Source organism: Schistocerca serialis, chromosome 2 (genome assembly GCF_023864345.2).
Source record: "Schistocerca serialis cubense isolate TAMUIC-IGC-003099 chromosome 2, iqSchSeri2.2, whole genome shotgun sequence".
NCBI lineage: Eukaryota > Metazoa > Arthropoda > Insecta > Orthoptera > Acrididae > Schistocerca > Schistocerca serialis.
In genome coordinates, this window is record NC_064639.1 from 883,997,991 (window position 1) to 884,070,079 (window position 72,089).

The following is a 72,089-nucleotide window of genomic DNA, read 5'->3' on the forward strand; positions in this document are numbered from 1 at the left end:
TAAAAGTCAACAAAGAAAGCCAGAACTTTTATAAATTGAGTTATTACCAGCTTATAAGGCGAAAGAAATGTGTAGCCAAGATAACGAAAAAAAATTGCTCGAATTGACAACGAACTCATCGAATCGGATGATGGTTTTCAGTACTGAGAACAGTTGAAGAAAATTACTGGAACTACAGGAAAGGAAATTCACCGAAGAGTAGAACTTGAAAGTGTGTTTCTCGTGAGCTTAAATAAATTTCAAATTTAAATAAGTAAAGTGTGGCTGAGCCAGAAAGTTTATCATCCGTAACAATTTTTAACTGACAATTTTTCAGAGAGCAATGAAGAGACGCATGTAAGGTATCATAAGCAGAGCAAAGAACATAAACAAATAGAAGATAGCTGGAGCTAGTACAATGAAAATGAGATTCATTCGGATGGATATGTTGCGAGATGAACAGTAGCTACATAGACCAACCAAGTTTTTGGCTGGATTCCAAAACGAAGTGGAAGGAGAGTAGATTTTTGGAGGCATTCGAGAGCAGCATCGATGCATATAGGTGAAGAGGGAATCTCTACAGCAGATCTCTAATGACTTCTGAAGAATACTACGAAATTACATGAGACAAAATCATTGGTGGGGAAAGCGGAGGGATAATACAGAAAACGTGGTGCATGTCCACGACCGGCTAAGGTAGTCTTAGTTTCTGCAACCTGCTTGGAATACTATGAGACGAAGCGGCCATTTGGATGCACTTAACAGCCTTCAGTTGTGTTGACCATAATTTTTGTTATTTCCATAATTACTTTGCGCCTTTCGACATTCTGTAATTTTCAGTGTCTATAAAATACAATAAGAAAATGGTATCAAGGACATTGTGAAATTTACGGTATTATCAAGACATCTGAAGGTTTTTAAAGTCTTCATTTCGTTCATCGTAATCCATGTTTATCGAAAGTCTGCAACAATGTCATTCGTGGTTTAAGTAATGAAAAACTTCACTAGTTAGATTTTTTTTTCGTGTTTAGCACAACGCCTTTCGAGAATCTATGGTCATATTCAGGAGCAAATCCCACTGAACAAAGAGCACAGAGAGAAAGCAAATTGTAGTGATTAATGCCTTCCCCAACTCAGTGACAGACAAAATGCAGAAACAAATAACAAAGAAAGAAAGAAATTCCTGGTTCTGTAGAGGGAAACATTAATACAATCAAAGGTATAACCAGTAAATCTTAGTGCTAACCTCCTTAGGTAACATAAAGAGACAGTAGTTCCCTCCACAAGCAAGACACTACAATAGAAATTAGTCCACACCGTAAGAGGAATTCTCGGACTTAGAAATATACAAAATCAAGATTACGGAAAAAAATGTTTTGTATCTTTTTACTTATGAAATTCTAATTGATCTCCGAGCATATTTATGCAGTTTCCGTCGATACTGATACAAAGCTAATTTAGTAGTGTTTCGCAGTTCCTGTACCGGAAGTCGTGAGTTTTACAAACAAAACTAGATCTCCCACGCAGATAGTATGGTACTTTGATACGTAGTTAATTTGTACAGCTTCACACAGGTTCGTCGCATGGCCGTTTACTTCCAGATATTTAATGCTAGCAATCCCCATTCAAGACATTGTACTTGCCACAGTTACGAGCTTTCCACGTCCCTCTTGCTTGAGTGAGTACGCTCTGGGTCGGTAATCCTAATTTTCGTTCAGCTGACTAAAGTGATGCTTTCTAAGGACGCAGTCAGCCAAGGAAATCGAAGTAAACTGTTTACATAAGGCGATCAATGGCTTTGTCATGCAGAATAATACTTGAGCGTACTTTACATTTTTTTTTCTCGAAACTTGTCTGAAATTCATGTAACACGCAGTACCAGATAAAAAAAGATCGGTGAACGAGTAAAAGTGAACGGTGCCCGAAAAGGAATGATCAACAGTGAACTAATTGCCAAAGATGAATGAGTTTGTCCATCCCTGGTCAGACACTACAGTATAAAACCTCCTCACGACGCGACCTACAGCGGGCAGTCATGACATGCCCCGTTTGTGCGGCCCTTTCAAAGCACGCCAGAGCAGACACGTGTCCGGACGGTGGCATGGTTTACTGCTCTCTTGCGGCTCTCAGATACACCCACCTCCCTCCCTCCCTCGCGCTACCGCCGGACCCTCGAGACGGCCATCGCGTTTTACTGCATCCTTGGCGAACTCCAACTGCCCGTTGCACACAGACAATAGCCATCAAGAGAAAAAGGAAGGGAACGTCTCTCTGTGGATAGTTTAACACCGTCGCAACCTTTTCACACCTAGTGTTCTGAGCGTCACTGAGCAGTGTAACTTGAAATTCACGGTAGTAAATTTCCTTTTTGTCGTTTCAAAATCCTAGATTCAGCTGCTAGTAAAGATTTCTACATTTTTACTTCATGTGCCAACATTTACTGAAATTCGTTGAAAGACAACCTGTGGAATTTGATGTTTTTGCCACTGGCAACTTCACTCGTTGACGCAAAGCTGGCCAGGTCCTGCAAATTCAGTGTGCTGTGGTCTGACATACAGAAATGATTATATTGAACACAAACAGTTAATGGTGAGAAATAATATGTTCACATTGCATACACTGAAGTTTGGTATAACTAAGTGTTATAAACGTATTGCTGCACACGTATAAAAGATGTTTTTCTACTTAACGTAGTCTAATACCGATACCACTACGATTAACCAATCCTTGACCAGTTTATAGTGTCATCTGCTGGCCGTTCTTATGACAGCGCGAAATATGTAAATTGTAAGTACTTAAACAGTAATGTTCATCATTTAATTTAATAACTGAAAATACACGGTGTAGGGGTAGAAGTGCAGATGTTGTGATCATTGGTACATTAATATGTGCCCACTTCCGTGTGTTAGTCTCCCTGCGTCTAATAGTTTTTTCGCAAACACTCTACGTAAGTTACTGCCTGATGTTTTGCCATAGTCGTACCTGCATGATTAAGTGGACTATTGACAGTATAGATTAATAATTTTGCGTCGATACATCCATACTTCAGCACCTGAACTACTGGCCCGGGAAAAATAAGAATTGCCTTTTGCCACATATACACTCCTGGAAATGGAAAAAAGAACACATTGACACCGGTCTGTCAGACCCACCATACTTGCTCCGGACACTGCGAGAGGGCTGTACAAGCAATGATCACACGCACGGCACAGCGGACACACCAGGAACCGCGGTGCTGGCCGTCGAATGGCGCTAGCTGCGCAGCATTTGTGCACCGCCGCCGTCAGTGTCAGCCAGTTTGCCGTGGCATACGGAGCTCCATCGCAGTCTTTAACACTGGTAGCATTCCGCGACAGCGTGGACGTGAACCGTATGTGCAGTTGACGGACTTTGAGCGAGGGCGTATAGTGGGCATGCGGGAGGCCGGGTGGACGTACCGCCGAATTGCTCAACACGTGGGGCGTGAGGTCTCCACAGTACATCGATGTTGTCGCCAGTGGTCGGCGGAAGGTGCACGTGCCCGTCGACCTGGGACCGGACCGCAGCGACGCACGGATGCACGCCAAGACCGTAGGATCCTACGCAGTGCCGTAGGGGACCGCACCGCCACTTCCCAGCAAATTAAAGACACTGTTCCTCCTGGGGTATCGGCGAGGACCATTCGCAACCGTCTCCATGAAGCTGGGCTACGGTCCCGCACACCGTTAGGCCGTCTTCCGCTCACGCCCCAACATCGTGCAGCCCGCCTCCAGTGGTGTCGCGACAGGCGTGAATGGAGGGACGAATGGAGACGTGTCGTCTTCAGCGATGAGAGTCGCTTCTGCCTTGGTGCCAATGATGGTCGTATGCGTGTTTGGCGCCGTGCAGGTGAGCGCCACAATCAGGACTGCATACGACCGAGGCACACAGGGCCAACACCCGGCATCATGGTGTGGGGAGCGATCTCCTACACTGGCCGTACACCACTGGTGATCGTCGAGGGGACACTGAATAGTGCACGGTACATCCAAACCGTCATCGAACCCATCGTTCTACCATTCCTAGACCGGCAAGGGAACTTGCTGTTCCAACAGGACAATGCACGTCCGCATGTATCCCGTGCCACCCAACGTGCTCTAGAAGGTGTAAGTCAACTACCCTGGCCAGCAAGATCTCCGGATCTGTCCCCCATTGAGCATGTTTGAGACTGGATGAAGCGTCGTCTCACGCGGTCTGCACGTCCAGCACGAACGCTGGTCCAACTGAGGCGCCAGGTGGAAATGGCATGGCAAGCCGTTCCACAGGACTACATCCAGCATCTCTACGATCGTCTCCATGGGAGAATAGCAGCCTGCATTGCTGCGAAAGGTGGATATACACTGTACTAGTGCCGACATTGTGCATGCTCTGTTGCCTGTGTCTATGTGCCTGTGGTTCTGTCAGTGTGATCATGTGATGTATCTGACCCCAGGAATGTGTCAATAAAGTTTCCCCTTCCTGGGACAATGAATTCACGGTGTTCTTATTTCAATTTCCAGGAGTGTAGTTGGAGATACTAACCAACCTAAAAATCTACTACTCCTAAAGGCATAATGGTGAGTGTGTAAAATGGAGTACATACGGATGTAATGTTATTCAGTACACAACATCGTTAAGGCTTTCGTGACCACTTGTTGACAAACAGCCTGTTGGCTTATGTCTCGGATTGTTCGGCCGACGCTCATCTGATATATTTTCCTGACGTTTCGCCAGCACGAGGTGCTGGCATTGTCAAAGTTTCACTCTCCATTGCTTGTGGTGGACTGGAGACGAACTACCGGCCGCAAACTATATACATTTTCGTTGTGTGGAGCCATGGTGAAGAACATCTCGGTTACTTCCTAAGAAACTGAAACATTTCCATGCCAAAATAAGATTTACCATGAAATTAGAAGAGGACAAAAAACTACCATTTCTAGATGTATTGGTCACAGGGGACGGTGGAAACCTGGGATACAGCGTGTATCGAAAACAGACACACACAGGCCGATACCTGCACAAACTATCAAATCACCACCAGAGCCAGAAAAGAGGCATCATTAATAAGCTCATATCGCGAGCAAGACGAAGATGGGAGCCGCAGCACCTCAAAAGCGAAATGCAACACCTGGATAGTGTTCTGAGGAGCAATGGGTGCTCCACACGTTATGTTAGAGGTATAAGAGAGCCAAACACTCGGTGAAGTTACAAATCAAAAAGGAATGTCAAGTACGGCCTTTCTGCCATACATTCCTAGTCACCGACAGAATCGGCCATATACTGCGCAAACACGGCGTAAAAACAATTGACAAATCGACAAAGAAGATCAAAGAGTGTCTCAGATCGGCAAAGGAGAAAAGGAACCCACTTGCAATGTTGGGAATACATCGCATACCATACACATGCTGAGAAGTTTATGCTGGAATGACTGGACGTTCGATCAACACCAGGCTCACAGAACATAAGCGACATTGCAGGTTGGGGCAGGTGGAGAAATCGTCTGTGGCAGAGGACGCGCTGTGTGAGACCGACCACGTAGTAAAATTCGCCGACATGGAAGTCACGGCTGTAGACAAGAGCTATCACACCCGCTTGTTCAGAGAAGCTATAGAGCTACACAGACACGAGAATAGCTGTTGCAGCGAACGACCGTCGCATGTAGCAAGAGAACCCCACCGGAAATGACCGCGGAGAAGCCTTTGTACATTGCGGCTGCGGGTTCGGCTCCAGTTCATCACCAGCAATGGAGGGTGAAACTTAGACAATGTCAGACACTCGTGCTGGCGGAACGTCAGAAAAATCAGCAGACAAACGTCGGAAGGAAGGACCCGAGATAGAAACCAACAGGCAGTTTGTTATTCAGTATACTCTTATGAGTCATCAACAAAAGTATAAGCACTTATACCCACCCCTAACACAATGTATGTAAGTTATGCATCATGAGAATTTCTATATTAACACTTTGCAAAAAACATATTTACCGAGAAGTCAAGTAAACATTGTCGCAGATTAAAATTACTTATTGTTTCCAAATGAGGCAAAAACCTGCAAGCCGTGACAGAGAGATAATTCTTGATCGAGCTTAGAACCTAGGGGACATACCATCGGATGCTGATCGTAATGGACTGTGTACTCAATCTAATGTGTTCTTAAACGAAGGAAGGTCACAGGAGAACCAATGCGACGCACCAGAGTTAACTGAGCGAGCATGAGTTGGCTTAAATATGGTTCTGGAAACATTTTCAGCGTCAGAGCTTCTACAGTAACATGATGGCGCAGTTGTGCAGTCTCGCATAGGGTCGAGCCAGGTGGTGCCTCGACCACTCGGCATCTTCAAATGCATCTGATTTTTTAATACAGATTTATTCATAAGTACCTCCAGGGTTTCAGAAGACTACTGCATGAAGTATAAGACATACAGAACAATGGCATACGTCAGTGGTTAGAGCACTATCGAATAATAATTCCCGCCGTGGCGTAGTTGCGGAGCGCGCCGCTAGGTGGTGGCGTGTCAGGATATGTAGACAAATCAAAGGAGGATGCGTCGTACCTTCCCATAGCAGCGACTTCAGTGCATTGCAGAAAAGTATTACGTTTGCCACATCACAAGCGATGCCCAGGTTGGACGCCCATAATGTCAGTAAAAACTTGGAAGGTGGAATATCCACTGACATGCGCCTATTTTTCTGTATATCTTTTAGTTTCCATAAAGTCGACTTCTCAAATCCCGGAGATACGAACCCTGTGCAAGTGATTTCTGGTAAGATTTAGTCTGTAGTTCAGTAAATTATTTTGTTCGTACCTGTTAGTAATTCCTCTGCCCTAAATAGTATGCCAGACCAAGTAGTATGCTAGACCAAATCTAGCTACCGTATTCAAAGTCAACAGACTTTGCTTTCGTACTGCGGAACTGAAAACTGGTTCAGGCTTAGACATAAACTAACCTTACCATCAGTGCAAGAGGCATGTGTGAAACTCGTGTTACCAGTGTATGAGGTTTTGCATTGGGTACCAAATTGCTGAGATAATAACATTTCGAGTAGGTGTGTTTCTAGATGGTACTATGTACACACTGTGAGAGAAGCTCATGGTACACTATCAGGTAACAAAATAAAGCAACATGAACCTCCAATTAGTTTAAATACACCTGGGCACGTGGACATGAGTATCTAGAAGGCAGAAGGCACCTAAAGGGAAATTAAAGAAATTTCTGTAGAAAAAAGAAGCAGCTATAATAATATCAAGAACTCAGAAGACAAGCCAGTACCAACCAACGAAGGGATGGCTGGAAGGTTCTAGGAACACACAGGGTTTAACGGATATAAGCGCAGAATGTGTGGTACCTTAATACGTACTCACATCAGTGCCTTGGTTGTTCTCCCTCTGCATCAAACAGTCTTCCCACAAACACATCACATTATTTACTACCTGAAGTTTTATACGTGGTCGTAACTACACCTGTCAGTACAGACTAAACGTTTTGTGTCCACGCAGCCACTCAGCAATACCTGGCCTGCTGCATAGGCGAAAATAAGTATCAACATGTACTTGGATCGAAACAAGGTACCTGACGAATTCGATGTTCTCCGAATTACTGGGATACTTGTCAGGGCCTGGCATGACAAAATCTGCTACCACCTATTCGTATGTGCGATATGTGGAAAAAAAAATTTAATCCAAAGATGGGAATTGGGGACAGGATTAAATTGTACCGAATCATGAGCTTAACAACTCATTGTTAGAAAATATGAAAAGAAAGATTGTTTAAAGCCGACATGGAGGAAAATAAGTTTGGCTTCCTGAAGGAAGTAGAAATGCGCAAGACCTTCCTGATCCTGTCCTTATGGCATCAGAGAAATCTGTGACGGCATACGCGTTTTGAAAGTCATTGTGGAAAACACTGCGAGTGAAAAACAGCAGTACAAGAGCCGAGGCGGCAGCAATGCATGAGGGAAGCAGACAGGCTACTAGTGTACCATGGTAAACAGTCGATGCAGACAGACGAACGCCCATTGTGGTACTCCATCGTAGCGCCTTCGTCTCATCCTATCCAAATTGAAGCTAAAGTCCGAAAGCACGATTGCCAATGAATATAACATTTAGCACCAAAAACACGTTTATTACGAACGCTGATGCACACCTGGAACAGAGCTAAACTACTGGACGAAGAGTGCAGCTATTTATACAAATATGGAATACTGAATAACGCAGATGTCTGTATAATTTCCAGAATATACAGACTTTACAAAAATAAGATGTTTCAATAACCTTCGAAAAATGATACAAAGTAAATAAGAAATAACCGCTGGTGATCCGGTACTAAGTATCATCCTGCAACAAGTCACCCATCCACTACACTGAATTGCATGCATCACACTTAGCCGAAATATGTATGTTCGAGTAATTTCCACAGTCAGACGGATATAGCGGTGAGAAACACAGTATGGGAAGGATGTTCGTTAGGAATAGAAAAATGGGGCAGAGCGCGAGCTAACCTAAATAGAATTATTCTCACCAGAATCGACGACAAACCAACGTCAACTGGAATAGTTCAAATATAATGGGCTGGTGCTTAAGTTTGTAGTGTTTTTCCATAAGTTTAATAAGCACAACAGATACACATAACAGAGACTTCAGTCATCGATAATATATTCCCCTTCACTATTTACAACAGTCTGTCAACTTTTCGATGCCGTGACTGTAGAAATCACGTGGTTTTGACACCATGTTCTGAGCCCATTTCATCGGGAAAGGAAGCTCCTCGAAGGTTGTTCAATAGAAAGCATGAATGGTGAAAATCTGAAGGCGCAAGATCAGGTGAATGAGGTGGCTGCGGAATGACTGCCCAATCCAATTTCTGTGTAGCAGAATGCGGGCGGACGTTATTGTGGAGTAGCATCACTTCAGGAGGTCTTTTTTGGTCGTTGTTCTTGGCTTGCGGACGCAAGACGTCTCAGTTGTTGACAATAAACGTCTGCAGTGATGGTTACACCTCGGGGAAGCAATCGCAGTAAACTACATCGTAGCACTTCGACCAAATGCATAACATTATCTTTTGTGGATGCGCGCAGATCTTTGCACGAGGCGTTGCTGCTTCGTTTGAACTCAACCATTCCTTTCTTTTCCTCACGTTAGCATAAAGACACCATTCTCCGTCACCATTAACGAAACAGTATAGGAATAATCGACGTTGTTCACGAGCCAATTGATGACGAGCAGCAGAGCATGCGCTGCCCATACATCCGAACTTTCAATCTTCCCCTTTGCATGCAAATGCCGCACGATGGTAGAATAATCACAGTTCATAATATTTGTCAGTTCTCGAGTGCGCTGACGGGGATCGTTGTGGATTAATGCGTTTAAACAGTCTTCATCGAACCCCGAAGGTCTTCCTGGACGTAGAGAGTACTAATGCCAAATCTATCCTCCTTATAACAAGAAAACCAATGGTATTATCCCCATATACGTCTCGAATGTTCCTGGCTGCCTCCACTGTTGTCACCCCTCCACTGAACTCAAACAGAAGAATATGTCAGAAACGTTCCGGGCTCTCCACTTGGTATTCCAATTTATAGCGTCCACAGCTCTATTCGACAAAATTATAATATGAAAACTCAAATAGCGGTAGTGAACTACAAGCAAAGAATAGCAATCTGTAAGTAAACCTACATCAACCGGAATAACAACATGCAAACCAAAAACGCTACGAACTTACGCACCAACATAATACGTACCGAGGTCAGAAGCAGAAGATGAATAGATAGAAAGGATGTATAAGGATATTGAAAAGGCAGGTGAAAATCTGTAGTACGTCAGGGAAAAGAAGCTAAAGTTATATTGGATTATGGGTTCGACCGAGAAAAAGGAGAAAGAGTCCTTGAGTTTTGTAACGCATTTCAGATAGCAACTGTGAATTGACTGTTTAAGATTCGCAAGAGCAGAAGGTGTATTTATGTCTTGAGACACAGGGAGATACCAGCTGGATTACATCATGATGAAACAGAGATTACGAAATCAGATATTTGATTTTAAGGGGTACCCAAGAACAAATGTATGTCCAGATTACAATTTACTAATGATGAATATTAAACTGAAGAGTAAAGGAATCGTCAGGAATAAGCAATATGTCAAGAACTATTTAGACACAAAGATATGCGTTTGTATTGGTTTGAGGCTGTAGATACAGCGATAATTAATACCATAGCTGCCAGTTGAGATGAAAAGGAATGGTCTTTCCTAAAAAAAAAAAAAAAAGAGTGGATGAACAAATACAAGTGAGGTTTTTGCAAAGAAAATTTGGGAAGGAGGACAAAGACTTCGTTTTGTCGATGAAATATGGAGATATAGAAATTTCAGGGAAAGAAAGGAATGCTGTAGTGTAAGTCACTTAGGCAGATACATGTGTGAACTACTGTGCAATCAGCTTACGTTATGTATCCAAGTTACTGCCAAGAATAATATACAGCAGAATGGAAAAGATAATTGAGAGGTCAGATGACGTTCAGTTTGTGTTTAGAAAAGGTAAAGCACCAGAGAGGCAATTCTGATGTTGCGATTCATAGTGGAGGCAAGACTGATAAAAAATGAAGGTACTGTCATAGGATCTGTCGACCTCGAAAAATCATGTGACAAATAAAATGGAGCAAAAAATTTGAAATACTCAGAAAAATGGAAACAAAAGGAAACAAAATATAGGGATCAATCCATGCCTCTCAGCTGCTCAACCTGGGCATCAAAGAACCAATGACGGATGTTAAAAGAAAAATTCACGAGAGGATCTATTATTCAAGAAGAATCAAAAACATTGATCAAAAACTTCAGGGTGAATTTCTTTAACGATATTGTTCATCTTTATAATGGTTTACATTTTTAAATTCATATTTTGATTGAAAAACTTGATATTCAAATCAGTTGAAACATTCAATACCTCAGACTATACAGAATAATCAATGACAAGTTCACCCTTTCCCACTTAAAAGATTGGATGCAATTATACTCATAGATAATTTTAATGGTAATAACAAACTTAACAATTCTAAATTTACCCATGTTATAAGGGAAGTTTTTTCATCCCCATTTCAGCCCAGTTAGTATTATGTGACATTAGAAACCTACTCATGAACATACCCATCCCAGAATCAGTCATTAGGTCAGACCTCATAAGAACTATTGTTGCCTCAAACTCCTGAATTCATGGATCCTCATGAACTAATAATAACCTACAACTATTTCACATTTAATAATAAAATTTGCATGTAGCTTGAAGTTCTTAGAGGGAGTTCAGTTACAGCAGATATAATTGCCAATATATAGATCAGCAACTTCAAGCAATAAACCCTCACTATAAAATCATCCGCCATGAATAAAATTATTTACTATAAACGATATGTTGATGATGTGTGAGTGCCATTAAATGGTGATGCAAATGATATTAATAACGTATTCGATACACTCAATAAACAGGATAAAAATATAAAATTCACTGTTGAATATAATAACAATTGTAGCATCAAACACCTAGGTCTGAACATCAGCGAAGAAAATAATTTACACACATTCAGATTTCACAGAAAAATAACAACAAATGACACCCAAATGTGCTCCATACATTTCTAGCTAATAGAGCCAGTAATATACCAACAGATAAACATGCAAAGCACAACAAAATCAGCACAATCAAACAAATAGCTACACCAAATAGCTACGATAATACACTTTTTGCAATCTCACCCAGAAAAGACAATGCACTTATTAGCAAAGAGCCTCAAAAAATTAAAACGATAAATCCACTACTTGCACACAATCCACAGGCAAACTCTCCCACAGAATAGCATACATTTTCAGACTGCACAACATTAACATTGCTTTACAACATATAACGAACTGCAATATAAACTGAGATATAAACACACAGACAGATAGACACATTCAGTCAGGCACCTACATTATGGTATCTAATACAAAAGAAGCCTCTATTTTGGTCAAATTAGGGAGATACTTCCAAAAAAGATACACCATATACTAAAAATAAAACTGTCCAACTATCGTGTCTGTTCATTTGTCTACTTCAACACGCTAATATACAAACATACTACATGAATTCACATGGGGTTTTTCATAGGTGACTTGAATGTAGCTTGGGGCAACGTGAAGGCTTTATTTCATTAAAATCGGGTCACTCAAGATAAAAGATATCGCGATTTAAAATTTGTATCAAAAGCTGTTGTGTCTGTCTGTTTGCCTGTTTGAACACGATAATCTTCAAAACAGTTAGGCAAATTTTCACAGGTTTTTCACAGGTAATTTGAGTGTATCTTGGGGCAATGTATGTATTATTTCAGCAATATCGGAAACTGAAAGAAAAAGACATCGAGGGTTAAAGTTGTATCTAATATCGTCTGCTTATGCTTAGTCATTTGGATATTTAATTATCACGGAGTCGTACACAAAAGATGGCGGTGTTAGTTTCTTAGTGTATCAAAGAACCAATAAATGCCACTGTTAGTGTTTTTTAACTCTCTGACAGATGATTCTTTCGAAAGTATATCAACGACAGAATTAAGCACCGCAATCTTTTCTTTACGAATGCAGACCAGCACTGAATTAAGTTGGCTAAAATATACAGATTGACCGTTTTCGCTTTGTGTTAAAAAGTTAATGAAATTGCTTTGCTCCTTCTGACAAGTTTTCTTGACATTTCTTGTTAGAAAAAAAAGACGAATTAATTAAGCTTGCATAGTGATTCAGAGTCATACCATTTAAATTTTGATTTCGCCTCGTTTATGAATTACAACGCCTACAAAACGGTCGAGTCTTTGTCAGTACACCACATCAGCTAAAACACTCATGAGACGAGATTTGCTGCAGCTCAAGAGCATGAGGCATTAAGTCGCTCTTTGGAACTTCTTAAACAACGATGTACAAACTAACTCTGATAGATAGCGTCGTACATTAGCTTGCTCTTCGGAACCCTTCACTCACCGAGACTTAGTCATTTCTGTCCATGTGACATCAGAGAAGAGGGAATTTTGATGGGAAGTTGCACAGGCGAGCGAGCGAGTTCTTATACTCTGAATCCTGCTTATTCCTGTTTAACCATTTCGCTTCCGGGGGGCTTATGTTAAACCATGACCAAAAACAACGCGCAAGGCGAGGCGCTGCGTGTTGCTGGCGTGGACCTTAGTGCCATATGCTTTATGCACAGCCAGCTGTATATGGCTCTATCCTTTGTTTGTGAAGCAAACAAGGTCCTTGTGCGCGCCACCAATCGTACTATTTCGAACATTGTATTAGGGACGGGAAAAACCGACCGGTTAAAACAGATACCGGTGTTTTAGTTCCCAATAACCGGTACTTTTCAGTATGTGTTTGGTCTCAATTATAACACGTATTTTTAACTTTTTACTAATAACTGAGTAATAAAACTAAATCTCATTAGCCATATCACAGAGCTAAAATTTTTCGTTTTTAAATAAAGCTTCTTTAGAAAAGGATTAATTTTTATTCATAAAATTTGCGTGCGCTTGAAATATTGTGTTATTATTTAAAAAATAGGAAATGTGATCAGCGCTATTTTAGTAACAATAGCGACAGAAATGCGCAACATACATGTGTCATAAGAATTGGTACAGCCGTGCCGCAATGCCATGTGCCATGTGTCATGGCTCAAGGTATGCGTACACATGTAACGTGCGCGACTTGCCCCCAATTGGTCTATGCAGTAGTTTCTTGCTGTCATCAACCAGCACGCGTTGTACTGCACAATGGCAGCAGCCCTGGTGCGGAAACTTTTTACGAAGTGACGTAGCAATAAGCACAATGCTTCACTTGGTTTAAAAGATTAAAGATCTGTCTGTCGTTTCTATCAAATAATAAAAGAGTCAAGGCCGCCGACTGTACAAAATGTCTGTGGATCCATATCAATGGCGGATCGTAGTAGTATGTGACCTGGGGAGTCTCGATATTTTCTTAAAATGATTACCTTTCGTTTATAAACTTGTTTGAATACTGTCTGTGTCATAAAAGATCTGTGCTGTGGTAAGTTGAGACTGTCTACCTCAGTCGGCAACAAAGCAGACTTAAAAGCAATAGAAATGATATCAATCTCGGGTTCAAATGTACTTGGATGAAACCAGGCACCCAGAGGTGTAACGCACGCGATAAAAATCCTGACCACCCAACATAAAGTGCATAACGTATCGTTAACTAAGGTAACTTTCATTACTGGAGGTAGAAATACAAACTTAATGGAGAGTTTTGTAAAATTTCATGTAATATAAAAAAAGAAATAATTCGTTTACTACACTGAAGAGCCAAAGACACCGGTATACACTCCTGATATCGTGCGGGGCCCACGCTAGCAAATAGAAGTACCGCAACACGATGTGGCATGGACTCGACCAATGTCTGAAGTAGTGCTGTAGGGAACTAACACCATGAATCCTGCAGCGCTGTTCATAAATTCGTAAGAGTACGAGGGAGTGAAAATCTCTTCTGAACAGCACTTTGCAAAGCATCCCAGATATGCTCAATAATGTTCATGTCTGGGTAGTTTGGTGGCCAGCGGAAGTGTTCAAACTCAGAAGAGTGTTCCTCGAGCCACTCTACAGCAATTCTGGACGTGTGGGGCCTCGTATTGTCCTGCTGCGATTGTCCAAGACCGTCGGAATGCACAATCAACATTAATGGATACAGGTAAACAGGCAGAATCGTATCTAGACGTATCAGGGGTCCCATATCACTCCAACTGCCCACGCCGCACGCCATTACAGAGCCTCCACTAGCTTGAACAGTCTGTTGCTGACGTGCAGGATCCTTGTATTCATGAGGTTGTCTCTATACCAGTACACATCCATCCGCTCGATGCAATTTGAAATGAGACTCGTCCAACCAGGCAAGATGTTTCCGCTCATCAACAGTCTAATGTCGGTGTTGACGGGCCCAGGGGAGGCGTAAAGCTTTGTGTAGTGCAGTCATCAAGAGTACACGAGTGGGCCTTCGGCTCCGAAAGCCCATATCGATGATATTTCAGTGAATGGTTCGCACGCTGACACTTGTTGATGACCCAGCACTGAAATACGCAGCAATATGCGGAAGGTTTGCACTTCTGTCACGTTGAACGGTTCTCTTCAGTCGTCGTTGGTCCCGCTATTGCAGGATCTTCTTTCGGCCTCAGCGATGCCGGAGACTTGATGTTTTACAGGATTCTTGATATTCACGGTTCACTCGTGAAACGGTCGTATGTAAAATCCCCACTTCACCGCTGCCTCGGAGATACTGTGACCCATAGCTCGTGCGCCGACTATAACACCACGTTCAGACCACTTAAATTTTTATAACTTTCAATTGTAGCAGCAGTAACCGATCTAACAACTCCGCCGGACATTTGTCTTATATAGGCGTTGCCGATCGCAGCGCCTTATTCTGCCTGTTAACATGTATCTGAATGGTATACCCATAACTATTCCAGTTTCTTTGGCTCTTCTGTGTATATTCAAAGTATGAAACAAATATGGTTTATAGTGATAGATGATAGATATTATTAAAAATTAAACAAATTATAGTATCTGACAGCCAATAGGTGTAGGCCTATAGTTCTATCTGTTGTTTGATTGATTTGTACTTATAAAACCTCACTGTACTCACCTTGACCTCTATTAAAACTTTACCATGTGGTGCACTTTCTGTGATGGAAGACATTGATTATTTCAATGGCATCAATATATCACTTTGGATACTATGAAACCTAAGTTTACTAACACTGTGTTGGGTCATAGAACTGAACAGATAGTCCTTCATAAGTATGAGCTTCAAAAATAAACCTTCAGCCGACGAAACCGTAACAGGAATAGTTAAAAACAAGTATAATTTTGTGCATTAATCTGGAGCACTACAGCTATGATTGAATTCTCTGTTATTAACAGTTTTGTTAATCAACTACCAAGGTTAATGAGGCTATTTTTTCAAAGCTTTTTTGGTCTGGGAATTTACTGGATAAATCCTCCTTATATTCATTTCGAAGAATTACTACTGCATAGTGAATCTCTTCGCAGGAATCAGAATTTATAAATTTAGGGAAAATAATGTTGAATAAATAGTGAACATTATGCATTCTCTCAAATTTGCTCTGCTACAACGATGTCCAAACAGCCTTTAAAATATCCCATTTTCTTGGCAAAGATGTAGCTGATGAAATTGCTTCTTAAAAAATATGTCGATAGCAAGATAAATTACCAGTTATATCTGAGAAAGATAACACGCTTTGTCACGCTCTACATTTCCCGATTGCATAATTTGAGATGCTAAATTGCAAAGCTTTGATTACAGCGCTATCTGGGAAATGAATTCACATTTCTCTAACTGGTTTTTCAAAACTACAGCCTGTTCTCTTTTTTCCCTTTACTTAGAAGTCAATATTATTTTTTATGGGGCCTTTAAACACAAGCGTGACGAAGGTCTCTTAGATACTGGTATCATAAACATGACAACAGCATTTAGTTAAAACGTACCTTTTCATCTGTTGCTCTTAGTATTTCCTTTTCTGATCCTAATGCACTTTGATCTTTTATTTCAAGAAAAATTAAGAAGCTTTCATTTGTCTTCTCATCACAAGGCTTTCATGGTAACATATCCAAATATCTGAGTCAACTGATTTCTTTTTGTTGTGTGGTGTGTTGTATGTGTAATAATAGAAATTAATGAGCCAGAGTTAATTAAGAATTTCTTTCTTTTTCAGCTGCACGGGACAGGTCGTTTTGAACTGAAGACCAAGCTATGTATAGGTCTATTTTGGTTTATTTACTAGATCGCGTAACACCCGATTGTACTTCGCGAGAAATTTGATGATTGCTAAAACGTTTACACTGTTTAATTTACCTGTTTTTTTTCCTATGTCCCCATAAAGCTATATTATTGGATCCCAATGTTGTCGTCTTATTCACAATAAGCTCAAGCACCTATTTTCAGACGTTCTCACTCTTCCTTAGTTGTGAATATATACCGACGTAAACTGTGTTTTTCTTATACCACGAATTAAATACAGAGAGTGTCTTAAGACGTAAGATAAAGTTTCTTGACACACTATACTTCTGGTTATCTACCTCCAATCTCGAACCAGTTCCATCCAAGCTAAGGAATTTTGTCAAACAAAGAACTTTTTACTTTCATCATTTACATACAACTGATAATCTGCACGATCATTTGAATAGTCTGCGATATTAACAGGCCTAAATTACTTTTATGGCGACTTTGGTACCGTCTTCTTTTTGCCTTGATAATTTCTGTTATACATTTGACTTCAGAATAACACTCACTTTTGACGATGAAAACTTCTGTAACCCTTGTGTAAGTTGAGTAGACTGCCCATTATCACACCATTACTTCTTATTGGATAGCTGACAGGGTTGCCCAAGAAAAATGCGACAAAAGTTAAATGTTCCGAGAACTCTGCATAATACAGCCTCAAGTACACTAAACATCAAGAATACATAATTCTGAACTTAAATGAGATGTTTTTGGTATACATTTTCATGGTTGTCACTGTTTTGTAAGAACTATACTGCACCGCACCTTTGTGAGGTCCGAGGAATATGCAATCAAAGTGGTACGGGAGATGGCAAGGATAACCACTGCTTACATACTCTGCGCTAAACTCAATTTAGTGTTGACTGATTCTACAAACCCGTGTTGATCTTAACCATTTCTATGCGTTTGACTGTACTGTTTCCGCATACATATTTTTGTGATTATATTTGTCCCTATTTTTTTTTAATTTTAATTCCCAATAATAATGTTTTACTTTCTGTCGGCCACTAAAGTACCAGACCGGCCTTCACTGCAGGTCCTAACGTTACACCCCTGCACCCTTGAACAGGCCGTACATTTCGGTGGTCTACTCAATCTAAAATGAGTACCGAGGCAACCCCCTGGGACCAAAGCGACTCACTGACCACATGCCCGCCCGCACAAGGGCCTGTGTGATAGGCGATCGCCGCAAGGGCAGTCGCGCTAGTGGGTTTGAATTATAAGAATAAGCTAATGTAACGAATATTCTCAAAATATGTAATCATAACATTAAGCGATTCCTTCAGTGTTAAATTATTTGTCTTTTCATACTTTTAAATTACTAACAAAATAATGGTTAGATCTGTATCAGGTATTGTATACTTTAAACAACTCAAATGCACAGTGATTGCAAGAGACAACATATTATGAATACATTACTAAAAGAAAATAACACATTCATACAAATTAAAATGAAAAATCTTCATAAAGTAGATAGTTTTCGTTTACTGTAGAAAGAACTGTGCAAAGATTTATTTGTGAACAGAACTACAAAATAACTTGCTTTATGTATCAAATAATAATGATGATTTTGCAATTTTGGTAATATCAATATTTTTAGTCACTTACTTGTAAGCTTGTGAAATTGTCAAATCATTCAATCTTTTTTGTGTCACTGCTGACCGAAAAACGTTTTGATTTGTCTAAGTGCCCGAAACGACCGCTCATAGTACATGAAGTAACAGATTTAGTTAAAATCGTTCAAGTAAATTTTACAAATTCTGTGAGTATTTCACGCATGGGATGACTGTTTTCTCAACTTAAAATATTTGCAATATCTGACAAGTCGGCCATTTCCTCTTTTTATACTGGAACCAAAAGCGGTTTTACAACGCTACAGAACACTTTGTTGTATTCTTTGTCGTAATAAATCAAAGGAAATATGTTTTTCCATCCTTCGTGGGATGACCTGCCTGACGGTTTCTCGACACTTCTTGCTGATGTACTACAGGAACTGGCATAAGACACATTCTGGGGTTCCTTACTTTTTTGTTGAACATGCTATTGACTATTGTTGGTGTTAGTAATATCCATCTATGATGATGACGACAAATGTGTAACGAATTTATCTATAGCGACTAGGAAACTGTACAAATTCGAATATCTGTATAGAAGCGCTACTCAATATTGTGTTTCAACTTTTCACACGCGTCCGGTAATCGCACAATGTTTGAAACTGCGAAAAATTTGCCCGGCGAAGAACTTTTGCTCCACTCATCCCGTCAGCAAACTCTCTTCTTTGTACAGCTATTATTGCAGTAACATCTCCTCAGTCTGCAATATAAGATTTTGGTCCTGTGAAGACATTGTCTCAACAAACAAAACGATAACAATCCAGATTACGTGGAAAGAATTTCACTGAAACCTTAAACCACACGCTGGTATGTTTAAAAAAAATAACTATTGTGGTAGTCTGGAACAATCGACTTCCTTATATCGAGGAATACTCTTTATTATTGCTCAATATAACCAAACAGACATTTTAAAATAATTGTTGACGTTGGTGTGGACGTATTGTAGCTTGTCACTTGTATGGAAACACGAAAGCAAGCCGAAAAGAAGGGATTCCAACCACAGTATACTGCAACTTAGTCCGGGGAGCGCCTTTGACTTGGCCAGACAAAGGCAAGGAATGGGGGAGTGTGTTGCTTGATTGCCTTTGCACAAAGACATTTGAAACAAACACATATGTTTTACAGACCATAAATTTTAACTTCCATCTCAGTGTTTTAGTAGTTCATTGCTTTTTCGTGAAGGCAAGTGCGAAATTTTTAATTTCGTTTTTATCAAACTAAAACTTTTGTGGGTGTGGCAAGCCAACAAGATTATTTATTGCATGTGGGTGCTCGAGCCTTGGTACATATACATAGTCAGTGCATATGAAAAGAGGAGAGAAATTATGGTAATAGTAGTAAATTAAAAGTTCAAGAATTCATTAATAGTATAAAGTAAAAACAAAAAGTTGTTGATCTGCAACCTCGGTCTACATATCTTTATCTGCTTGTTGCCCTTGAAACCGGAAAATTACCATGAGAAACAAGAGTTCTTCAACCTCAGTTTTCACCCTTTAGCACTGACTATTCGTAGTACCTAAATAGTGTTATGAACCCCGAATTACAATGTGTTTATCGATCAGAGCTTAAAAAAATTAGACTCAATGGGCGAATACTAGTGATTTTTTGCAGTGTTCAACTACTTATCACTTTTCGAGAGAAGAAGCGAACGATGGATGGACTAGGTTTTCTTTTATTTGTCTATTTAATTTAATATTTTGATGCCCTGTATTTTGAAAATACAAGAGTCGAAATTTTCGAATCGTTGTTAGATTTCTAATTTATCACAGGAAATAATGTCCGCCTCTGTAGCGTAGCGGTAGTGTTACCACACAGAGAGCCCGGGTTCGATTCCCGGCGGGGGACTGGGTGTTGTATGTCGTTCAGCATTTTCATCATCATTGACTCGCAAGTCGCCGATGTGGCGTCACCTAAAAAGGACTTGCAATTCGGCGGCCGAACTCCTCCGAATGGGGCCTCCCGGCCAACAGTGCCATATGATCATTTCATTACAGGAAATAATAAGAATAAAAAAACTGAAAATCTGTGATATCACAAACGGGTTATTTTAAGCGGTATTAATAGTCATGTTAAACTCGCATTCTATTATTAAAAAAGCGTCTTAACCAAATAATCATATCGTTTAATATGTGCCATTACATAAGTACATCTTTATAGAAAACAATGTTCGTGTATATTCTATCTTAGCTATTGAAAGTAGTTTATCTTAGCAGTTAAAATGCCCTGGAATGATACATCTGAATGTGGAAGTGTTGTGACGTGTTTTGTACTGTTCTCTGTGTGCCAGACAATTACATCTAGAGCAAATATTTAAGAAAATACAGTAGTGATATGATTTAAAACGTCCAACCCACTTATAGTACACACTGAAATGTATTTTCTGTACAGGGTTATAATTCGATACATAGCCTCACTGACACACCCAGAAAACGAACCTCGTGGGAATTCACTTGATTTAATGCACATGTTACAGTAACACAGCTGATGTTGGGAATATGCTGCTGAAATGCGTCGTGCTACTTGAAGTAGTAGAACATTTTTCATACCTTCAACGATGTTTAACAAATGTGTTGATGTGCACAGAACATACAAAGTGAATGCCGGTATGGCGAGCAGTAATGACCTTCTGCATTAGAGTGTGTGGCGAGAGCCAGCAGTAATGACCCTGCACATTACAGACCCTGTGAAGCCATACATATGAATGCAATCTGGCGTCTCATTAGTGGGAGCTGCAGGTGTACCATTAGCTTCACCACATAACCAGTAACACGCCTCAAGAGTGCAAAAAACAGATGATAAAATAGGGGCGTATGTGGATTAACATGTAGATATATTTTTCCATGTGATGCAGTGCTTCAACAGCTTGGCTACCAGCTATGTACCTTCCTGTTTCTTAGAATGCGAGCCATTTTTATGCATTAAATTTTTTTTATTAAGAAAACTAGCCAACAATTAACTGTTATACTAAACTCTTCTGAAACACTGAAACTTCATCTCCTGGGCTACAAATTACCAGATTCTTTGAATGTCTGGCTCTTCCTCTTATATTTCAAGTACTGTTAGGTTTTGCAAAATATAGGAGTTTACGAAATTCAAAACAATTTTTGTAGCCATACCTGTCCGACCAGTCTAGTATTCTACTCTTAGTCAGTGAAAACTAGCGTTCTGAAACCCTACTTATAGAGTATTAAACATTATTTTTGTATACTATAATTGTTTTCTTTATGACACATTCTGAATCACGGTTCATTACATATGGCTGTTTCACACTCGTTGCTCTGGTTGCCTTTTTATGGCACCCTTTCTTGTTTCCTTTTGATGAGGATACCTTGCACTTCTGGACTCTTATTTTACTTGATGGCTGTGGATAACCTGCTCAGTTGGCCCCTAGTGGAACTCAGTCTGCAAGGGCCTTCACACATTGGTAATTCTGCATGCAGTGCGGATTTAGGTGCCTCATTATTTTTTCTTGATTATGGAGAATGCATATAAGGGAACAATGATATACAAGTTTCCAAAGACAGACCAACCCACTGTCTTCCACTGCCACATTGTGCATTACCCTTTATGTATTTTTTTATACTAGTACTGATACATTTTACTCTGATACTATTTTATATGGTTCACATTTATCAGTTATATTACCCCTTCTGTTCTTCCCCCCACCACCACCAGGAAAATTTGAGATATTGTATTATACTTTTTGTAGCATCATTTTGCAGTTATTCGGACATGTCTTTTATCATTTAAGCGTTCTACCCTCTTTGTATTTCTTGATTATTCTGTTGTTACATTTTATTTTGATAGTATTATATATGGTTCATATTGATGAGCTATATTACCCCTTCATGTCCCTCCTGTAAAATAAGAGATGTTGTATTATACTATTTAATAGGATTACATTATGATGGCTGTAAGCCTTTTTGGAGCTGTGGTATTTTTGTCCCTGCTGTTAAAGTGTTTCCCATAATTATTGCACAACATTGTGTATTAGTTATTCAAAAGTGTTAATGAGTTGTAATGGCTGAAAATTGATTTTATTTTTTTTAATATTTAGCCATTTCCCTCCAAAAAGTATTAATAATAATAACTCACTAGTAAAGTTATCCATTTTTGTCCACACACTACATCCCATTCTGTCCAATATTTAATTGCCTAAACCAGATGACCCTATGGCTCTGTTGTTTTTTCAACAGCTTTTATAAGCTCATTTGCTGTTTTCCTGATGCAACACATTGATCTGACATTTGGATACTGTGCACTGATCCAGCTTGGGAACTTTATTCCATATAATTCCTCTTTGTCTATAAGTTAGATGTTGTGTGCTACATTATTTTGGCCACACATATGTACCTTAAATAAAGCTTTTATTGACAGGTCTTCTGCATACTCTCACCAAGGTAACCTTCATTACATTACTAAATTTTAACACCTCGTTCTGTTTAACTCTCGTTAGTTTCTCTTATACTCATAATGATGTGGCTTCTCAGTAATATACTGGAAACCTTAATATCAAGTATTTGTTCCTGTAGCTCTGTCTGTTGGGATATGTGATACACTTCATCATACGTTGACCCATAATTTTGTATTTTTGTTTCAAAGATTGTTGTCAGAGATTACATCGTTTACAATAATGTTATGCAATGTCTGTTAAATAGAAACTACATTTGGGGGTGCATATATATTAACTGTAAATAAATGAAAAAAATCTATGCATTTTTAGTGTAATTATCTTTTTTGTATTAAATTTTTGTTTTTTGTTGTGATATACGATGGCTATCCACAAAGTACACTACGTTTTGGAATTAAAAATAAATAAAGTATTGGAAATTTTTTTTATTATATACAGATGAAAGCCACACTTAAATACTACTTTTCTACATAGTTGCCATTTAAATTAAGGCACTTATCGTAGCGATGGACGAGCTTGGAAATTCAAGGACCTCGGCATCGACTTTTTCGAGAAGTTCGGCAGTCACTATGCTGGGTCTTCCACTTCGCTCTTCGTCATGAACGTTAGTTCGGCCATTTTTAAATTTATGACCCATTGACACACTCCACCTTCAGTGATTATGTAGTCCCCATACACTTCACAAAGCTGCCGATAGATTTCTATCGGTGTACAGTTTTTTGCAGTCAGAAACCTTATTACAGCACGCACTTCACACTTCGCGGCATTTTCAATTAACGCTGACATTTCAAACTGTCACAGTAACTCAACGGAGTACATCCCGATCCTCTCACTAGCACGGCAGGGTGCCGACTGAGTGGCGGAATGCCATGATACCAAGATGGCCGCGCTAGCCCCGCCCCTAACGGACACAAACGAAAACGTAATGTACTTTGTGGATAGCCCTCGTATATCGACTGGACATCTTGTGTGGTGTTATCTTTGAGGCTGCAAGTGCTTTGGCTACTCATGCAATGATACATGGATCCATTTGTATGTTGTGTGTGCGTGATGCAGGTTATTGATATGGGAGGATCATTGTTCTTCTGTATTATTATTCATAAAACTGACAGTTAATGCGGTTTTATGGTTCAGCACGCTAGACAGGTGACTTTCAGTAACCAGTTTCTTGTTAAGTCACATTTTGTACGTCGTGTCTTTATAATGTCTTGTATATTGAGGTTTCATTGTCATTTCTGATTTCTACCATCGATTCCGGTGCCAGATGATGGTCGTTGACCGAAACCGGCAGCAAGTTAATAAACTGATGTATTGCTGCCACGTGTCACGAATTTCCGAAGGGATTATTGAATCCTTCGAATCACGTGTTACCATCTTTTCATGCTAGATGATTTAAAAGCACCTAGCATTCCCTTCCTGTTGTGCATTACAGTTCCATAAAGATCTGTCATCCTCATTCTAAGTCTCTTACTAGGTTATGGCTGGTGAATCATGTTATGGCCCCCAATCGCTAAATTTCTAAATAACTTTTTCAAAATGCCAACCAAAGAAAATACCAAAATTCCAGGTATTACCATAATTTGACTCTGATAGCATGTATAATTTCGTGTCATATTTTCTTGGCTTTTGTAATATATACTGCTTGAAATAAAATTCTGCCCCTTTTTGTTTCATCATATATCGATATACCTTTCGCGGCCAGATATTCCTGGCGTTATCGTCAACAGATTGTTTCAACTAGACGGTTGGTCATGTGTAACTAGTCACACACTATGAGGTAAATCTATAATATTTTTAATAGCATTAATCCATTATTATTAATTTAATATTATTCTGGACGAAAACAGTAACACAAGCTCAATGCAGTGAAATATGTCAATGCCTCGGTGAGTCTCTGTTTCCATCTTCACACTAGGCAAAACGTTAAAGCGCCATCTGTCGTCTGCAAGCTGCACTCGTCGATACTGTATGAAGACCATCCCCACAACTACCGAAGCGCCGACTGCCTCCCTTCATCTGAGGCTGTTGCTTTTATTCTAGAGGTCATTCCCAAGGCGTCCAGCGTCGCCACGCCATAATTACGACGTGATCATGACTCAAATTAAATTTCGTGTAATTTTGAGCTATACTGATGGCCACTTATACAGATAATTTAGTACATCCAGTTGAGACTGGGAGTCTCATACCAATTGCTGGTTCTCAGTAATAAAAGTGACATAATAAGAATCAAAAATAATGTTATCGTCATGTATATCAAACTACGCCGTTTGTTCAGAGAATTACGAAATAATTAATTAACAGTAATTAAATCAACTTTCGTAAGTAACATTAAATATCCGCATCATGGTAATTTCACTTCGTTCTTCGATTGAAACACACCAGTTGCTTCAAACGTTTTTCTAAGAAAAGTGCTAAAATGAAGGTAAGCAGTGAACTATTAGGTTTTGCAGAATTAACTGGGGAAGCGATAAAACCCAACAAAACCTATAATGTCATTGCGAATAAAGACTGGTTCTGCTTTCCAAGATCTGTGCCAGAAGTTGGGGACAATTTCTCAACGAGGGCAAATACGAAAACTTGAACCACACCAAGACAGCTGACAAACTATAAATAAGTGAAAAGATGGACAATTTCGAGCAGTTTTCTATAATGACGGAAAGTGTCTATATTGTTACATCAGAAGCAACGTTTATCACGTAGATTTTATGTAAAATGTAATAGTCTGCCCGGTTGCACACAACTTTTTTTTTAAAAAACACACATTAACCAGGTTTCGATAGCTGTAAGACTATCTTCATCTGAATGGTAAAAGTTACCTGGAAATATATATAAGGTACAGGTCATATACACGAAATAGTTACATATGGGTAAATTCTGAAATGAAAACCAGGAAACTGTAGTTACGTGAACTCACATGACAACTTTTAAATTTTCAGCAACAGTGCTATCGTCAAATGACATTGTTTTATTCCGTGCGTCAATAATATGGGTCATAATAAAAAAGACAAACAGCATAGAGTAATCCAATCATAGTTGAAAGGGTGGCACGAGTTAACAGCAGCAGCCGGCTAAGACCGGCACATACACAGCGCTAGAGGCACCACACTAAACGGCATGTAAGCCGACCCTGCTATGAGATGGACACGAGGATTAGGAGTGCCATCTAGTAACGAAACGGCAAACATATAAACATCTACTATAAGACGAAAATTGCATAGCTGAAGGTATACATTAGTAACTTATAGTACCCAGATAATAGGTAATATGAAAGTTCAAAAATGGTGAATCAGCCTTTTTATAGATAGTTTTGTGTAAAGTAGAAGACTGACATTGACAGTTGAATAAAGGAAACCGATATTCCCGACGCTACTGCGAGGAAAATTCCAAAGATCAAGCAGTTCTAAGCAACGACTCGATAGAAGTTTTTATTACGCAACTGTAATTGTTCGTTAAGAATAAAACAGTCTTTAAGCGACAGGTGTTTGAAAATTTCCAGCTCTTCAAGGATATCGAGTCGAAGATTTTTTTTTTTTTTTCGGAGTGGAGGATACTGACATCTTGCACTTCCTTGGGTTTATGGCCTGTTTATGGCCTGTGTGGTCGGCAAAGGGTGAATTATGAATATTAGTAACCTTTTCTCCTAGAATATGTTCTCTAAATCTTATAGATATAGCTCTCCATGTTCGTCCTATGTAATAGGCCGGACATGAGTCATAGACAATTTTGTAATCTCCTGACTTTTGCAAATGAGACCGTGTTGAATCCAGATTGTGAATAAGATTATTTTTTAGAGAATTATTGGTGAAAAAGCTACTTTCCAATCATATTTGTTTTGCAGAAGACGCTGTATTCTGTAGACAGTCTACTATTTTCAGACTAATGTCTAAGTAGTGTAATTGCCGGAATTTGTTTTCATGCTCGCAGGTGCAAGACAACTTTTCGTAAAATTCGTTGAAAATACTGTCCCGTGTTCGGTCCTCTATAAATAATCAGAATGTCGTCAAGTTATTTACAATAAGAAATAATTCCTAAGACACCAGATGAGAAATTTATAAAAGATGTTTCTTGTAGGGAATTAATAAAAATGTTTGCTAGGATTCCTGCTAACGGGTTTCCCATCGCAAGACCATCAGGCTCTTGACATAACTGCCCATTAAACTCGAAATAATTATAATTAACTATGATTTCAAGCAAATTCATGAAATCAGAAATTTGTTCATCAAGAATACCTTTTTTGGAGATCCGTAAATTTTTTCTACTATGCCCAACCCTGTTTCGTACAGAGATTTTTGATGTCGTAAGAAATTTGCATACACGACTGCTGAGCACACAGCCAAAAAATGTTTAAAATATTAAGATTTTGACCGGCTCATGTAGCCAAAGCTGTCCCTAAATACAAAAATCTTAAAATGAAAATTCTCAAAACAGGTATGGCTGTTAATTATAGTAAACGTTGCTAAGAAATGGGACTTGTGCCTAATTATGTTAAAGCTTATGTAACTTTTACGCAGTCCCGAAAAGAACCACGCAATTTCCAACGCTTAGTGCAAAAAGTAATGTCAGGAAAAATAAATACGATACGCTTTAAACTGAGAAAGATGACCGAAGTGAAGAGGCTCACTACCTGTATTTAGAACTAAACAAAATTTTTCATGTTCAATATAATGTTCAAATTGATGATTTTTGGGTTCTTGTTAATGACAACCTACATAAATGTGAGCAGACTATTGTCAATAGGCATGAAAAGAAATTAAGTAAACAGCCTCCTCTGTTACCTGTAAGAAAGGCTTGTAGTACATCTGCATTGAGAAAAAGTGATCAGAAATTTAGTGATAGGAATTTAAATGATAGGAATTTAAATAAGACTGGCATAAATTTTACAAAAGACGAAGTGTTTTTGCTTGAAAAAGTGTTTAAAATACAGTGTTATGCCACAATTCTCTAACAAAAATGTAATAGAAAATATGACTGTAGATTTAAAAACTGGCCTTGGCAGTGCAAAAAGAGACAGCTCTCGTCAGACCAAAATAGCGCATGATGTGTGCAAAAAACTCTGTTTCCCGCAATCCTGCAAAGTCATAAAGCAATTAAAGCCGTTAATAATCAACTTAAAGTAAATAATTGTTTAATAATGAAGACTAATGAAGGAAATGCCATCTTCATTGCTAAAAAGCAAGTTACGAAAGTTTTGGAGTTTTTCGAGGAAAGCGATATTTCCGAACTACATGAGGACCCCACTCCCGTTTTGTAAAAAGAAATCAGAGTCGTGGTAAACGATGCCAATTTTTACTTAAACCTTACCAAAAAAAAGGCAGTTAATTAACATGAACCTTCAAGCTCCAGAGTGAAGTGTACAATTTAAAGTTCATAAATTGGGACATCCTGTACGTCCCATTTAGAATACTACTGCACGACAAATTGAAAAAAGTCTTTTGTTTTCTAGAATAACTACCCTACCCAAACAGTTAAAACGTAGTCAGTAAAGTTAGAGACATACATTGTGATCAAGACACCAGATTAATTTCTTTCCACATAAAAAATCTCTATACAAATGTGCCAGTCAAAAGAGCGTTGGGCATAGTAGAAAAAAATGTAAGGCTCTTCAAGAAAGATATTTCTGAAGAACAAATTACTGATTTAATGAATTTGCTTCAAGTCGTAGTTAATTATAATTATTTCGTGTTCAATGGACAGTTAAGTCAACAGCCCGATGGTCTTGCGATGGGAAATCCGTTAGCAGGAATCCTAGCAGACATTTTTATTGCCGGCCGTTGTGACCGAGCGGATCTAGACGCTTCAGTCTGGAACCGCGCGACCGCTACGGTCTCAGGTGCGAAGCCTGCCTCGGGCATGGATGTGTGTAATGTCCTTAGGTTAGTTAGGTTTAAGTAGTTCTAAGTTCTTGGGGACTGATGATCTTGGATGTTAAGTCCCATAGTGCTCAAAGCCATTTGAACCATTTTGAACATTTTTATTAATTGCCAAGAAGAAAAACTTTTTATAAATTTTTCAGCTGCTGTCTTAGGAATTACTTCTTATTCTAGAGATGTTAACGATATTTTAATTATTTATAGAGGACCGAACAACGGGACTGATCACCTATTCAAAATCTTCAACGAACTTTACGAAAAAATTACTTTCACCTGCGAGCTTGAAAACAAATTCCGGCAATTACACTACTTAGACATTACTCTGACAATAGTAGATGACAAAATTTCCTTTAATACCTTCCTCAAAGAAACTTACACTGAGCAAATACACTCCTGGAAATTGAAATAAGAACACCGTGAAATCATTGTCCCAGGAAGGGGAAACTTTATTGACACATTCCTGGGGTCAGATACATCACATGATCACACTGACAGAACCACAGGCACATAGACACAGGCAACAGAGCATGCACAATGTCGGCACTAGTACAGTGTATATCCACCTTTCGCAGCAATGCAGGCTGCTATTCTCCCATGGAGACGATCGTAGAGATGCTGGATGTAGTCCTGTGGAACGGCTTGCCATGCCATTTCCACCTGGCGCCTCAGTTGGACCAGCGTTCGTGCTGGACGTGCAGACCGCGTGAGACGACGCTTCATCCAGTCCCAAACATGCTCAATGGGGTACAGATCCGGAGATCTTGCTGGCCAGGGTAGTTGACTTACACCTTCTAGAGCACGTTGGGTGGCACGGGATACATGCGGACGTGCATTGTCCTGTTGGAACAGCAAGTTCCCTTGCCGGTCTAGGAATGGTAGAACGATGGGTTCGATGACGGTTTGGATGTACCGTGCACTATTCAGTGTCCCCTCGACGATCACCAGTGGTGTACGGCCAGTGTAGGAGATCGCTCCCCACACCATGATGCCGGGTGTTGGCCCTGTGTGCCTCGGTCGTATGCAGTCCTGATTGTGGCGCTCACGTGCACGGCACCAAACACGCATACGACCATCATTGGCACCAAGGCAGAAGCGACTCTCATCGCTGAAGACGACACTCCATTCGTCCCTCCATTCACGACTGTCGCGACACCACTGGAGGCGGGCTGCACGATGTTGGGGCGTGAGCGGAAGACGGCCTAACGGTGTGCGGGACCGTAGCCCAGCTTCATGGAGACGATTGCGAATGGTCCTCGCCGATACCCCAGGAGCAACAGTGTCCCTAATTTGCTGGGAAGTGGCGGTGCGGTCCCCTACGGCACTGCGTAGGATCCTACGGTCTTGGCGTGCATCCGTGCGTCGCTGCGGTCCGGTCCCAGGTCGACGGGCACGTGCACCTTCCGCCGACCACTGGCGACAACATCGATGTACTGTGGAGACCTCACGCCCCACGTGTTGAGCAATTCGGCGGTACGTCCACCCGGCCTCCCGCATGCCCACTATACGCCCTCGCTCAAAGTCCGTCAACTGCACATACGGTTCACGTCCACGCTGTCGCGGCATGCTACCAGTGTTAAAGACTGCGATGGAGCTCCGTATGCCACGGCAAACTGGCTGACACTGACGGCGGCGGTGCACAAATGCTGCGCAGCTAGCGCCATTCGACGGCCAACACCGCGGTTCCTGGTGTGTCCGCTGTGCCGTGCGTGTGATCATTGCTTGTACAGCCCTCTCGCAGTGTCCGGAGCAAGTATGGTGGGTCTGACACACCGGTGTCAATGTGTTCTTTTTTCCATTTCCAGGAGTGTAGTACCTTTCAGCTCAACACACCCTCATAAAAAAGTCTTTCTTCGTTCAGCTGTCAATACAGCTATTTCTATTCGCTTATCCATGAAAATCTTGAAGCAGAAATAAATTTGATCAAAATTATTGCAGTTAATATTGAATAATGCATAATATTACATTTTACATATTTGCATACACGGTTGCTGAGTGCACAGACAAAAAATATTTAAAATATCACGAGAATTTACCCAATGACGAATTAAGCAGTTTTCATCTGACGAAATCGATTTGGAATAGATGACTGAATTATGAAGTACACGGTGCGTTGAACAGAATTATTTCATACTCGGTTCGTCTCCCTTGTTTTGCAGTGAAACGTCATACAGGTGCCTCAATAAATTGGAACTGTAATTACTAGATACACAAGAATGTTGGCTGTAGTGATGTTTTATAAGGAGCTCTTGACTGATACTCACGTGGAAAATTATAATACAATTTTTGCTCTTTGGAATGCCTCCTTCCAAACAGAGCTTCTACATTTAGGAGCCAGATGACCCACACTTGTACGTTTACAAGTTTCCTTACCTTCTGTTTGGCTTAAGGATTAGTTCGTCCTTTGAAATGAGCAAAAAAATTACTGACTACGAAATATGAAAGGACATGATAACCGAACTGTCTACATCCAACTCGTACGAGTTTGCGACACCGTTTCCGCAACTTAACGTAATATTTATCTTTGTATTTACTAACTAAATATACCCAAATTCCGCATCGTGTAAATGGCGAACCGAATATGTAATGTCTGTATGAAAAATCTGTGGACAATACATATTTTGAAGGAGGATCAAGTAGATATTGCCGTTGTTCGAAATTGGAAACTTCCCGAACGAAGGAATAAATTGTAAGATACGGCGCAGGGATACTTCGACATCGAAATTTGAGCTGTATGGACGTGCCACTGAAACGCTTATTAAAATAAATAATGGGCGTAATCAAGGGTCTTGTTAGTGGGAGGATGACATTCAGCACTGCGATTTAGACGCGTCCGAGATAATGATCGAGCGTGCGTTCGTCTACATGTGGAACTGAACGTGTCGGCAGCAGCTTAATCATCTCAGTTGATACCGTATCATGGTGGCGAGATACTGCAGTCTTAGTTATGATCCATGCGGGATGTACCGACACGACACAGTAGTTTCACACGTGGTATCAAATTATAAGTGATTTTGTTCAAATTTGAACTGGAGTTCAATGTAGATTACTCCCTTCTTGCAAACAGTCCCTCAGTCTTAACTAATAATAACCTACAAGAGCCGTTATCGAAATCAGTAAACATTTGACACATGTTTATTGGCTCTGAATTGTGGGGTATATTAACTAGAATCAAACTATATTGCACACAGCAGTTTACAGCACGAAATTACGAACTACGTAGGGCCACGACACTTCACAGTAGTATTTGGCATTTTTCTTCTGATTATTTCAATTTACCTTTCGGTATGAGCGACTGTGTAGCATAATTTCAGCGTGCTTTTGTTGAGGCGTCCCATGAAATATGACAACCTGAACCGGCAATAATGTGCTTAGTAATAAATATTATGGCTCGTTTTCTCTATAAAAGAAGTACAGTCTTTTTGAATATTTAAATGTTGATTTTTTTTCCCCGAGATGAAATTTTGTATGTGATAACAGTTTATTGATGTGATGCGTAACAATCAGCGATAATGAAGGCGGCAAACAGTCCCAGTTGCAATTATTACCAACAATTAATTGGAGGAAATTAGTATTTAATGTGTATCCCCGGTCGTATGTGAACAGGTTTGCTACTTGAAAACTGTTTGCTCTGTTTCGCTGTGACAAGTGACACAATTAACGCGCTCAATATTTTCTTCCTAAACATAACTAATGTACTAACTTGGGTGATTTATTCCCAAACAACTTCCTAATTATGTTTTGTAGCAAACAGTGAAGAAAGACACACTTCTGCTTCATAAGAGACCATCTTCATTTCTCTCTCAACCTGTGCTACACAGTCCTAATTTCGTCATCATTTATGAGTAAAATAAATGTCGTGTGACTAGGGCCTCCCGTCGGGTAGACCGTTCGCCGGGTGTAAGTCTTTCGATTTGACGCCACTTCGGCGATTTGTGCGTCGAATCACTTATGAGTGAAAAGACATTTTAACAGCATTACTGCTATCTAATGACTACATCAAGATATAAATTACTAGACCGAAATTTCATTACGATGTCCCTAGAGTAATTCCTTGGACTTTTGTACTGAATCACTATTTATACACTGAAGAGCCAAAGAAACTGGCACACTTCCTTAATATTGTGTATGGCCCCAGCGAGCACGCAGAAGTGCCGCAACACGAAGTGGCATGGACTCGACTAATGTCTGAAGTAGTGCTCGAGGGAATTGACACCATGAATCCTGCAGGGCTGTCAATAAATCCGAAAGAGTACGCCGGGGTAGAGATCTCTCACAAACAGTGCGTTGCAAGGCATACCAGATATGCTCAATAATGTTCATGTCTGGGGAGTTTGGTGGCCAGAGGAAGTATTTAAACTCGGAAGAGTGTTCCTGGAGCCACTCTGCAGCAATTCTGGACGTGTGGGGTGTCGCATTGTCCTGATGGAATTGCCCAAGTCCGTCTCAATGCACAATGCACATGAATTGATGCAAGCGATCAGGCAGGATGCTTACGTACATGTCACCTGTTGAAATTTCTTAATTAATAGAGTGTGTCTGTACTTAAATTGCAGAATGACTGAGAAGATGAAACTTCTACGTTATTTGATTCTGAAAACAGCTGAGTAAAACTGAACGTACTGAGCCTACTTTCTCTTTACTTTTTCTTATCATCTCAACACTGATCCACTATATTCTAGCGCAACGCAATCTGACTGCTCAAAAAAATTACAACCTAACTTAAAATAATTAATTCAAAAGAATGGCCCTGACTGAAAAGAAATCTTAACAATAACCTATAGATTTCATCAAGCACTTACCTCACTAAAATCTTAATTACGCGAACTACTGCAATACAGCGAGAGTCAATGCTGCCAGCTAAATAAAAGACTCTAACTACTAAATCCATTAACTACTAATAGGCACGTGGTTAGCAAAGGAAAGATTTTGTTGCACACCAAATAATGGATTTTTTTTACCTTAATAATGTGACATCCAGTTCAAACACGAATATAAATCGTCATTGACATCTAGTTCAAAAGGTATATAATCATGAATAATATTCAATGTCCAAGTCGAACATGTACAGTTCGTTAGCCTACGCTAACACTTCAGACCTCTATCCTCCATCAACGCTAACTTCTCACATCTAACATCCATCATTGCTGGCTGTTCACCCCCAACTGCCCAACAGTACTTCCATCGCTGCTGGCGACTAACTTCCAACTGCCCAGCAGTACTGGCGATTAACTTTCAACAAAGAGTCCGACCAGCCACAGAGTCTCTTACAAATTGCAGTCAGAGATCCAATCCAAAGCGCTACACAGCGCTGTCAACACAGAAGCAGCCCACTTACACTGTCAGAGCCCCTGCTGACTTGTAGGGTCCATGGATTCATGAGGTTGTCTCCATACCGTACACGTCCATCCGCTCGATACAATTTGAAACAAGATTCGTACGACCGGCAACACTTGTTTCATGGCCCAGCATTGAAATCTGCAGCAATTTGCGGAAGGGATGCACTTCCGTAACGTCGAACGACTCTCTTCAGTCGTCGTTGGTCCCGTTCTAGCAGCATCTTTTTCCGGCCGCAGCGATGTCGGAAATCCACACTCGTGAAATCGTCGTACGGAGAATCTCCACTTCATCGTATCTCAGATATGCTGTGTCCCATCGCTGTACGCCGACTATAACACCACGTATAAAATCACTTAAACTTGATAACCTGCCGCTGTAGCAGCAGTAATCGATCTAACAACTGCGCCAGACACTTGTCTTACATAGGCGTTGCCGACCGAAGCGCCGCATTCTGCCTGTTTGCATACCTCTGTACTTGAATACGCATGCCTACACCTGTTTCTTTGGCGCTTCAGCGTAGTTACCTGAGTGACCTAGATTTTTTAAGCAAAACGAGATGTGGATGTGATTTTAAAGTTAAAAGTAACTACCTTTCATCTGAAATTTAAAACTAGAAAAAAACGTTTGTACCTCAATTCATTTACCTGCATTTTCCTTGTAAATACTGTTTCTGGCATAAAATATTACTGTAATGTGTGACATTCAGAACTGTGATCGTATATACTTTCTCAGGATTGATTTAAATGTAGTGTTTCACTTGCAGTTGACTGGCTGTCTTACATCTGGCTCATTTGCAATAGCACAAACATTTTTATATGCAATCTAATCAAAATTATTCAGTATTACAGATGGGCAATCAACACGTTTCAGATGTGAGGGGTCAGTCTAATGAAGCGATCTTCGCCCAAGAACGGTACATACTTTGTGTGTTCACGTTTATCTGTACAGCTTCTACTCAGCTCACTCACCAAGAGTATTTAGATTAGTGTCAGACGAATAAAGGTGTTGTAAATACTACATGCTACATACAAACATAATTTAAGTTTTTCATGAGTCAGTGATTTGCCAAACTCTGACATTCGTTTTATGTCTCTTTTCATTAAAATCGATAGGTAATTGGAATTGTTCCCTTCCATCCCCCACTACGAATTCTGAAAGTTTGTAATACCCATCGTTTAGCGGCTATTGGGCAAAGAGTAGTTAGAAAAATCGAAAGAGAACATACATTATTGGTTACGAATTATATTTCAAGTCATTTGAGTTTTTTCTTCAGCAGTCGTTGCACATACTTAAATTTGTTCCTACAGTAACTCTGAGAAATGCTATGACAATCCAGATGATATGTGAAGTGAGATGCAACAATATGTATAAATATTCTTCAGTCACAAAATTAAAATATTGCTCTTAATGTAAGCGTGATCACGATAGATCAATCCTGTGTCTCACCTCTGGTTTCTGACATGTTTCTGTGTGCGAATACTGTCTGTCAAACCTCTAAGTGCGTCAAATCTTGTTCAGAACTGGGAAACTGCCAGGAAATTATATTGTGGACTGCGTTACTCTTTATAAATTAAACTACATTTAAAACACATGATTTGTCTTAGTGTGGGGACCACAGTAATGGTATAACTTTTCTTTTAATGAAATCATTGCAGCCGTTTGACTATTTTTTTATTATTTATTTATTTTATTTTCGCTATTTCTGTTGTAGAACTACTTTCAAGTGCAATGGTGGATTGAAAATAATTCTATAGCAGAATTCGTTACAGTGAAATAAATAGTCTCATGGCGGCAATGATTTCATTCAAAAATAATTAAAACACTGTTTCATGTTTTCCACTTACCGTAATTGAAAAAGACTCTTTCTATCCAAGGTCCGTTACCTTAACACAGTGAAACAGTGCTTTATCGTCTCAGGAAGTGGGAGCCATTTCCCGTGTCTCAGAGCCATACGTAAGTTTCTCTTTGTGTGGTTGTGAGTGTATGTGTGTGGCTGGGTGGAGGGGAGCGCAGAGATAAAGAGAGAGGCAGGGGCAGAAGAATAGGGAGGGAGTTCGTGACGTTAAGTGGCGCTTCTAAATGTCTGGGCTGCAGCTCCCGAGGCGCCTCGTTAATGGTGGTCACGTTCCGGAAGAACACCAGCGAGGGAATACTAAATGAGACTCAGGCTTAGAAAACGGTTTGCGGTTATTTGAAAGGACGCCTTCCTAAACACGGTCGTTAAGTGTTCCTCATTACCACTAAAGACAAATTTGCTTTCCGTCACGTAGGAGATGCTCTTTTTCTTCAAGTGAGTCTAGCAACTACTTCTTATTTGATTCAATAAAGGCTGGCAGAACGGTCAAACTCAAAATATATTTTTCAAAGCTGGATACACTTGTCACAGATACGCGATCTTTATTTGTAGAAAATACACTTATTTGTGTGGAACGCTGTGTTTATTACCTCAAACTAACCGGGTTTTGCCACAGCAGCCCATCTTCAGATATTTCTCGTAGTTACAGAGTCCCTAGTCTTAATAGGAACGTTTGCTTTCACTGCCACCAACAGAGCTCCGTTAATACTGGTTACTCCGTAACTGTATGATATGATCTGAAGATGGGTGTCACTGACCGAAACCTGTCATCATCTAACCATCCATATTTATGTATTGAAGTTCCCAGCCACTGTTCTTTCAATATGCTCAGCAACTACAGTAGCGAATATGAAACAGTTTTCACTAATAGACTGATTCGCGAAGAAGGTTTGGCATATGAGTTTTAAATATTTCATGAAAATTGCCTGAAATATTATGAATTAAAGAGCACCATCACTGTGAAAACCATCCAGCGGTGAATCGTAGAGCTCCTTGGAAGCACATGTCTGCACGGTGCGACACAGCCCCATTCAAACTGAGGGTGAAAGCTTCGCTTCCATTAACGTGTTGACAACATACAGAATGTGTTCGCCGTGGCACATTCGGCGTGAACGTGCCTTCATGTGTTCAGGTATTATTTGTTTAGACACTTTCGTCTAAACAAAATTCTGCTGGCGAGAAAGAGATATAGACCTTTACGGCTACAAAAAAATCTGTGTGTGAGCTACATTTTGTGTGCAGCAATTTATACCCTAAAGTGGACCAACCGAAAAGTAGCAACATTGCTCTCATATACATTAGTGGATTCGTGAGATTTGTAAAGAAGGAAACAGATATGGGCACAATCTTCTTGAGACCTTAAACATAGTGGGTGGAATGCCATTCAGAAATCCGCTGTGCATGACTGCAAAAGATTTTGAAAGACTTGAAGACTTGGGGAATGCTTTTCGGGAAAAGACAACTTCAGATTGTCAGTCTTAGAATTTGTTCTGCCCTCGCATTAACAATCGCAATTCACGCTCATAATTCACAATAAACTGCTGAACAGAGAGCAGTTAGTTAATTTACTTTGATGTGTCGTAGTAGATATGACCAACAAAAAAGGGCAACCACGTCATAATCAAGTTGAGACGCGAGCCTATAAAATCAAATACTTTTACAGAAATTTCCATGAAATCTTTTGAGAACAACTGCACTGAAAAAAAGAAAGAAGTAGAAAGAAAGAAAACGACCACGTGAACCCAAAATCTGTGATTTTTGATTTTCTGTGAAGAAAGTAAAACCTGTTTTTCTAAAAACTACTTCAGCAAGGAATGCATCTTTGCTTCATTTGCAAAATGAAAGGTTTTCCAGTAGTGCAGCGGATGACTCAACTTTTTCTGCATTTCCTGGACGGAGTGGCCGTGCGGTTCTAGGCGCTACAGTCTGGAACCGAGCGGCCGCTACGGTCGCAGGTTCGAATCCTGCCTCGGGCATGGATGTGTGTGATGTCCTTAGGTTAGTTAGGTTTAATTAGTTCTAAGTTCTAGGCGACTGATGACCTCAGAAGTTAAGTCGCATAGTGCTCAGAGCCATTTTGATTCTTTGTGTGCCACAGTTGGAAAGTTTGCAACAAACTGTCTGGACTAAATGATTGTGGCAACTAGTCTGTACAATGAACCAGTGCATACTATACCTATCCGAGGAGTGTTCTGTCACAGGCTACACAACTTCACCAGGTGTGGTTGTGTTTAATTTTATTTCGTTAGTGGGCTTTGGGCATGATATACTCAGCCAGCCTTTAATACAAGATATGCTACAAATTGAAAGACATATTCAAAAATGGCTCTGAGCACTATGGGACTTAACATCTTAGGTCATCAGTCCCCTAGAACTTAGAACTACTGAAACCTAACTAACCTAAGCACATCACACACAGCCATGCCCGAGGCAGGATTAGAACCTGCGACCGTAGCAGTCACGCGGTTCCGGACCGAAGCGCCTAGAACCGCACGGCCACCACGGCCGGCGAAAGACATATTCTACCACACGCACATACACCTGTAATTTGCTACGAATATATACATAGGCTGTAAACATATGAATTAAAATACGATGAGCCTCCATCATTTCAATGAGATGTCACTCCAACGGCCAATTAAATGTAGAACAGTTACCATTAACGTCTCCTGACAACGTTCCTGGGATGGGATAGTGAAATCATTGAACTTCTATGAAAATGATGACATTCAGCTACCTAATGTTATTCTCTCATTTGTATTCGCAACAATTCACAGTGGAACGAAAAAAACTGCTACTCTACGCCAGACATGTTGTCTGATCCTAGATACAATGGGGGACAAAACCTAAGGACGAAAGTAACTTTCACATGATGTGTAACTGCCTAGTAACATAGCTCCATGGAGCTCAGACCATACTGTAATGTCCCTACGTTTTTTTTTATTGTTGGGAATGAAAAAAAACGTAGATCTTAAGAACGCAGCGGAGTGATTAACTATCGTTAATATTTCGGCGCGAGTACCAACGATGATGCGCTACCGTAATTGAGACGACAACGCTCTGCGGTGAAAAAGGGCATATATGCCTTTTGCAATTTTGGAGAAAAAGAATGCCTATTGGACATTATTTTTTGGGGGTCATATTGCATATAGACATAATTTGAAGTGCAGAGGAAATACAACTTGCAATCGTAATTATCAAGAATAAAAAAAATTTGTCTTGTGATAAAGAAGGTAAATATCATCTACGAAGATTTATTCGATGTTGGATCCCTAGACCTTCTTAAAACAATTAGTGTGGTTAGCAGTCCAGTGTGTTGTGATTTCTTCGCAAACTAACAATACCGGGCGAATCTACTTCTATCACGGTCCGAGCGACGCGCAATATTTCGCTGTCAGCTTGTGTGTTAAACACGTTCCCGAAGCAACCAGTTTGTTAGTCAGAAGATACTATACTGCCACTGTTGTTCAACCTTCTCATTCTGAAAGTGTTTCCAGAAAATCTTACGGCGGCTGTGAGTACTTTAGCTGCCACGATAGATGGAGTTTTCATCGCGAGTTGCCTGGCGTTCTCTGACAACCGGAGAAACGGAAACCTCCGACCACCAACTCATCCAATACCTAGTCCGTTCTCTCCTTACAGCAGCCACGAAGGAAATGTATTCATCTATAGGACAAATTTTTTCACAGATTTTTATATTAGACAGGTCAAAATTTTAAAATCTATGCGTCTAGGCAAAAAATAAAAGAGTTTAAACGCAGTACCTGTCTTATCTGTGTCAAAGTCAAAGGTCAAGTAAGTTATTTTTTTCTTTACAATGTAACAGTTCATTATATTACATAGAAAGAAGTGCTACATTAAAAAGCAAGGCTCGCTCAACAACTGAGGGATGCTCGATGGTGCATATCGACATGCTATAGTACGTCTCCCTAATGACTGACACGAACAGAAATGACCCTTTTATTCAAAGAGAGTAATTGCACTCAAGTCTCCGCGATTTTTGGTAATCCCTTGGATATTACAAAAGGCAGGACATGGTTCTTAATAGTGTGTGTGGTCACCACGGCTGGCAACGCGTGTTATACAATACGTTCCCCTGCAAGCCGCAATGATGGGAAGGAATTATTGTGGTAGGGCGTTCCAGTCCCCCACCATCTCGCTCAACAACTGAGGGATGCTCGTTGGTGCATATCGAAATGCTACAGTACGCCTCCCTAATGCGCGCCACGCGTGCTCGATGGGATTTAAGTTCGTGGAATGGGCAGGGCAATCCATTCGCGGAATATACTCTTATTCCAAGAGCTCCTCCACGTGTGCTGCTCGATGCGACCGCACATCGTCATCCGTAAAAGTGAAGTCAGGATGGAAGTCACCTCTCAAAAGCGCAAATGGGTGAGTAGTATTATGTCACACTAACGTTGGCCAGTGAATGTAACGTCTTCAAAAATCTGGAGATCACTACGCCCACCCAACATTACACCTCCCCACACTACAGTAAGTAGACCACCAAAATTATCACGTTCGACAGTGTTCCTGGGTGCATTACGTGCTCCTACCTCTCGGTATATGAGGTCCGTAGTACACACACTAAAATCTGCTCCATCAACAGAACAGTGTACATAATTCGAGCTATATATTTTAACTGTCTCAGTGGTTTAGTAAATTTTATTCTTAAATAACATTTTATTCTCACGACGAGAAAAACTTAATTGAAACTCGCAGCAATCTTTACATTAAATATGAAATGAATCTTATGAGATTGACATTGATCTAAGACGAATAAGTAAATAATGGCGTTTATACCCCCTATGCCAAGTCCTAACGGAAGGAACAGCTGACTCATCTGCAGTTCAGTCATTAATTCCTGTGTTTTACCTGTTTCAAGATTCCACGTTGTCGGAATTGTAATTATTGTTGGAGTGGGGGCGAAGGGGAGCGGATTGTAGCTGTTTTATGTCATACTCTAAGGGGATGTCCTCGTATAATAGCGCAGAATTAGCAGAAAATGCCGAAAAAGTTGTAAAATAGCAAAATCTACCAAAAATGCCCACGTTTGTTTGAGAGGTCAGTTCGTCATTTCTCCCATATTCAGACTCTCCCTGCCATTTCAACTTGGAGTACTTGACCAATTTCCGCAAAATCTACTTGTGTATTTTTTTCTTAAAATTTTAATTCCAGAAAACGTTTACATATCAGTAGTGAACTTAAACCTAGTACAAATGTACTTTTGCCGGCATTTTGCATTTGTCTGTCAAAAGTTTGTTGTTACATAGAACAATTGGTCTACTTCCTCTAATTTGCATATTTATCTGCAGGTATCTGCAAACACTGCATTAGGGATGGGAAAATCTGGGAGATCGCACCAGAACTGTCACAGCACGTACCTTACACTGATGAGGGTAATCACAGCTGTAGCGTATATTAGAAGAAAACCAGGTGTTAGAGTGGCCTAATTATTACTCTCCATGCAATATCTGTATTACAGAACCTTCAGCTGATCATTCAGAAAAATTAGAAAATGGGCGCCAGTTTGATGGCGTTGTACTGTATTCATAGTGTTGTAAATTTACGCTTAGTAAAGAATTAAAATTCGCATCCCTAGTGTGCGCTTGGTACAGTTCTTCATTCATCACGTAAATTCTCTCTTACTAGTGTGGCTGACTCTATACTTATGATTCTATTCCCATTCTCAGCTAAACTTGATTGATGTTTATTTCGTACTACTGCTATCAGACCATAATTGTGAGGCAAAGACGTTATAAGGGTATCTACGTCAGTTTCATGAAATGCTGTCGGATTTAGAGATAAATTAGATATCGCTATTGCGGTACTGTTACTGTGGAGAATAGTGGAGCTAGCCACCAGTAACTCTACATCCCCTTGATCATTACTATCCCATACGCAATCAGTGTCGAAACAATGAAATTCAGTCACTTCCACGTTATTTCTGTTGTACTTACAGCTCATAAGTAGACTCTAAAATTCGACCAACGCCCAGCGAACGACGAGAGAGACCACAACACGACCGTCTCGTAGAGGATAACTGGAGGCAGAAATCAAGACTAAATGCCTTTGACGAGTGAAGAAAGTATTTGGCTGCCACATATTCGGGCAATTCTATGTCGTATAATTGAGATTATGGTGTTAGCGGGATGGCAGACGAGAGCCACATGCTGTCTCACTGGTCGATCTGACGTTGGTTTAAGTTAACCTGTTGCTTACAGTTTTAACGTATTCTTCATATGGTCAAGAAAGAATAAGGTGTTACAATAACGCTTACCGGTGAGTGTACGGAGTTCAAAGATAATGGAGGTCAGTAATCTGCATCTACATCTACACAGATACTCCGCAAGCCACCGTACGGCGCGTGCCAGGAGATACCCTGTACCACTACTAGTCATTTCCTTTCCTGTTCCATTCCCAAAACAGAGCGAGATGGTGGCGGCAAAAGAATCGTTCGGCAATCGGCTTCAGATGCCGTTTCTCTAAACTTTCTCAATAGTGTTTCTCGAAGAGAACGTCGCCTTCCCTCCGGGGATTCCCATTTGAGTTACCGAAGCATCTCCGTAACACTTACGTGTTGTTCGAAGCTACTGGTAACAAATCTAGCACCCCGTCTCTGAATAGCTTCGATGCCTTCCTTCAGTCCGACCCGGTACGGATCCCAATCACTTAAGCAGTGTTCAAGAAAGAGTTGCACCAGCGTCCTATATACGGTCTACTTAACAGGTGAACCACCATTTCCTAAAATTCTCACAAAGATCGAAGTTGACCATTCGCCTTCCCTAACACAGTTCTCACATGCTCATTCAAGCTCATACAGATTTGCAATGATACGCCCAGATGTTTAAACGACGTACCTGTGTCTAGCAGGACACTAGTAATACTGTAACGGAATATTACAGGTTTTATCTTCCTAGTCATTGGCAAACCCATAACTTCCCAGCGTGGCCATATGCACACAGTTGTTGAGTAGTTTTGTTTTTACTTCATTGTTGGCTTACAATTATTTTTAGCGTTGGCGGTCGCATATTGTTTTCAGGGAGGGTTTGAATTTTACGTACATTGTGTTAACACTTCATTGTTACCATTTACACGGTGATAGTGACAGCCTGTGTTTCAGGGAGTGCTTTGACGTCCGCGTTGAGTAGTTTTGTTTTGACTTCATTGTTGGCTTACAATTATTTTTAGCGTTGGCGGTCATATATTGTTTTCAGGGAGGGTTTGAATTTTACGTACATTGTGTTAACACTTCATTGTTACCATTCACACTGTGATAGTGACAGCCTGTATTTCAGGGAGTGCTTTGACGTCCGCAATGGAGCACGTTGATGTAAAGTAAGTAATGTTTCGCAAAGAACTTCTTCATTCTGGCATGTGAAACTGGTTTGCAGCATATCTAAATATGTTTATAGAGATTTTCATTTGAGAAAAGTTGTTATCCATCGATTCACTTTCTGTTTAAGAAGTGATTATTTCAGCCGTGTCCAATGGACACGCTGGGCAGTTGCTGGGTCAAAAATGATTTCTTTTTTTTTATCTCTTTTTATATCATAACAGGGGTCTGTCAGAATCTTTAGAGCCTGGTTTGACCGTGCAGGATGTTTTAGACATCCTGTTTGAGGATTCAAACGCTCCTCAGGCTGATGGAATTTACATCACGCCCCCTGATCCAGTAGTCCTCACGGATGAGGATTCGGGTGATGAGGATGAAGGAGGAATAGCAGATAATCTCAATCCTAGACAACTCCGGGCTGAAGCTGAAATAAGATTAACAGACACACATACAGAAACAGATTTCAGAAATATAGATTACAGGAACAAATTTGAAGTCTTTTCCTGATCCATGCTTTGACACGTATGTTGATAATTCTGCAGTGGAAATTTTCGAATTATTCTTTGATGACGATCTGATACAAATCCTAGTTCATGAGTCAAATAACTACGCACTTTTCAAGAACTTTCCAAATCCTAATATAACTTGTGAAGAAATGAGGTGTTTTCTGGGGATCCTTATTCTAAGAGTTATAACTCTCTCCCTAATAAGATGTTATACTGGGATTCCAATTTGGACACACGAAACGATTTTGTATGCAATGCCATGAGGAGAAATCGTTTTGAACAAATTCTTAGATTTCTGCACTGTAACGACAATAACAAATTTGATGAAAAGGACAAGATGTGGAAAATTAGACCCTTTATTGAAATAGTAAGAGACAAATGTAATAAGCTGTTTGTTCCTCAGCAACATCTGTCTTACAATGAATCAATGATAAAATATTTTGGGCGACACTCTTGCAAGCAGTTTATCAGGGGGAAACCGATACGATTTGGATATAAAGCATGGTGTTTATGCATTACTTCTGGACATCTGGTAAATTTTTCCTTTTATCAAGGAAAATCACCCAATCCAAATACAGTATATGAAGCACAGTATGGTAAGGCTACTGCCCCACTCGTTCAGATGATGGATGATTTGACACTGGATGTAAAGCTACTGCCATTTCACTTTTTCTTTGCAACCTATTTACAGGTTTTTTTCTGTTATGTCATACCTGAGAGAAAAGGGCTATGGTGCAACAGGCACTATCAGAGAAAACAGAGTTCCCAAATCATGCCAAATTTCCTCAAAAAAAGCGATAGTTAAAAAGGAAAGGCGGTATTTTGAATCATCACTTTGCAAGGATGATGGTGTTATAGTCATAAAATGAGTGGACAATTCAGTGGTTACTGTAGCTTCTACCTGTGAAGGAGTTGAACCTGTATCATTTGTAAAAAGATATTCCGCAAAGGAGAAGAAGACAGTTCAAGTACAATATCATCAAATTATCACAGCCTGTAATAAACATTTGGGAGGTGTGGATAGGATGGATGAAAACATTGCCATGTGCAGAATAAACATTCGAAACAAGAAGCGGTACTGGGCTTTACTTTCTTGGCTGATTGACGTATCTGTACATAATGCGTGGCAGCTGAAGAAAAGAACGGGAGATAGGACTACTCAACCTGAATTCAGAAGAGAAATTGTACAAGTTTATCTAAAAAGATATACGAATCCCGTAAAAGGAGCAAGCAGGCCATCTATCAGTCCTATGTGTGGATACAAATCGCGTGTTCCAAGTGATATCAGATATTATGGTATAAAGCACTATATCAAGAAAACTGAGAAGAAGAGAAGTTGTGTAGGTTTGTACTGCAAACAGAAATCATTAGGTGTTCGCTCAAAATGTGGGAAATGTGATGTAGGACTGTATCTAGAAGGCTTTGAAGTGTACCATGAAAGTCAGTAAAACAAATGATTGTGAATTATTTTGTGTATGGTGTTATAAATTGGTTACTTTTATTAAAACGCTGATTAATAAAACATATCTTCAAATGTATTTCAATACCAAAGAAAATATTTCAAATATGCATATGGGTGCCCAGCGTGTCCATATGGACACGTTATGTAACAGACAAACTAAGACAGAGAAAAGTCAAATAATAGCTTATATGCACTACTTAGATGCACAGGAAGTCAAAAAATTAAAAATAAATTTAAATATTGTAATGTTTTCTTTCTTTCTACGTAATTCTGTAGCTCTCAATTCGTTCGAGCAATCAATCATTCATGATAGGAAATACAGTCATAGCTCAGTCACTCAAAATGATTCTGAAATTTTACTTGTTAGAATGAAATCAGGCGATGATTCTTCTTCTCTGCAGGCTCGTGCTTTGCGGCAGTCTGCTAATCTGTACAAATAAAATGCCTCGTAATTTTGGGAGCGTTGTATAATCAGTCGGAAAACCTCATATCAAGCGGATATTTGGCTTTGATGAAGTTTAACCTTCCGAAGAAGTAATGGAGCTCTTGGATTATTAAATGCAGGTTCGTATCCAGTCTTTCGGAGTTCCCTTCTGATTAACAACTACGCAATATATCGATAAATATCATTAATTCTCATATTTCCAATACACACCTTTTATTTGAAGGAGCAATCTATATATATTTCCTCTTAATCGTACAGTTCGTATCAGTTATCTTCTGTGATAAATCTCAATAATCATATTACAGTTCTTCCAAACCAAGCTCAGGCTAATCGGCACGAAGACAATCTCGGAAGCTCCCTTTCTTTTTTTCTAACAACCACCAGAGACAGTACTACAAAGAATACTTATGCGCTCATGGCATAGCAATTGTATGAGCTACTTTTCGCATGGATTCTGCGAGTATGAAGATAGAAAATTAGTAAACGTCATTCAAGGGTAGAATTGTATCTGAATAATTCATCGAATATAAAGAGATACTACAATTGCCCTTCGCAGCGAGCAAAGTTAATGATAATACACTTTGCGAGCTAACAGAAAAAAATTTGTTGGGTTGTTTATTCAAAAGAGGAATATTTTGAATTAGTAGAATTTTACTATAGAGAGTATGGGTAACATGTTAAGACAATAAGTTACGAGAATACCTAAGCTGTAGCTTTTACATGTACCGGGGTATACCCGCATCCCGAGTACATAACCAGGGAAGATGTAGATTGGTGTAATTACGAAAAAGGTCTACCCATTCGGGAACTGGCCTTCACAGGGAAACCCTGGAAAACCCAGAAGAATAGACCCCAGCTCAGGTATTAAAGAAGATAGGAAAGCCTAAATCCAGTAATTTTGAAATATATAGAAGCTCCATCGAAGGAAAAGTGCCTCATAGCCAAAAAAAAAAAATTTACAATAATGCTCAAAAAAAAATTTTTTAAAATTCTTCTTTCGACGGTGTAGCCGGCGATCTCGTTGTGAAGTCGATGGAACAGGAACACTGGGTACGGACACCGGGTAGGCGACGTACAGCGTTTGGTGGAGGCGGCACGGAGGACAGGCGATGGCTTATGGTACAGGATAGAAGCTGGTAATGTGCCGTAGAAACAGGAAGATGATCTCAGGAACAGATGGTCCGGGACGTGAACATGAAACAGGTTTAAAGTGGAATAAGAAAAGGTTCTGATTGAATAAATCCCTGGAAGAGATTGGATTAAGGCAACGAAGTCCATATTTCATCGTTGAACTCAAAATCGGAGTGGATTCTTATATTCTTCCATCTGTACTAGACTGGAACTTCCATCAGTCCTGACAATCGCGAATTTTTTTTTTTTTGTAGTCCTCAATACCAAAGTTGTTTTGCGTTACAACTGCTGATTGTCCAAAACATTGCCAAATAGACTGTGGGCATTTAAATTTTGTTGTAGCTCATATCGAATGTATTCATCTCAAAAAATTTTTTAATCAAATCTTCGTTTGTTACAGTGCAGGTGGAAGTAGAGCATTGAATCTGTCCGAGGTTTGCTTTCAATTACGAAATTATGGATAAAATTTAAGTTTACACCTGATGAAAAATTTTAAACATAGGCATATGACACTGACTCCACAAAAGGAATAATTTGAAAATTTTCATTATTCTTATAATTAATTGATTTATAGATCCACTTGCAAATAAATATCATTAATGATGACGTATGTTCATTTAACAAATCATCCAATTGCAGAATCTTCTTCATCCTCTCATGAACATTTATGGAAATATATTTCAACAATTATGTCTATAATATGAAACACACAAACTGCTATTCTTATAAAGTTAATTAAAATTCTTAAATTAATTCTCCAGGTAAAGAAGGCATAATGAAAAATCTAAAAGTTATAATAATTTTCTCTCGCGCAACCAGAGAGTTTCTTCAATTGTTTGCAACAGTGACATTATCGACTGTTGCTTCATTTCACAGTTCATTTGTTTTCTTGCGTGAACAGCGCACATCATACACACAGTGTATTTATCTACATATCCCACACTGTTCAAGTTTCACACGCAATTCTCACGTAAGTGCCGTGTCTTGAGGAAATGTAGATGCACTTTCATTGTATATCACTGTGGCTTCTGCTCATAGTCCACACTTACAAACATTAGTAATTAACAAATTCTTCTACCTATCTTAAAATTTTTGTGCTGAAGTATCACAGGAGTAATCTCACTGTCTCTTAACCGATCACAGGAGTAATCTCACTGTCTCTTAACCTATCACAGGAGTAATCTCACTGTCTCTTAACCTATCACAGGAGTAATCTCACTGTCTCTTAACCTATCACAGGAGTAATCTCACTGTCTCTTAACCTATCACAGGAGCAATCTCACTGTCACTTAACCTACCACAGGAGTAATCTCACTGTCTCTTAACCTCTAGACAACATAAACTTCTTGATATTTATATACACATTCGACTCATAGTCAAATTCCACTCTAAATTCTTCTCCATCTTTGGTATCACAGATCTACGATCCTTCAAAAAATTTCTTAATATCATTATGCGGGAATAATCCCTTTATTCTTTTCGATTCGGGATATGCCAACAAGTATGATCCAGGATTTGATATATTTACAATAACATATGGTCCGGTATAAATAAGATTCCATTTCTTTATGTTCTTCATTAGTTTCGAGGAATGGATGTGTCGCCTCAGTAAAATATTTTCTCCAAGGTGAAACGTCTGAATCCGGTGAATCCGTTTATCATATGTCAATTTCCGTTGTATTGCCTTTTTAGTTAAATTGACAAGTGCGAGTCGAATCTTTTCCTCCCATTTTAAATTCTGGTCTTCATACTTTGGCAGATGGTTTATCCAGAAGTTCTTTTCAATCTGACTAAACATAAGCTCTGTTGGAGTAAAGTTAGTTGAGGTATGTGTCAGATTATTAAATATTTGTTCAAATTCTGACAAATAATCAGCCCATGATGTTTGTTTACTGTGACAGTATGTACGCATAAATCGGTTTAATTCTCAGAAAACTCGTTCTATTGGACTACCTTGTGGATGGTAACATAATGTCAAAATTTGTCGAATACCAAGTTGTGTTAATGTTTGCTTCCATTTAAATCCAGTAAAAATTCTGGCATTATCTGTAATTATGGATTTCGGTAAACCTACATGCGGAAGATAGTCAAGCACCAATCTCACTACAACAGCTCTGGCAGTAGCACACTTTAATGGATATAGTTTTACATATTTTGTAAACACGTCAAAGAATCCAACAATGAATTTGACTCCTCCTCTTGATCGTGGGAGAGGGCCGCAGATATCACACGAAATTAACGCCCTTGGCTCTCGTGGAATAATTGAATGCAGAACATGCTTACTACCTCTATTATCCGGTTTTGCCTTTTGACAGAGTAAACAGTTTTGCATTGTTTGGTGCACTTTTCTCCGAATATTCGGAAAATAACAGTATGCTCCTATTTTATTGGCACATTTAATTACACCAAAATGTCCCCATGATAAGTGGGTAAACCAAATTAATTTTTCCTCATATTCCTTCGGGATACATACACAACACCGTGGATTGTTGTCCTTCCCACGTCTGAAGAATAATACTCCATTTACTAATTTATAATGATCTAAACTAGCCCTTGAATTTTGTTGTTCCTTTAGCTGAATTATCTTCTTCCATCGAGGGTCTTTTCGTTGTAAATTTCCCATATCTCTACAAAGATGTACATAATAAGTCTTGTAGATATTGTCCTGCAACAGTAATACTGGAAAATCCGAAGTATTTACTGATTCTATTTCCGGCGTTAAACCTTCTGGGGATCTTGACAGCGCATCCGCAATAATATTTTCTTTGCCAGACACATGAATAATTTTAAATTGGTACTGTTGTAGTGTCATTGTCCAACGTGACAGTCTAGGATGTAATAATTTACATGTTTGCAAAAAGGTTAGTGATTGATGGTCACAATACACAATCGTTTTCGAACCATATAAATAATAGTTAAACTTCTTGAATGCCCAGATAACCGCAAGTGCTTCAAGTTCTGTGGTAGTATAGGCTCTTTCACAGGGCGATAACACTCGACTAGCAAATGCTATCGGACAGAATGTTGGTACCCCTTTTATTTTCCTTATTTGGAAGAGACAAGCACCTAATCCAACATCCGATGAATCCGTGGACAGGCAGAACTCACAATTCATATCAGGGTGATATAATAAGGATGCATTAACGAGTTGGTCTTTAATGTCTCGAAAAGCTAGTTCACATTCTTCAGTCCATTGCCATGGCACATCCTTCCGTAGAAGCCGGTTTAATGCCTCAGAATTCATGGCTTGAGTCTTTATGATACGACGGAAGAACGATGCCATACCTATAAATCCCTTCAGCTGTCTTTTATTCCGTGGTGATGGAAAATTGCGAATTGCACTTATCTTCTTCTCGGTAGGCAGGATACCTTTCGCATCTATCATATGTCCTAAGAACTTGATTTGTGGTAAAGCAAAATGAGACTTTTGTAAGTTTACTGTAATTCCGGTTTTCTTGAAAACAGCAAAAATCCTTGTCAAAATATGCAAATGCTCTTCCCATGTTTTCGTGGCTATTAATAAGTCGTCAACAAACACAGTTATACGAATACGCAATTATGGTCCAAGAACATAATCCAACGCTGAAATAAATATTCTGGCACTAATATTAAGTCCGAACGGGACAACTCTAAATTGGTAACTTCTCCCAGCATAGATAAATGCGGTATATTTCCTAGATTCTTCATCCATTTGGACCTGCCAGTACGAACTTCTCAAATCAACACTAGTTAAGTACGAAGCATCCTGGAAATTTTGAACTAATTCATCTATATTTTCCGGATGAGTTCTTACAGGTACTATTATTTTATTAATCTCTCTCGCATCCATAACTAATCTTACGTTGCCTCCAGGTTTTGGAACGACTAAGAGCGGAGAACAATATGGACTAGTTGATGGCTCAATCAAGTTCCATTCTAACATTCTATTTATCTCCCTTAGAACAGATTGTTTTAAACGCCAGGGGATCGGATAGTGCGTGTAACAGTAAGTCTGATGTGGCTTCACTTGTAGGTGACAAATATACCCTTTAATAATTCCTGGTTTCTCATCAAAAATCTCTTCATATGCCTCTAACAAATAATGAAGCTGCTGCCTTTGTTCTCCAGTAAGCTGATTTGATTCACTAGCTTTTATCATTGTTGTTTGGTTAAAGTCCTCCTGTTGTATCAAATCCTTTGAAAGCTCCTTCCAACGACCATTTGCAGTGTCAATTAATTGAATTATGGCACCGCGACAATATTTCTCATGCGCCGTTTCCTTTCTATTTAAATCCAGTGCTATCTCTTCTCCATTTAATCTAAATTTAACTATTCCTTCCAAGAAATCAATCTGACAATCGTACTCCTGCATACTCCCAATACCAAGAATACAGTCCACTAATAACTTCTCCACTACAAGGAACGTGCATTTTATTGCTACATTTCCCATTTTCATCTCTAATTGTGTTTGTATTTTGACATTGGGAGAGCGTGCTCCAACAGCTCCGATGATTTTGCAGTTCTGTACTGGCAAAATTGGTACCTTCTTCTTCCTAATAATTCTCCGAAAAAGAGTGCCTGAGATGACATTGGCAGAAGCGGCGGTGTCCAATATCACATTCGTTGGAACTTCCTCCATTTCAACAAATACTTCCGATACCGGAACACTCGATCTGTCATTATGACACGTTATTAAATTCTTTGTTAACTCTTCAGTCAACAGCTCACCATCATTATATCTTAACAATTGTAATTTTACTGTTTCGCCCCTAACAGATCCCCTGACCGCTCCTCCGGGGCACGATGCGGTCATGTTTAGTTTGACTGATTATTGGTCCGATTGGTATTTATCTCTTCAGCTACTTCAGTGATTATCGGTTGTGGGTGAATTCTGTCTATGTTGTCTTGCTTGATTCGTGTAATTATTGTTGTTGTTCTGCTGGTGTTGGTAGAACTGTCCTGTGTTGCCATACATTGGATTATATCGATTAAAATTCCTACTGTTCCTAAAATAGCCCCTCGCTGCACCATTATTAAAGTTTCCATTATGGTAATAATTATTGTTTGCATTTTGTCCATTTCTAAGTCTCCTCGGAGAGTGTAAAAAAAATGGCTCTGAGCACTATGGGACTCAACATCTGAGGTCATCAGTCCCCTAGAACTTAGAACTACTTAAGCCTAACTAACCTAAGGAAGCCACACACATCCATGCCCGAGGCAGGATTCGAACCTGCGACCGTAGCGGTGTCGCGGTTCCAGACTGTAGCGCCTAGAACCGCACGGCCACTCCGGCCGGCTCGGAGAGTGTAGTTGGTTATGATTACTGTTACTGCTACTATTACTGCCATTCCCATTCGAGTTGCAGCTCGGATTCGCTTCTGTTACTCTTCTTTGATATGACATTTCTCTTGCCCTTTTATTGTCCTCCTCAATTATATCAATATGATCAAGCGTAGTCATAAATGAGTCTATATCCTTATCATTTATATACAACAGCTGATTTCTTATACTGGTGGGTAGTCTGGACTTGAGTATTCTAAGTATATCCGGCAAAGGAATCAGTACATCCCAATACAAAGATTTATTAATGTATTTCTCAAAATATCTCTTTAGAGATCCTCTAGAAAATGAGAAAGGCTCAGGATATAATACTTCCTGCCTAAGTCTTTCTTGTACTCCAGCAGACCAAAATTTTGCTAGAAAAGCCTGCTCAAATTCTTTGTAACATTTACAAGAAGATGTTTGTTCGGATGCCCACAATGCTCCTGATCCTTGTATATATCCAGATACAAAACTAATCTTTTGCCATTCTGTCCAAGATCGTGGAAATAGACCACTGAAACTTTGAATAAAGACTACAGGATGAACATTCTTTTTGTCAGGGTTAAAGATTTGAAATTGTCTCTGTTTAATCATCTTTTCCTCAACGGTACTACGATTCCAAAAATCATCATGTTCGTACTTTTCCCTGTGGCTATCCGTTATATCGGATCTAACTTGTGACGTTCCAGTTCTGTGTACATCGGATCTTGACGTGGACGGAATTGAGGATGCTGTTTCCTACGTCTCGCTGTTTCTAAATCCTCCTGCGAGAGATTTAGTGATCTTTCGATATTTTCTTTCCAACGCGAGAATTCTTCCCCAAGTTGTTCTCGAACTTCCTTTAACCCTTTGTTGAAAAAATTCTCCTCGGAACTCTCTGAAATTGACTGTAAAGCTACTTTCACAGTTTCTTCTATGGTTTCCGAATGAAAGTTTTGCCGCTCTAATGTCATTTCTAAAAACTTTCCCGCAAGTACATTCATTCTATGTTCCACTGTCTCCTGTTTTTCCTTCACGTCGTCAAATTGCTTCTTTAGATTATCTTGGGATTCTATAATTTCTGGTATCATAGATACGGAACACTGTATGTCCTCTTGAGCTTGTATTACTTGAGGAAACAGTTCTACTTGTTTTTGTATCGTGTCAATTTTGACGGATACATATTCGGTTAGTTACGCTTTTAATTTACTATTGTTTTCTTGGCATTGTTGGCGGACCTGCTCAATTCGAGCAATAAGATTCTGTTCGGTCCTTTCTGCCTGTTCCTTTATTTCCTGTGTCTGGGTATTTAATCTCTGATCTAATTCGGTAAAGGTTGCTCTTAACTGATTTTGTAATTCTGTTTGATTTTCGGCTAGTTGATTTTTGAATTCATTTTGTATAACGGATAAGTCTCGTTTTACCTCCGCTTGGCCTTCGGCTAATAGAGACAACTGTTGCATAATAACAACTAATGTGTCAACAACCCTCTAATCAGCTGTTGTATGAATGTTTTCTGAACCAGCGGGATTACTTATATTGCTACCGCTAGCCACAACAGTCTCAGAATTGCTATCCGTGGCCTCTGCTTCTGTACAAAAGGCTAAAGGCTGTTGCACGTCTCGTTGCTGATTCAATGACATTTTAAATGCCGCTCTAGTCAATACCATTAAATAACTGTCAATATCGGGTTCCAGTCACTAAATACAGTTTCAAATTTACTGTCGTAGACACACTTAACTTTCAAATTACTTCACAGATGGTATAAAGTTCAATGTTCAGATACGAAAATCACACGATATACAGTTCTACAATCTAACTACTATCTGGAAAAAAGTTCTTTCTAAATTGATTTCAAACTATTTTAACTACATGATAAAAAAATTAGATTTCTCTGGCCTTGTTCTGTAGTCTCGGTGTTGTCCAATAGTTGAAATCGTTTCTTGGTATCAGCAATCTTTTACTATGGGCACCGAATCTCTCTTCGGATTAGTTACCTCTCGTTCTCATTGGTTTTCATGAAACAGAAAATACATATATTATATAACAATCCAAGAGAGTCCTGTCACACTGGCGCCACTGTAATTTTTTTTCCTCTCTTTTCTACGTAATTCTGTTTGATTTCAATTCGCTCGAGCAATCAATCATTCATGATAGGAAATACAGTCATAGCTCAGTCACTCAAAATGATTCTGAAATTTTACTTGTTAGAATGAAATCAGGCGATGATTCTTCTTCTCTGCAGGCTCGTGCTTTGCGGCAGTCTGCTAATCTGTACAAATAAAATGCCTCGTAATTTTGGGAGCGTTGTATAATCAGTCGGAAAACCTCATATCAAGCGGATATTTGGCTTTGATGAAGTTTAACCTTCCGAAGAAGTAATGGAGCTCTTGGATTATTAAATGCAGGTTCGTATCCAGTCTTTCGGAAGTTCCCTTCTGATTAACAACTACGCAATATATCGATAAATATCATTAATTCTCATATTTCCAATACACACCTTTTATTTGAAGGAGCAATCTATATATATTTCCTCTTAATCGTACAGTTCGTATCAGTTATCTTCTGTGATAAATCTCAATAATCATATTACAGTTCTTCCAAACCAAGCTCAGGCTAATCGGCACGAAGACAATCTCGGAAGCTCCCTTTCTTTTTTTCTAACAACCACCAGAGACAGTACTACAAAGAATACTTATGCGCTCATGGCACAGCAATTGTATGAGCTACTTTTTGCATGGATTCTGCGAGTATGAAGATAGAAAATTAGTAAACGTCATTCAAGGGTATAATTGTATCTGAATAATTCATCGAATATAAAGAGATATTACAATATCTAAGTTTGAAAATTTCGGGCAGTTAAGGGTTAACTTACATTTTGCCATACCAACTGGTACTTTTATCTCAGTCATCTTGTATTTTCCTACAGTCACTCAACTTCCACGCCTTACCGTACACCACAACATCATCAGCAAACAACCGCAGATTGGTGCCCACCCAGTCCGCCGAATCATTTAAGTATATAGGGAGCAACAGCGGTCCTATCACTTATCGCGGGGGCGCTCCTGACGATACCCTTGTCTCTGATGAACATACAAGTCTTCGAGCCACTAACATAACTGTGAACTTATTCCGCATGCTCGTACCTTCGTTGACAGCTTACAATTCGGTGCCGTGTCAAATGCTTTCCGGAAATCTAGAAATAATCTGCCTGTTCAAAATGGTTCGAATGGCTCTAGCACTATGGGACTTAACATCTGAGGTCATTAGTCCCCTAGAACTTAGAACTACTTAAACCTAACTAACCTAAGGACATCACACACTTCCATGCCCGAGGCAGGATTCGAAACAGCGACCATAGCGGTTGCGCGGTTCCAGACTGAAGCGCCTAGAACCGCTAGGCCACAACGGCCGGAAATCTGCCTGTTGCTCTTCATCCATAGTTCACAGTATGTGAGAAAAGGGCAAGCTGAGCTTCACACGAGCGACACTTTCTAAAACAATGCTGATTCGTGGACATACGCCCTTCTCAGTCTCAAGAAAGTTTGTTATATTCGAACTGAGAATATGTTCAAGGATTTTACAGCAAACAGAAGTTAAGGATATTGGTCAGTACTTTTGCGGGTCCGTTCTTTTGCCCTTCTTATATACTTGAGTCATCTGCGCTTTTTTCCAGCAGCTTGGGAATTTTGGATGGGCGAGAGATTCGTGATAAATACAGACTAGGTAAGGGGCCAGTGCTGTAGAGCACTCCTTGTAAAATCGAACTGGGATTCCAGCCGGACCTGGTGATTTATTTGCTTTCAAATCTTTCAGTTGCTTCCCTACGCCAGGTATGCTTATTACTACGTCGACCATATGGGATCCTGTCCGATGGTCAAATTACGGTATGTTTGTTCGACTATCCTGTCGCGCAGATGCGGTACGCCTTTACATCTCTATACCACCGCACACCAAAATTCCTGGACCATCACCGATCATGTTCGACAATGTTCGTCGGTCCATTAGGTCTTCACAATTCTCACCATGTGAAGGAACGCCAAGTAAGGTCGAACGTCGTCATTTTTGTGATCCAAGTGTTAAGGTGTGGGGTGGTTTGATGCTGCTTGGGCGTGCTGACTTCCAAATCTGTGTCAATGTTACTGCGACCCAGTACACGTTTCCTGTGTGCGTCTTTTCTGGGGTGCATTCGGCGCTTACTTCATTTTTAAGGATGACAGTCCGCCTGGACATCGAAATGCGCAGATGCAGCAGAACTTGATACCAGATATGCGGCGAAGGGAACTGGCCTGCCCGGTCCCTGACTTAAATCCCATCGAGGACGTATGTGATGTGTTGCGCAGACTTGTTGCAAAGACAATCTAATGGCTGTCAGCAACACTGGGGGAGGAATCCACTGCCTCACCACAAGAATCCTTACAAACCTTGTAGCATGGGAGCCGCGGTGATCACACATGCAGTTAAGAACGAAGTCACGCCTTTTGTAATAAACAGGGGACCATCACAAATCGCGATAGCTTCAGTAAAATGATGATGGCGTTTGAATAAAAGTCTCATTTCGGTTCGTCTCATTGTCTACATCTTTCAGTCACTTTCTGTGCTGTACTGTAGCAGTTCGTTCTATATATGGCCCAAGTTTCATCGAGCTATGTTACTTGTTAGTCACATATCATGCGAAAGATAATTTCGTCTATGAGTTCCGCTCACGGGTGTGTGTGCACATAGTGATCAGCCAGAACATTATGACCACCTGCCTAATAGCCGGTAAGGACACCTTTGACCCGGATAACAGCGGCGACGCGCCGTGATATAGAAGCAATGAGGCCTTTGTAGATCACTGGATGAAACTGACATCACATCTGCACACACAAGTCACCTAATTCATATAATTTCCTCAGAAAGGGGTGCCACGTACAATCATATCCCAGATTGTTGGATCGGGTTCAGATATGGCACGCTGGGCAGCCAGCACATAAATTGGAACTCGCCACTGTGTTCCTCGAACCAATCCATCAAACTGCTGGCCTTGTAACATGGCGTATTATCTTGTTGAAAAATGTCACTGACGTTGATAAACATGATCGTCATGAATGTGTGCACGTGGTCTGCAATCAATATATGATACCCCTGGCCCCGTGGTGCCTTGTACGAACTCCAATGGACCCATCGATAACCGCGCCAATGATCCGCAGGGAGTAATGCAGCCGCCGCCAGCTAGTCTCCGTCCCGCTGGTATAGATGTCAAGGAACTGCTCGGAAGACGATGGATTCGCGCCCTCCCGTCGGCATGATGAAGAAGGTATCGGGATACATTGGACCAGGCGATGCTCTGCCACAGCGCCAACGTCCAGTGCTGATGGTCACGTGTCCATTTCAGTCGTGGTGTTAACAGTGGCACATGCATGGGTCGTCCGCTGCGGAGGGCACCGTGTTCAGACATACTTGTACTCTGACCAGCATTAAATTCTGACAGTTCGCGACCTGTCCTGTTTTACCAGACTGCCAAGTCTACGATATCCAACATCTGTAAAGAGGGCTGGCCGCCCAACCCCACGACGTCAGGACGTGGTTTCACCTCGATTTCGCCACGTGCCGAAGACGCTCACCTCAGAACTCCTCGAACACCCGACAACCCGTGTGCAGTTTCGGAAATGCTCGTGCCGAGCCTTGGGCCATCACAATCTGCCCTCTGTCAAACTCTGATAGATCGCTCGCCTTCCCCGTTCTATACAGGGACAGCTGGCTCACTGATACTACATTACTACATGCACCATGAATGTGTCTGACTTCCTCGCCAGGTAACAATGCTATCACCTCGACGGGTTTATGTCGACCGTAGGTCGGTGGTCATAATCTTCTGGCTGATCAGTGTGTACACGTCCGCACCACGCAAGACACGGGATGTGGCGAAGTGTAGCTCTTCCCCTCTTTTCTGTACCATTCACGATTGGCACGCGGGAAGAATGATTGTCGATAACGTTCGGTATTAGCTCTAATATCTTTGAAACTATTGTCGTGGTTAGAGATGTATCTTAGAAAGCAATATGTTGGCCGACTCTTCTTGGTACGCATGCTTTCTAAATTGCAACCGTCTGCCAATTCAGTAGGGACATCTCCTTGACGCTTCAGCGCTTACTGAAAAAACCTGTAACTAAACGTGCAGCCCGATTTTTGGATATTCTCTCTTCTCTCTACTACTTTCTGTCTGGTAAGGATGCCAGCAATTGTAGTATTGCTCGAATTAGTGTTTCGTAGACTAATTCCTTTGTTGAAGGACTTCATTTGCCTTCTAGTATTACAGGTGATTCAAAAATATTTCTGTTTGCTGATGACACCAGCTTGATAGTGAAGGATCTTGTGCGTAATATTGAAACAGTATCAAATAATGTAGTTCATGAAATAAGTTCGTGGCTTGTGGAAAATAATTTGATGCTAAATCACAGTAAGACTCAGTTTTTACAGTTTCTAACTCACAGTTCAACAAGAACCGATATTTTGATCAGACAGAATGTGCATATTATAAGCGAGACGGAACAGTTCAAGTTCCTAGGCGTTCGGATAGATAGTAAGCTGTTGTGGAAAGCTCATGTCCAGGATCTTGTTCAGAAACTAAATGCTGCTTTATTTACCATTAGAACAGTATCTGAAATAAGTGACACTTCAACACTAAAAGTAGTCTACTTCGCATATTTTCATATGCTTATGTCGTATGGTATTATATTTTGGGGTAATTCTTCAGATTCAAAAAGGGTATTTTTGGCTCAAAAACGGGCTGTTCGAGCTATATGTGGTGTAAGTTCAATTTACCAGATATAGACTGGGACACTCAGATGTTTAGGACGGGTGGTAGGGACAGAGCATCAAGTGACATTATACTGAGTGCACTATCCGAAAATTACCTCGAGCAATTAAACAGAGAACCGACTCGTGGAGATAACATCTTGGACCTACTGATAACAAACAGACCCGAACTTTTCGACTCTGTATGTACAGAACAGGGAATCAGTGATCATAAGGGCGTTGCAGCATCCCTGAATATGGAAGTTAATAGGAATATAAAAAAAGGGAGGAAGGTTTATCTGTTTAGCAAGAGTAATAGAAGGCAGATTTCAGACTACCTAACAGATCAAAACGAAAATTTCTGTTCCGACACTGACAATGTTGAGTGTTTATGGAAAAAGTTCAAGGTAATCGTAAAATGCGTTTTAGACAGGTACGTGCCGAGTAAAACTGTGAGGGACGGGAAAAACCCACCGTGGTACAACAACAAAGTTAGGAAACTACTGCGAAAGCAAAGAGAGCTCCACTCCAAGTTTAAACGCAGCCAAAACCTCTCAGACAAACAGAAGCTAAACCATGTCAAAGTTAGCGTAAGGAGGGCTATGCCTGAAGCGTTCATTGAATTCGAAAGTAAAATTCTATGTACCGACTTGACAGAAAATCCTAGGAAGTTCTGGTCTTACGTTAAATCAGTAAGTGGCTCGAAACAGCATATCCAGACACTACGGGATGATGATGGCATTGAAACAGAGGAGGACACGCGTAAAGCTGAAATACTAAACACCTTTTTCCAAAGCTGTTTCACAGAGGAAGACCGCACTGCAGTTCCTTCTCTAAATCCTCGCACAAACGAAAAAATGGCTGACATCGAAATAAGTGTCCAAGGAATAGAAAAGCAACTGGAATCACTCAATAGAGGAAAGTCCACTGGACCTGACGGGATACCAATTCTATTCTACACAGAGTACGCGAAAGAACTTGCCCCCCTTCTAACAGCCGTGTACCGCAAGTCTCTAGAGGAACGGAGGGTTCCAAATGATTGGAAAAGAGCACAGATAGTCCCAGTCTTCAAGAAGAGTCGTCGAGCAGATGCGCAAAACTATAGACCTATATCTCTTACATCGATCTCTTGTAGAATTTTAGAACATGTTTTTTGCTCGCGTATCATGTCATTTCTGGAAACCCAGAATCTACTATGTAGGAATCAACATGGATTCCGGAAACAGCGATCGTGTGAGACCCAACTCGCCTTATTTGTTCATGAGACCCAGAAAATATTAGATACAGGCTCCCAGGTAGATGCTATTTTTCTTGACTTCCGGAAGGCGTTCGATACAGTTCCGCACTGTCGCCTGATAAACAAAGTAAGAGCCTACGGAATATCAGACCAGCTGTGTGGCTGGATTGAAGAGTTTTTAGCAAACAGAACACAGCATGTTGTTATCAATGGAGAGACGTCTACAGACGTTAAAGTAACCTCTGGCGTGCCACAGGGGAGTGTTATGGGACCATTGCTTTTCACAATATATATAAATGACTTAGTAGATAGTGTCGGACGTTCCATGCGGCTTTTCGCGGATGATGCTGTAGTATACAGAGAAGTTGCTGCATTAGAAAATTGTAGCGAAATACAGGAAGATCTGCAGCGGATAGGCACTTGGTGCAGGGAGTGGCAACTGACCCTTAACATAGACAAATGTAATGTATTGCGAATACATAGAAAGAAGGATCCTTTATTGTATGATTATATGATAACGGAACAAACACTGGCAGCAGTTACTTCTGTAAAATATCTGGGAGTATGCGTACGGAAGGATTTGAAGTGGAATGATCATATAAAATTAATTGTTGGTAAGGCGGGTACCAGGTTGAGATTCATTGGGAGAGTGCTTAGAAAATGTAGTCCATCAACAAAGGAGGTGGCTTACAAAACACTCGTTCGACCTATACTTGAGTATTGCTCATCAGTGTGGGATCCGTACCAGGTCGGGTTGACGGAGGAGATAGAGAAGATCCAAAGAAGAGCGGCGCGTTTCGTCACCGGGTTATTTGGTAACCGTGATAGCGTTACGGAGATGTTTAATAAACTCAAGTGGCAGACTCTGCAAGAGAGGCGCTCTGCATCGCGGTGTAGCTTGCTCGCCAGGTTTCGAGAGGGTGCGTTTCTGGATGAGGTATCGAATATATTGCTTCCGCCTACTTATACCTCCCGAGGAGATCATGAATGTAAAATTAGAGCGATTAGAGCGCGCACGGAGGCTTTCAGACAGTCGTTCTTCCCGCGAACCATACGCGACTGGAACAGGAAAGGGAGGTAATGACAGTGGCACGTAAAGTGCCCTCCGCCACACACCGTTGGGTGGCTTGCGGAGTATCAATGTAGATGTAGATGTAGATGTAGAACCTCTTGTCGACCCCTATTCAATAGTCTGGGAATTCTGACATTGCCCTCACAGTATATATTTTCTTTAATGTCGTTTGTTGTTAGCAATATTAGCCTATTCCCAAGAGTTAGCAGCTTTCACTCAGTTAATACTAGGCAGAAATTCAATCTACATAAGGAATGCACTTCCTTTTGTGCAGAAAGGAGTGCAGTATTCTGCTGCATCCATTTTCAATACGCTACCACAAGAACTCAAAAATATTAGCAGTAGCCCAAACTCTTTTAAGTCTAAACTGAAGAGTTTCCTCATGGCTCACTCCTTCTATTCTGTCGAGGAGCTCCTGGAAGAGCTAAAAAATTAAGCAAATCCAGTGTTACATTGTTGATTTTCTTTATTTAAACTTACGACTTGTCACCTGAATATGTTTTTTTATAGTTAATTTTATCTGTTTCTAATATCGTGTTATAATTTCATGTATTGACTCGTTCCATGACCATGGAGACTTCTCCTTAATTTGGTCCCACGGAACAATAAATAAATAAATAAAAAAGAAAGTAAGAATTCTTCCAATTTATCCAAGTCTAGCATTTACCTTATCATCTGTTATTTTTATGTCGTCGTTACACTTTAAATCATTCTACATTTATACTCTTAAGTCGTTGAAGGAAGTAACAGCTTCCAGCAATTTTTATGCTATGGTAAAGTCATAAAGCAAAGGGTCTTCCTGCCTATGTACACGCAATAAATTACATTTGTTTGCGCTGAGGGTCAATTCCCACTCCCTACACCAAGCGTCGATCCCCTGTAGGTCTTCCGGCATTTCACTACAATTTTCAAGCTTTGCGATTTCTCTTTAAATAACAGCTTCAACCAGGAAAAACCTCCTGGAACTTCTGGCATTGCCTACTCTCTGATTTATATTCATCGTGAAAAGTAATGGTCCATGTAACGCTCTCGTGGAGCAAGTCCGAAATTACGTTTACGTCTGAAGACTTCTCTCTGTTCAGAAAAACATGCTGTGTTCTGTTCGCTACAAACTCTTTAGTCCAGTCACATATTTGGTCTCGTATTCCGTACGCTCTTATTTTGTTCATTAGGCAACAGTGCGGAACTACACCGAAAGCCTTCCGAAAATCAAGCAACACAGCAGGTAGCTGGACCCCTGTATCTGCTGCTTTCTGGAGCTCATGGACGAAGAGAGCGAGCTGTGTTTCACACGATCGTTGTTTTTCGAAACCGGTGTTGATTCCTACAAGAGGAGAATTTCGGTCTTGGGAAATGTTTTAATACGCGAGCATAAAACATGTTCCAGAATTCAACAACAGACCGGCGTCAGAGGCATAGGGTTATATGAGAGTTGCCCAGAAAGTAATGCATCGCATTTTTTTCTTCACCAATTATTTATTGAACATAATAGAATTACACACACTAAAGAGTGGTGTTTTATCTACACACCCTATGTGTCCACGTAATGTCCATCCCGTTCTACGGCCTCCCTCCGGCGCGAAATAAGGGTGTGTATGCCCTGTCGGTACCACTGCTTTTCCTGGTGGTGGAGCCAGAGTTTCACTGTGTGAATCACCTCCTCATCGTCCTCAAAATGTCTTCCACGAATGGCATCCTGTTATGTCCCAAAAAAGTGGAAGTCCGAGGGCGCTACGTCTGGGCTGTCAGGTGTGACAGCCGTGGATGGTCTCCCCGATCGCTGGAAATCGTGGAGTTCCGCCGAACCGCCTTCTGATGACCTCGCGCTATGTGTCCAGCTACTAACTGTACTCCTATCGACAGCAGATGCTGCACTGAATTTGTGAATATTCCCCACAGTTTCTTTCTCCGCAGTGAGAAATTCAACGACGGCCCGTTGCTTGTAACGTACATCACCTACAGACGTCATTTTGAAACTGTCCTTCAGCTACGCTATCTGTCAGAAGTGACGGAAACTTTGCTCACTCACTCAAGAGACTTCCAATGACTCATATGCAACGTTTCGCATTTGTAGCATTGCTTCTGGCTGAGAAAAAAAATGCGGTGCATTACTTTCTAGGCAAACCTCGTAGTTTTGTGCGTCAAAGAACTGGCTTTTGCGGAGTTTGGTTCTTTTGAGCCAAAATCCAACGAGCTGAGAGTGGGTTGAATGGGTTCCGGATTGGGGATATTTTGCTGTGGTTATCTGTTCGCGGAACTGCTTGACAGTCAACGGACACCTCACGGGATCTTTGGAGGGAACCGGTAGGTATGAATCCCATTCGAATTGTTTCTAGGAGAACGTTGTCGCAGATATAAATTAAAAATGTGTATACGTTCATTTTTGTTTGACAAAGATATTTCTTCAAGGTTGAAGTAATTCAGAGTGAACGCAGACACTCTTACTTGTCGATAGGCTGCATTGTTTCGTCAGTAGAAACATGACGAAGCAATGATGTAAACTAGTGAGAACGAATGTTTGTTCACCAGGTATCAAGTATGAAACTATAAAAAGGGTTAGGTTTCCTTCGGAACGATGTTCAAAAGTGCATAATTTTTCGCGACTTGTTGTAAGTGTTGAGTGTAACAAAGGCAAAATCTGCGAGAATTTTAAGGCGGCTCATCTAGCGATAAAAATTAATTTATAACAGGAAAATATTTGCATGTAAATTGGTTTAAGTCTGAAGCTGTCACGAGGCGCTAAGTAAACAGCTTTATTAATTCCCTTGTGTGTGGGTCAACAACCACAGTAAAGCGTCTCAAATTCAATACTATTTTGCGTGTTTCAATTAACTTCGCGTCGACACTAGAAGCACCATCTGTGTAATGTTTCACCAGTCCGGTTGAGAAAGCCTTGCAGTGTCCCTTTTTGGATGCCACAATAATATTACATGGGTTACGAAGTGCGCCTGCAAAGCTGTTCTTCAGTATGAAGCAACGTTAACTCCACAAAAGGAGCAGCATTAAGAAATCTCGGAAAGAGTCATGACCTACTAATAAAGACGACAAAGGCACTGTTACATCGTTACCTTTATACGGTGTGACCAAAAGCGTGTGAACATTTGAAAATTAAATATTTAACGGAGTAAGTGTAGATAGAGACGTAAAAATTGACACACATGTTTTTAAAATGTCATTCGATTTTATTGAAACCAAAAAGGTGCACAAAATGACCAATTGACGGCGCTTCACATGACACAAAAGCAATAATTATCATAACAGTTGATTTTTTGCAAAGACGATGTTCTTTATAACAAGCGCTCAACATGTCGGAGGTCATTCATCAGCAATAACTGTAGCCGAGGGACAATTTTGTGAATAGCACTGTACAGGATATCAATAGGCTTGAGAAATTGCCGTCTGATTTTGTCTTTTAACATCGGACGTTCGCGGTAGACCTGCATTTTCAGGTAACCGTACAATCGGTAATCACAGGTGTTGAAGTCTGTTGATATGGGAGGCAAAACATGACGAAAGTGGGGACTCCGCAGGCGATCCTCACCAAACGATTGAATAATCAACGGAAGGATAACGTTCTACGAGTTGGAGTGTGGAGTGTCAGAAGCTTGAATGTGGCAGGGAAGCTAGTAAATAGGAAAAGGGAAATGCAAAGACTCAATCTAGATACAGAATGGGTCTGTGGAATGAAACTGAAAGAAGACAGCGACCTGGTGAGTTGAGTATAGGGTAATATAACAGCAGCAGAAAATGGTATAACGGAAGTAGGATTCGCTATGAATAGGAAGGTAGGGCAGAGAGTGTGTTACTATGAATAGTTCAGTGACAGGGTTATTCTTACCACAATTGACAGCAAACCAACACCAACAACGATAATTCAGGTATATATGCCGATGTCGCAAGCTGAAGATGAAGAGATAAAGTATATGAGGATATTCAAAGGGTAATACAGTACGAAAGGGAAGATGAAAATCTAATAGTCATGGGTGATTGGAATGCAGTTGTAGGGGAAGGAGTAGAAGAAAAGGTTACAGGAGAATATGGGCTTTGGACAAGGAATGAGAGAGGAGAAACACTGAGTTCTGTAATGAATTTCAGTTAGTAATAGCGATTACTCTGTTCAAGAATCACAATAGGAGGAGGTGTACTTGGAAAGGGTCCGGTGACACGGGAAGATATGTTACATTACATCATGGTCAGACAGAGAACCCGAAATCTGATTCTGGATTTTAAGGCGTACCAAGGAGCAGATATAGACTCAGAACACAATAAAGTAGTGGTGAAGAGTAGATTATTTTGGAAGAATAAATATGCAAAGAAGTGGCACACGGAAGTACTGAGAAATGACGAGGTACGCTTGATGTTCTCTTAGGCTGTAGATACAGCAATAAAGAATAGTCCAGTAGGCGGTACAGTTGAAGAGGAATGAACATCTCTAAACGGGGCAATCACTGAAGATGGAAAGAAAAACATAGGTAGAAAGAAGGTAACTGCAAAGAAACCGTGGGTAACAGAAGAAATACTTTAGCTGATCGGCGAAAGGAAGAGGTACAAACATTTTAGGGAGATACAAGTCGCTGAGGAATGAAATAAATAGCAAGTACAGGGAAGCTACGACGTAATGGCTGCATGAAAATGTGAAGAAATCAAAAGAGAAATTATAGTCGGAAGGACTGACTCAGCATATAGGAATATCAAAACAACCTTCGATGAAAGTAAAAGCAAGGGTGTAACGTTAAGAGTGCAACCGGAATTCCGTTGTTAAATGGAGACGCGGAGTGGCGACGTGGTTTGGGGCGCCATGACACGGATTGCTCTTCCTCTCCAGCTGGAGGATCGAGTCCTTACTCGGGCATGGCTGTGTGGGTATTGTTCTTAGGTTAAGTTAGATTAAGTTGGCTTAATTAGTGTGTAAGACAAGGGACCGATGACCTCAGCAGTTTGGTCCCCTAGGAAATCACATACATTTGAAAATTTTGTAATTTTGCTCCAAAGTCATTGTCATCACTGTTGCCGGCTGTCTGGTGTTTGTCTAATGCTCTCTATTATATACTTTAAGAATGTGTTTGTTTGCTAACTTCGTAATTCCACTTTTTTGCGATTATGTTTCTTTGGCACTTCATAAGCGTTGTTGGCTGTAACCCAAAGCCTTGAGTCATCAGTCTGTGCCAACCTCTTCGTCTCAGAGTAGCACTTGCAACCTACGTCCTCAATTATCTGCTGGATGCATTCCAATTTCTGTCTTCATCTACAGTTTTTGCGCCTTACAGCTCCCTCTACTACCGCAGAAGTCAGTCTCCGATGGCTTAACAGATGTCCTATTATCCTGTCCCTTCTCCTTGTCAGTGTTTTCCAAATATTCCTTTTCTCTCTGATTCTGCGCAGAACCTCCTCATTCCTTGCTTTGTCAATCCACCTGATTTTCAACATTCGTCTGTATCATCACATCTCAACTGCTTCGATTCTCTTCTGTTCCGGTTTTGCCACAATCCGTGTTTCACTACCACACAATGCTGTGCTCCAAACGCATATTCTCATAAATTTCTTCCTCAAATTAAAGCCTATTTTGGTACTAATAGACTTCTCTTGGCCAGGAATGCCCTTTTTTCCATTGCTAGTCTGCTTTTGATACCCTCCTTGCTCCGTCCGTCATTGGTTATTCTACTGCCTAGGTAGTAGAATTCCTTAACTTCATTTACTTCGTGACCATCAGTCCTGATGTTAAGTTTTTCTCTGTCCTCATTTCTGCTACTTCTCATTACTTTCGTCTTTCTTCGATTTACTCTCAATGGATACTCTGTACTCATTAGACTGTCCATCCCATTCAGCAGATCATGTGATCCTTCTTCACTTCAGTCAGGATAGCAATGTCATCGGCGAATCGTATGATTGATACCCTTTCACCCTGAATTTTAATTCCACTCCTGAATCTTTCTATTATTTCCATTATTGCTTCTTCGCTGTACAGATTGAACAGTAGGGGCGAAAGACTAAATCCCTGTCTTACACTCTTTTTAATCCGAGCATTTCGTTCTTCGTCGTCCACTCTTATTTTTCCCTCTTCGTTCTTAAAGTTTTCTTAGATGTGAAGATTTATGTTTTATATGTTCGCTGAATCGTTTACTTAAAGCCGTCACGTTTGTTCGCCGCGTTAAGCCTGACTGTGATGTTTTCTTTGTCACCGTTTCTTGGTGTTTGGTTGAAAATTTTCTGTTTTCATATTCTGGTGTTGCGATCATTTAATTTCTGGTTGACCGTGTTTTATAACACATAAATCATCTCTGCCCGTCACGGAAGCTCAGCAGTTTCATTATTCTATACGTTCTCTGGTTCTATGAGGGCTCTTTTCTAAATTAAATTTTAAAAAAGTGTTGTTGCAGGTTCTTTTGTCGACACAAGAGAGAAAAGCTGCTATGAGAAAAACAAGAACGCCGGCAGTGATTAAATTCTTCCATTTTTTCTGCCATTAGTTAAATAAAAATTCCGCCTCTGCTCGGCCAGGAACACATACATTCTGCGTGTAATAACTTTCAAAATTCGCAGTAATAAAATCCTTTTCTTCATTTGAAAATACAATCTTTACTTTGTATTTGAAATATTATGTAGCGACTTCCTCTTCGCAGCTTGCAAAAACTAAATAAATAATTCGTAGAAATTTTAATAATCTGTTCGCAGATATGAGCTAATATTTAGCCGCTCAGTAGTAATTATTACCACAGTGCGATCAACACACATGGTGTTCGGAAATTCCCGTTAAAAACTTCTAGGACTTGTAGAGGGAGGTGAGTACATAATATCTGGAATAGAAACCCATCTCCGGAAACGTACAGTTTCCGTTCTACGGCGGTTTTCAGTTCAGATATGTAAGCCGTCCGTTTCTCCTGAGGGAAAGAGAAAAGTCGCAGAGTTGCTTGTCCCGGTATGCAATAGGATAGACTTTCTCAGGTACAGTGTGTCTGTAACCATGCTGGTGGTCGCCACTTCGAGGCGGTGCTGCAATGCGTGAGTACTGTTCTGCACCTACAGTACGCTGGGTTCTTTTTTGTTATGGAATAATGTAAGCACGTAATGTTTATGGTTAATATAAACAAATGTGCTTAAGTTATAAATGGATGTTATATAAAATTTTAGGAACGAACGCAACGTTCAAGGACAGTATACCCATGCTTCTCCGATGACGATGACCTTCGGCGCAGGTCCTGCTAGTGACCAGGCATTTCCCACACGTCGGCCTTCAGATGCGTCAGGTATTCTGCCGGTGTTCGCCAGTCTCTTTTAGAGACAAACGCAACACAATTTTTTGTCGTCACACTCGGAATGCTTAGTACACACGTTCGGTCGGCTGTTGAGGAAAAAGGTGTCACAAATTAAATTGTGACACTACAATATGTCTTTGCTATTTATTCTTCTCAATATTTCAGATTAATGAGGGCAGCAGATGACGTACTGGCTGAAGTGAGGCTGTGAGCACGGACCATGGATCATGCTTGGGCAGCTCAGTCGGCAGAGCACTTGCTCGCGCAAGGCAAAGGTCCCAGATCGAGGCATCGACTGGCATACAGTTTTGATGAGTCATCGTGAAGTTTCTAATTAGTCAATCTTCCGCGTGCACAAGTACCCTTATATTTTTCTGATTTCCATCCAGACTTCCTTCCACTAAAAAGGGAAAAATATTTATACGTCTACATCTACATAACTACTCTGCGCCGGCCGAAGTGGCCGAGCGGTTGTAGGCGCGACAGTCTGGAACCGCGCGACCGCTACGGTCGCAGGTTCGAATCCTGCCTCGGGCATGGATGTGTGTGATGTCCTTAGGTTAGTTAGGTTTAGGTAGTTCTAAGTTCTAGTACTGATGACCTTAGAAGTTAAGTCCCATAGTGCTCAGAGCCATTTGAACCATTTAACTACTCTGCAACTCACAGTCAAGTGCCCAGTAGAGGGTTCATCGAACCACCATCAGTCTATTTCTCTAGCGTTTCACTCTCGAACTTTCCGCAGGAACACTGATTGTTTTATTTCCTTTGGTGTCTTGCTCTCCCCCTACCCACCGCACCACAGTCCCCTCCCTGTCCCTCCTCCACCACTGAATCTACACCTTCATCTCTCCTCTCTCTTGTACATACAAATATACAACTACATGGGTATAACACTTCGTAGGGGTATTAAATGGAATCATCGCATAGAGTCAGTCGTGGGTAAAGCAGGTGGCAGACTTCGGTTTACTGATAGAATAATGGGGAAGTGCAATCAGTCCACAAAAAAGATTGCTTACAAGTCACTCGTGCGTCCGTTTCTAGAATACTGTTCAAGTGTGTGGGACCCATACCGGATAGGACTAGCAGGGGATATTCAACGTATACAGAGAAGGGCAGCACGAATGGTGACAGGTTTGTTTAATACGGTTTGTTTAATCATTGGGAGAGTGTCACAGAGCTAATGAAGAAACTTAATTGGAAAACTCTTGAAGAGAGGCGTAAACTATCCCGAGAAAGTCTGTTAACAAAGCTTCAAGAGCCGGCTTTAAATGGAGACTCTACGAATATACTACAATCCTCTGCGTATTGCTCACACAGGGATCGTAAGGATAAGATTAGAATAATTACTGCAAGCTCAGAGGCATTCAGACAATCATTCTTCCCGCCCTTCATACATTGGTGGAGCAGGAAGAAGCCCTAATATCTGATACAATGGGATACATCCTCTGCCATGCACCTCACTGTGTTTTGCAGAGTATAGATGTAGCATAGCAATAAGAAATAGCTCAGTAGGCAGTACAGTCGAAGAGGAATTGACATCCCCAAAAAGGGCGAGAACAGAAGTTGGGAAGGAAAACATAGGTATAAATAAGGTAACTCAAAGAAACTATGGGTAACAGAAGAAATACTTCAATTGATCGATGAAAGAAGGAAGTACAAAAATATTCCGGGAGACTCAGGAATACAGAAATACAAGTCGCAGAGGAATGAAATAAATAGGAATGCGGGGAAACTAAGACGAAATGGCTGCATGAAAAATGTGAAGAAATCGATTAAGATTGTCGGTAGAACTGACTCAGAAATCAGGAAATTCAAAACAACCTACGGTGGCATTAAAAGCAAGAGTGATAACATTAAGAATGCAACGGGAATTTCACAGTCAAATGCAGACGAGAGAGCGTATAGGTGGAAAGAAAACACTGAAAGCCTCTTTGAGAGGGATGGGGGACCCGGAATTAGAATCAGTATTTAAAAGCACTATAGAGGACTTAAGATCAAATAAGGCAGAAGGGATAGATAACATTCCATCAGAATTTCTAAAATCGTTGGTGGAAGTGACAACAAAACGACGAGGCATCGTGTTCATGGACGACAATTCGCGCCCCCATTGTGCAAATCTTGTCAAAGACTTCCTTCAGGATAGCGACATCGCTCGACTGGGGTAGCCACTATGTTCTCCTGACACTAACCCTATATAACATGTCTGGCATAGATTGAAAAGGGCTGTTTATGGACGACGTGACCCACCAACTACTCTGAGGGATCTACGACGAAATGCCGTTGAGGAGTGGAACAATCTGGACCAACAGTGCCTTGATAAACTTGTGGATAAAATGCCACGACGAATACAGGCATGCATCAATGCAAGAGGATGTGCTGCTGGGTATTAGAGGTACCGGTGTGTACAGCAATCTGTACCACCACCTCTGAAAGTCTCGCTGTAGGGTGGTACAACATGCAATGTATGGTTTTCATGAGCAATGAAAAGGGAGGAAATGATGTTTATGTTGATCTCTATTTTCTGTACAGATTCCGGATCTCTAGGAACCGAGGTGATGCAGAACTTTTTTTGGTGTGTGTACAGCCAAGAGGGAATAATAAGAGTGTACGACCAAGAACGAAGTGCTCGTTTTAAAAAGGGTGTAAAACAAGGATGTAGCCTTTCACCCCTACTGTACAATCTGTACATCTAGGAAGCACTGTTAGAAATAAAAGAAAGGTTCAGAAGTGAAATTAAAATTCAAGGTGAAAGGATTTCAATCATACGATTCGCTGATGACGTTGCTTTCCTGAGTGAAGTGAAGAAGAATTACATGATATGCTGAATGGAAAAAACAGTCTACTGAGTATAGAGAATGGATTGAGAGTAAATCGAAGAATGACGAAGGTAGTGAGAAGTAGTAGGAATGAGAACAGCTAGAAACTTAATATCAGGATCGATGGTCACGAAGTAGATGAAGTTAAGGAATTCTGCTACCTAGGCAGTAAAATAATCAGTGACGGACTGAGCAAGGAGGACTCAAAAGTAGACTACCAATGGCAAAAGGGCAGGGCAATTCCTGACCAAGAGAAGTCTACTAATATCAAACATCGGCCTTAATTTGAGGAAGAAATGTATGAGAATGTACGCCTGGAGTACAGCAATGTATAATAGTGAAACATCGACTGTGGGAAAACCGGAACAGAAGAGAATCGAAGCACTGAGATGTGGTGCTCCAGACAAATGTTGAAAATTAGGTGGACTGATAAGGTAAGGTATGAGGAGGTCCTGTGCAGAATCGGAGAGCAAAGGAATATGTGGAAAACACTGACTGATAAGGAGAAGGGACAGGATGATAGGACATCTGTCAAGACGTGAAGCTGCTCAGTTTGAGGCGTTATGTCACGGACTGCGCGGCCCCTCCCGCCGGAGGTTCGAGTCCTCAAAAAATGGCTCTGAGCACTATGCGACTTAACTTCTGAGGTCATCAGTCGCCTAGAACTTAGAACCAATTAAAACTAACTAACACACACATCCATGCCCGAGGCAGGATTCGAACTTGCGACCGGAGCGGTTGCTCGGTTCCAGACTGTAGCGCCTAGAACCGCTCGGCCACTCCGGCCGGCGTTCGAGTCCTCCCTTGGGTATGGGTGTGAGTGTTGTTCTTAGCATAAGTTAGTTTAAGTAGTGTGTAAGTCTAGGCACCAATGACCTAAGCGGTTTGGTGAATTAGGAATTCATA